Here is a 72,089-nt window from a genome sequence, read left to right on the forward strand (position 1 = left end):
TATTTATGAAACCTTATGACTCCAATGCTAGAATGAAAGATTATTCTAGTGAAACTCATTTGTTTATTATGGAGTGTCTAAAGATAGACCATGAATTTATGACAAACAATCAACACCACGATAGAGGTAATTTGTAACAACCTGAGACGTAGGGGAGCCCTCCTGCTAGCGGTGACTAGAGATGTTAAATGCATTTTTTACATGAAGTCACATCGATGAACGTTACTCGAATGTGTGATGAAGAGAGCCAAGCATGCACACGATTATGATGGAAGGCCCTGACAGCCTTGCAACTGAAGACAACAAAGCAAGAAAACTACCAACAACGTGATCACAATATACTTTCCTTCCTTTGCTTAATGTATCACTAGAAATCTTCTGTAATATTTTATTTTAGACATGTACAACACATTTTTTCTATATTTGTTCCCCTTACATGTAAAGTCAACATTGTACTACTCCTATATATGCAATATAAGATCCCTCTTTACTATCATCGTGAGATAGCATTCTCAAACTCTCACTGTTATTTTTCTATATGGTATCAAGAGCCTTACGGTGATTGTCAGATAAAGTTTTTTTTTTTTTTAATGGCCATCAATTCCTCTTCCCTTTCCACCTTCCCGCTCGTAGCCTTCACTGTTTATCCTTATCTTGTCACTCAGAATGTGACAAAATTTGTTTCACTCTATCTCACACCTACAAACTTCCTTTTATGGAAGACACTCAGAATGTGACAAACTTTGTTTCACTCTATCTCACACCTACGAACTTCCTTTTATGGAAGACTCAAATGCTTAACATCCTGGAGAGCTATGATCTCCAAGGGTTTTTAAATGGTGATATTCAACCACCATCGGTCTTTATTGAGAATGAGATAACTGGGTCCATTTCGAACCCAAATTATGTTCAATGGCGAAAATTTGATCGCCTTGTTAAAGGTTGGATCACAGCCACTCTCTTGAAGGAAGTTCTTGGCATTGTTGTCGGCTTGAACTCTACTACTGAAGTTTTGCATGCTTTTGCTTGTCATTCTTCAAGCAGCAGCCTTACTCTTAAGCAAAGGCTCACCTCCATAACCCAAGGTACTGATTCTCTATCAACATATATTCAACGTTTTAAGTCCATCTGTGATGACCTCTCTGCCATTGGGAAATCTATTTCAGACCACAAAAAATCCTGGTGGCTCCTCAACGGTTTGGGCAAAGACTATCAAGTGTTCACTACCACCATGATGCGACCACCCATGCCTTCACACTCAGATATTGTCACTCTCTTGGAAAGCTACACTGAGCGTCATAAACTTGATACTCCAGTCACCCCTTAAATGACATTTTATACTCAAAAAAATCACAAGCCTAAGAAGCATGGCCAACCCTTTAATTCCAAAGGCCATGGTTTCCAACCCAGCCATTCTTCACACTCCAAACAGCCTCAAGCAACCATGGTTTCTCATCTACACCCAAACCCTCCAAAGATGACCTCCCCACTTGTCAGAGATGCAACAAGTGCAATCACACTGCCCTCAAGTGCTTCAACCATTTCAACCATTCCTTCCAAGCTAACAGTGTGCCACAGGCACTTGCTGCCATGAAGATTGTTGAGTCTCAAGACTTAGACTGGTTTCCCGATACTACAGCTACTAACCACGTCATCAACAATCCAGGTAATCTTCGTGACCTTCAAATCTATCATGGGTCCAAAGGCCTTATGATAGGTGAGGCACCACTTTCCCTATCACCCACACTGGTAAAGCTTCTATTGGTTATAATATTCATCTCAATGATGTCCTTGTTGTTCCCTCAATCACCAAGGATTTGCTTTCTGTTAGCAAACTTACCACTGACTATCCTCTTATGGTTGCCTTTGATGGTGATGGTTTTGTGATCAAGGACAAAGCGAAGGAACACATACTAGCGAAGGGGCATAGACGTGGTCGCCTTTATGCATTCGATGGAGCACCATTAGCTTGCTTCTCTTCTCGGTTTCGCACAGTTGAACCTCATTGCTAGCACTCATGCCTTGGTCATCCCATCAGTAAGGTTTTAATTTCTTGCACTCCAATAAGAGCATTTTCTTCAATATGTCAAAATCCAATGTTTCTACTATTTGTGTTAGTTGTCAATTAGGCAAGTCCTGTCGGTTGCCTTTTTTGTCAAAAGATAATAAAATAATAGCTCATTTTTAAAAGGTTCACTATGATGTATGGGGACAAACCCCTATAAAATCTAGAGAAAAAATTCATTTTTATGCTGTTTTGGTGGATGAATTCACCAATTTCACATGGTTTTTCCCTATGTACTGTAAATCTGACTTGCTTGGTTGTTTTGATGTCTTCTACAAACACATTGAATGCCAATTTGCTACCAAGATTAAGGTTTTTCAGATTGAAGAAGGAAGAGAATTCTCTTCCACTGCCTTCATCAACTATCTTCATTCTTATGGAATTCATCATTAATTAGCTTGCCCCAAGACACCAAAGCAAAATGGAAAAGCTAAGCAAAAACACCGAAATATCACTGAACTTGGACTGACCATGATGTTTCATGCCCACCTTCCAGCTCGATTTTAGGTAGATTGTTTCTCCAGTGTTGTGTATCTCATTAACCACTTGCCTTCCAAGGCCTTGAACATGGAATCCCCCTTCTTTCGCCTCCATGGTTGTCATCCGGACTATACCGGTCTCAGAGTTTTGGGCTCTCCCTGCTTCCCTTTTCTTGGTTACAACATCAAACACAAAAACTACCAATGTCTATACCCCCTTCAATTGGTCGAGTTTACATCTCTCGGCATGTCGTCTTCGATGAAACTGTTCTCCCTTACTCATCCCTTGCACATCTTTATGGTCATGACACAGTCACTGGCAAGTTCTCTTCACTTCTGGATTGAGAGCCTTCCCCTCCTTCTACAAGCTCACATGCACCTGTCATTCCAATTTCTGCTCATGCTCTTCCCTTGATGGCACCTCCAGATCCACATTGAACCAGCCCCCTGGACCCTCAACTACCCATGTCTTCAGCACATAAATCTTCTGCAGAAGAGTTTTCACCACCTCTGACTCCATAATGTGTTGTCTCTTCTACATAACATGTTGCTGCTCATCTCCATCACATGATTACTCATGCTCAAGTTGGGATCCGCAAACCAAATCCCAAATACATTCTTCATGTTGCTCGCCCTGACATTCCCACTATGCCTCGCTCTATTATTGCTGCCCAAAAACATCCAAGATGGCTTGTTGCCATGAACGAAGAGCTAGATGCTCTGGCCAAAAACAAAACTTTGACCCTTGTACCCCATCAACCTCACACGAATGTTGTAGGTTGTAAATGGGTTTACAAGTTCAAGCTCCAACCTGATAGCCTTGTAACTGAAGACAGCAAAGCAAAAGAACCACCAACAACGTGATCACAGTATACTTTCCTTCCTTTTCTTAATGTATCACTAGAAACCTTCTATAATATTTTATTTTAGGCATGTGCAGCACACTCTTTCTATATTTTTTCCCTTACATGTAAAGTCAACAGTGTACTACTCCTATATATGCAATACAAGATCCCTATCCGCTATCATCATGAGATAGCATTCTCAAACTCTAACTGTTATTTTTCTATAGGTCCAAGGTGTACGATAATCAGATAAAAAATTGGTGATGGAAATTTCAAAGTTTTTGAAGAAAACAAAATGAGTCTTTTTAATATGAATATTAACATATACATTTATTTGCATAATTTTTAATATATGTCATTGCATAATTTTCACGAGTGTAGTCGTAGGGGCTAACTTACTAAGATTATTATAATGTCAATGTGGTAGTTCCACTACAGTCCCACTTTCTTTAATTTGCGCCACATTACCCCTCCTTTTCCTCTCGCATCATCACTTTCTTTCACATCATTCTCAATAGATTTTTCTAAGTTTTTGTTGATTTTCTCATAAATACTTTGAGTAAAATAAGGCACAAAAAGAACTTACTTTTTTTTTCTATATATATATATATATCATAACTTTAATTTCTATTTGCCACATGTCCTAAAGTCATGATCATTCGATAAGTCTTAAATGATGATCAGGTTCGTTTGTTTCATTCAAAAGTATCAATGTCAGCACATGGATTTGGCCAAGACCCCTTAATAGAATAGCCAATCATGATATAGTACGTCCTTGCCGGGAAAAAGAGTAAAAACTGAAAAAAGAATAGCAAGTCACGTGGCTGACTTTCGAGACACATTCGACCTAACAGCAGCTCAAACTTGCCAGAAAATTAATATCCCATGAAAGGAAAATATATGTAAGTTGGGTCTACATGCAGGTTTTTTACTTTTAGAGCATTCCATGCAGTTCCCTTCATGAGTTTCAGCTTCATGAAGTACTGTGTTCTAAAAAATAAGCTCAATTTTCTTGTGCATTAATGAATCGACTCCTACTCGAAGCAACCGAAACTTTCTTTTTCAGTGCAATTTTCTAATCTTTACCATATGAGTAATGTTATTCATCATTTTAATTCGTATCATCTTCTCATTATCTTATGATATGATATTTTATAAATTTATTATTTAATATTATTTCACAAGATGATAAGAAGATGATAAAAAAAGAGACGAAGAATAGATCTTTTCCGCCCCTATTATATAACTAGAAACATCGTTTGTTGCAAGCAAAAAGCTCCCAAGTTCCAATCTGCGTCATTGTGATGACAACAGTACGTACGGTACCAAAAATGAATGTTGATATATAGAACATAGCTTAATTTGGGTCCCTCCCCCGCCCCCCAACTTTTCATAAAAGATCACTTTCCCATTGCATTTACATCCTTATTGCGTATTGGTGGGATATTGGGGTCCACCATCCATTAATTGTATCATCAAAATAGAAAGATTAGTTAAAGCCATGTAAAAATATTATATGGAGCGTTGAATTGTATTTTAAGGCAGGATTAGGATACCTGCTTTCGATCGAGGAGATTCATTAATTGCTTGTTGCTTAGTGCTGTTGTTGTTGTTGGTGGTGGCGTGTTTGCTGCTAATTGGGTACTTCTCTCATAACTTTTTTTATTATTTTTATGGAGGATATAATATTATTATACATTGGTTGGTAAGAATATATATTTATTTGTTTATTTAATATTACAAGCTAGCTAACTAGGTTGAATGATTGAACATATAATAGTAAAAAATATCATCCTTTTGGTGAATATATATATTGTGATCACTATAAAAAAAAAAATTATTTATTTACGATGAGTTATTTTTAATAAAATAATTATTTTTAATTAAAATAAATATATTTTTGTCGAATATAGTTTTTTTTATTGTAAAAAAATGATTACAAATATTTATTTTTCTTGTAATAAACTTAACCAAAATGATGTAATTTTAATTAATTTTGAGATAGGAATTAACGCGACAGACACACACTCATATAACTAGTCTTACGCAAGAGGGGATAGAAAAATATATAATTTGATTGTAGATGGGTCTGGCGTGAATCTTTATTAATATGATTACTTTATGTGATTGCAGGAGTAGTACTATTTAAAAACTTTTATACTACATATTATCCACATGACATAATTTAATTTATAAGATTTAAATTTTAAGATATTTATCTTTTAAATTAAATTATGTTACATAAATTGTGTATAATATAAATGTGTTTAAATATAATTATTGTTTGTGATTATATATATTCGGAGAAACGATTCTTTTGTTAAATCCCAAAATTTTGAGCTGTTTTATGGGTTTCCTTTCGAAGCTTTAAACAAATTATAAACTTATTTAAACCTTGAAAAATGCATTTTTTTTTTATCTGTATATATTGAAATATAAATATTCAAATTAAATAAATATAAGTTTTTTTATTCCTTTTCTACACATGATTTATGTGTGTCTCTCTCTCTGTTTATTTCATTTGACCGAGTGCTATATATAAATACCCCATTATTCCTTGTTCCATTTATATCTGTTTTCCCAAAAAGTCAACGTCGAAGTAGCCATCAAACTTTCTTTAAAAAATGAAAAACATAAAGAAACTGAAAACCATCTGTAAATAAAAAGGCAAAAAAGCTGAAGAAAATGGAGCAAAATGCTTTTATTAGTTATATGCTAAAAACAGCACGAGGTGCCGAACCAAGTTCTTACAACCTACATTATCTGCCAATAATATATACACATTGGATGTTAATTATATATACATAACAAAACTCTAATTATATAGTCTTTCAAATTTAAAAAATAATATAACATTAAGTATCTAAGGAGACAATATTAATAAATTATATAATATATATATGTGTGTATTCCAATACAGTCCACGGGTATTAAAAATATATATAAATACAAAAAAATATTAAAAATTCTAATCCTGAAAAAATAATTAATGTTGATAGTCACAGAAATCTACCTGCACCGCCACCGCAGCCTGCATGTATGGGTTCAAAAGCCCGGTCGGTCAATGACCCATATACGTCCATACCGACCAATTACTATCTGCCCCCCACCACCTCGATGTCTCGAGTGAATGATGTTTATCTTTGGAAACGGGAATTTTGCACATCCACATCATTCATATTTCCTCTAATTCCCAGCTCAAAGAAAACCATCCCCTTATATTTAATAATAATAATAATGTAACATGCATGTGACGACATCGATTCCTTTTGCTCTCTCTCTCTCTCTCTCTAAGTTCATTTTACTTCCAACATTATTGATGCTTTTTCAAACATTTGGATCTTTTCTCGTGGACCTTGATATTTACCCATTTTAGCAATCTAGATAACAGATAACTACCCATCATATATAAATGTTGCACCCCGGCCCCAATCATATATCTATACGGAGGAGTAGTACTGTTATCTTTTATTTCTTTTATTTTTTTAATGCATTTTAATTTTATCTCAACCATTTAATTATATAGAAAATAAATTAAAATTCTATCTCATATATATTAATGGACTAATAAAGAACAACATTCTTAATCCAGGAAAATATTATTTTTTATTTTTAATTTATAATCTTTAGTCACTTTAGTTAATCTATCTACTACATTTTAAGCAACTTCTTATTTATGTAATTATAAAAGTCTTAACTTAGGTGGAAAATGTTAATGTCGTGTTTCGTACGTCTTTGAGCCAACTTCTTATTTAGCGACCTAGGTCTTCAGAACTTAGGCTTGCAAAAGGTAGAAAATGGGGCAACTAGAAGAGGACGGCCTTGGGGCCGATGAGTCTCCAATGTCAAAATTAGTAAATTCTCTTGAAAGATTGTAAATAAATAAAAGAGTCTAGAGATTAGAGAGTTTTTTCATACCTGAAACTTTTTATTTATACCATAAGTCGAAGGGGACAGATCTTGTCTGCCCCTATGGAGTCTGTGTCTTTCATATTGTTCATTCTGTCAGAGTTCTTTAATGCGGCGTGACTCTGCGACGGTATCATTCATGAGGCGTGGAGCTTGAATAGCGGTACTATTAATGCGACATGATTTTCTAATTTTTCTCACCCTGCTAACGTCCTTGGTGGTCTGCTAATACCTCTCTTGTTAGAAGATCGAGGGTTTCCAGTACATTACGCCACTACACGAATAATCACTCAAGAGCTGGATACTATTTGAAGGGTTTCTAAGTCAACGAGTCCAATCCTATGCAGCATGTTCTCTCGTGCATGTTCCGTCCAGAGAAGCCTACTCATGGGCTGTATTGTAGACTTTACTTATTTTGAAATGAACTTTTAGTTCTTATTTCCTCAATTGCCATTCTAAACCTACTAAGACTCTAAAAAAAAAGTTTTCTTACAAAAAATATGAATTTGAATAGTATTAGAGAGTAGAGACATGCAGAATCTAGCATAGGATCTCTTTACCCGTAACAAAAGCTTGTTTCCTAATTGGTCCAAAGAGAAAGGACATTGTGCTTTGTAATCCGAAACATTCAATACACCAAAATGGAAAGGCATTCAAGTGATTTCAACCTATTTACTTGGTATTTTCGTCAATATCCAGCTTTACTTATTAAAAAAAAAAAAACTTTATTTTCCAATAAAATCCCATTGTTCAAATATAAAATATTTATTATTTGAATTAACAAATAAAGGGTAAATTTTGTTTATTTTTCTTTTTTAACAAAGGAGGAGGAAATAAGAATCAAGAAAAAAGATAACACGAGAGAAAATCTCAAAGGACGAAGCCGGCTAAAAAGAAGCCGAGCCTTCAAGCCGGAGAGCAGTGTGTAAGGTTGACTTAGAGCCGAGCCGCCAAATCGTCAAGGAAACGTCAAGGAAATATTACGTATACTTTTTCTTCGGAGTTCAAACTCAAAGGCTGACTGTGGAAAACTAATCATTAGGCCAACCTCCGCGTAGCAAAAAGGCTAAAAGTGCAACAACCAATGAGATCAGGAGAGAGAAGTATTGCTGCTATGAAACCGGAAACCGGGAACCACCGGTTGGACGTCTTGCGTGAAACCTGCTGTAACCGCCAGCTATGTCCATTCTGGCACCACAGACATACGAAACCCTCGAAAACGCAGCTATATCCGCCTGCCATCTGTACTTCCTTTGTAGATATATTGCCACGTGTCGAGTCATCGTCGTGTGTTTTGGACTTACTATCGGTCACGCATTGTGGTGGTTCTTACACATTACGGAAGTGACTTTGGCGCCTTCCTCGTGGAGAGATTCAGCAAAAAGTCTATAAAACCCCTCCATTTTTCTACTCATAGGGGGAAACTAACTAGGATTCAATTGTCTTTTCGTTACGAGACTAACTAACCGGAAGGTAGGGTGAAAGTAATCGTGTAGTGGCCGTCAGTTTCGACGTAGAAACTACGTGCGGATAGGATTTGAGATAGGCTAGATCTGTCGTTTTGTGACCGTTCAAAGTCACAGATGAAGAGATGAGCGGTCAGATTGTCTTATTCTGTACATATTTACGCTCTCTTTTAACTCACGTGATGGTTCCTTCCTTTGCTTCCACTTTTTCTCAATCTCTGACCACAACAGAAACCAGAACTCATCGATGACACCGTCCATTTAATTGACCTTAATACCCTTATAAAAGCCAACAATACCGTCCTTTCCGTATGTATGAGATCCCTAGTTTGTAGGGGTAATATAGTCACTCGAAAACGGAAAGCAAGAAAGAAAAACAAACGCGTTGGCCGGCAAGCGTTTGGTTGAACGGTACTTGAACCACCTAACAACCTCCACTTTCCTTCACACTTCGCCCTTTATTTTTAATTCTTTTAAAAATATAAATAATATTCATTAAAAACAAATATAAAATTAGTAAAATATTGTTTTTACCTTTAAAGCGTTGATACATTTTGGACTATAAAATCATGAGCCATCCGCCCTAGGGGCCCTTTTTCGGTTTTCTAATGCCCTCTCTCTCTCTCTCTCTCTCTCATCCACCGTTCGTCTCCCTTCTTTCCTTCCTTCCTTCCTTCCATACCTGTAAACATTGTTTCTCGCCGGTAAACAGCTATTTTCGCCGGCGAAAAGCCTCCGCATCTCGCCGGAAAATTCTGCAGCCCTCTTACGCCGAGGTCCTTTGATTTCCTTCTCGCTTTCCTTGACTCGGTCTCGGGAGACTTTGGATCTCCGAGTCTGACTTGGTCCGGTCTTGCTCATCGCGTTTTGAGAGAATGTGGCGGGCCTCGTTCACTTTAAAGGCTTGTTATTGAGTTTTTTATGCCCGGGATCGTGATCTAGGGTTTGATTTTGAGATTAGGAATCTGTTCTGTGGTTGTTTTTTATCCCGCTCACGGTGAAGCGAACGTAAACGGAGGCTTGTAGAGAAAGACTTCGGAATGAAATGGTATGTGGTTAATCTTTTTCGGTTTGGTTTTCTCTGGCTTCACATTTAATTTGCATTTTCTGAATTTTCGGTTAAAACTTTTGTGGATTTTCTTTTCTTCTTTTGTTTCATCGTTTGGATCTTAGACATTGTTTTCTATTGGAGCGGGTTCATAATTTTTTCTCTAATTATGATAAGTTTTTCTGATTTTTCCCAATTGGTTTTTTATAAGGGTCTGGCTTTGTAAGGATTCAGATTTTGACGGGGTTGTTAGTATATGAATCAAACGTATACGATGCATTTCCGATGATGGATAAATATATATATATATATATATTTAAAATAGGAGTTATGTTTTTCTTCTTATTTCTAATTTACATTTAAAAAATAAAATTAATTACCACAAATATTTTCTATTTGTACTAATGGTTTTTTGGGTGTCATTTAATGACGAAGTTGGACCTGGTGAAGATTTCAACGAGATTGTTCGCTATTAGTATTCTGTTTGACCATATGGTTTAACTATTTGTGGAAAATGGATAAGATTGATAGTTGCGTTTGAAAAATGTTTGGACCGGAAGGAGTCTGATATGGTAATATTGGGCCAATTTACTTTCCTTGCAAATTTCTTGTAGGTTTGGTCCATGCAACTTGTTCGGCTGTCCTTCGCTTCTATCTTTTTCATCTCACGTTTAATTCATGTAGTTCGCCTCTTCCTAATATCTTTACCTTTTACGAATGTTTTTTATGACGATCAATTTCAGTAGATTATTATCAAATTGATCGATTGCTTTTAAAAATACTTCATTACTGTTCCATCTTTTGATGGGGGGCAAACCTCGCTAAGGAGGGCCTTCGGACCTATCCTTTAAGTAAACCCCACATAGAGAAATTAAATGTGACAACAAAAATCATATATGGCAGAATCGTAATTCTGTTCCTTTTTTTTACATTCATTAGTCCTTTCCAATGGTGATTTGAATGGACACATCATCTATAATCTTGTTGTTTGGGACCTATCTTGGATTCATTACATGGAGACTAACCGGGTGGTTTATCAAAATTGTGGAGCAGATTACACATTATGGTTGGTGAAGACAATGTGGAGTCAGTTCGTGTTGGTTGAGTTTTTCCTTAAATATGCACTGCAAATCTTTTTTATGTTTTCACTGGGTTCCATAGATGCCCATTCTTTTGTATGATATTGCTGCTTTGATGTACCCGTGTTTGATACCTATCTTGGATTCATTACATGGAGACCAACTGGGTGATTTTATAACTCAAAATTTTGGAGCAGATTAAAAACTATGGTTGGTGAAGACAGTGAGTCAGTTCTCGATGGTTGATATCCATGCATCAAACTTTAATATGCATAGCTAGCAGTTTTTACCGGAAAATATATACTGCATTTTTTTAATGTTTTCACTACCATTGACACCCATTCTTTTGCACGGTATAGTGGTGTGGATGTGCCCATATTAAGTAGAGGTTTGTCACCCATGATTTAGTTTGAGTAAGCTGATCAATGACAATTATTAGCTAGTGGCAGTAGTCATTGTGGTGGTAGCAGCTTATTGAGCACTTCTTGGTTTGTATTAATGGTAGTGTTACGTCGAATTCATTATGTAAGCTGAGTTTAATTAGTGAATATCTGTATGTTAATAACATGCATGGACCAGATGTTAAACGGGAGCTGAACTGGGTTATTGGTAAACTCCTTTATCATATTGGAGAACTTTTACTAAAAGTTAACCATTTGTGTCTTAAATCCACTTATATCTCTGCTACCATTTTTCCGATTCTGATTTCATTAAATTATATTGCCTTTTGACAGGTAGAAGGAAGGGTTTGTTTGTCCAAAGAGGCCAGAAATGGGTTAGAATATCTGAAGCTTAAAAGGCTTCAGCGAATGAAATCAGAAACTGTTATTGAGACTACAAGCGTCACCAACATGATGACTAGGAGTGGAGGAGATGCTTTGAGAGCTTCAGCATCCTGTGGTGTGAGGCTACACGGTAATGCAGATGTCTTTTCAAAGCGTAAGGTTGACAAGTTTGACACAAGTGATCTGGAATGGACTGAGAAAATTTCAGAGTGCCCTGTATACTGTCCAACAAAGGAGGAATTTGAGGATCCTTTGGCTTTCTTGCAGAAGATAGCTCCAGAAGCCTCTAGATATGGTAACATTCTCTTCCTTCGTTTATACGTTCTGAGTCATGCCTGTCATAGTAATTGGAATTTTGAGAGTGCGATTGCCACATGTTATACATTTAGTTTGATACCATGTTTGTTCATAGTCCACAAGCACAGGGATACACACAGAATCCTTACACGATGGAATGTGCTTGTAAGAAATCTAGCTATGTACAAAGTATTTGTAAGATCTCTATCTATTTACACTGTTGTCCTTGGGAACTCAAAATAATATTGCATTAGACTTTGATACCTAAATTGTTTTGGTCTGCGGCTGTTTTATTTTTTACATGATTTATCATGTTGAGATCTTGGATATCAGTAATAAAAGATTAACCAAGTTCTGTATATGGTGAATAATTTTTTTTGGTGAAGATTGAACCAGTGAATGTTCTGATTTATTGATCTAGAAAATGGATTTCATCAAAAAATGTGATTGCCTTAATGCCAATTATGAACCAATACAAAACATGAGGAATTGTGCTGGCAGAAGATTCTGCAACTGTGATATTTCTATTATGTTTTTTCTTTTATTTTTCTGCCATCTCTGGTGTTTTCTGATGGAATGATATTTTTTTTCCTGTTTATTTGGCTGCAACAGCTGCTTCTGAAAATGAAACTGTGGAGCTCACTGTTTTTTGTCCTCGTGAATGGAATTTAACCCCTTCTCCTTTGGGGTCTTTACTGATTTCAGGAATATGCAAGATTATTTCCCCATTGAATGCATCCGTTCCAGCTGGGGTTGTATTGATGAAGGAGAAATCTGGATTCAAGTTCACAACTAGAGTACAGCCTCTTCGACTTGCAGAGTGGGACTCTGATGATAAGGTCACTTTTTTCATGAGTGGAAGGTGAGTTCCTTTACCATATAGAGCCACGATATTTTGGCTTGCTTTATTTTTCTGGTTCTGAGTGTGTATAATTTTCAGAAATTATACATTTCGCGATTACGAGAAGATGGCAAACAAGATTTTTTCCCGTAGATATTATAGTGCTGGATGTCTTCCTGCCACATACATGGAAAAGGAGTTTTGGCAAGAAATTGCTTGTGGAAAGACGGAAACTGTTGAGTATGCATGTGATGTTGATGGAAGTGCGTTTTCATCTTCTGCCAGTGACCAGCTTGGAAATAGCAAATGGAATTTGAAGGTTCTAATTCCTTTAATTTTTTATCTATAAAATTTAAAGAATTTCTAATGCTAAATTTTAGCACTAGAGGAATGGTTGTCTATCTACAACTGGCCAAGTGTCAATAGCATATTTTATCTCTTTCTTTATGTAAATCAATTTTATTTACTTGGAGGATGATCTATAACATTTAAAGAATTTCTATTGCTAAATTTTAGCACTAGAGGAATGGTTGTCTATCTACAACAGGCCAAGTGTCAATAGCATATTTTATCTCTTTCTTTATGTAAATCGATTTTATTTACTTGGAGGATGATCCTAGTGCTCAGTTTATGACTTTTAGTTACCCTGCTTTGGAAAGCATAATGCCGAGGGACCCAGCCCTTTGTTTTTCTAGCTAGTCTCTTTGAAACAAACATGAATAGCAACGCCCCAAATAAGGCCCACACAAAAGTCCACATAACCAGCAGCATAATGCCCTAAACATCCCTATACAACATCATATAGAGGAGTAAAAATTATGTTAAAATCCAATTAAGATTTAAAGAGCACAAGGTATGCTTGGGCTTTTGCCTGTCTTTATGATCAATAAAATTTTGTTTACTGATAAAAAAATATTGAAATGGCATAAGTATATCCTTGTTGATATTGTCACACCCAAGTGCTTATGTAGTGTGGAAAAAAGATCAAGTTGTGTAAAAAAAGTTCATTCTTGGCAACTTGATCAAGACTGAAAGATGTAGATAAGACCCTCTGGATCTTCCAAGTTATCATCTATTCATTCTATCAGGTCCTCATATCTCAGGATAGCAATTCTTTTCCTTAGAAGAGTATATGATTAACTAATCATATAAAGTAGCCTTTTTTGCTTGGATAGCCTTCATATGAAATATCATCACCATGGATGACTAAGGAAACATCATATCATTGTGGCTGATTGGTGTTGTATGTCAGAAAGAGTGGGGAATATGTAGACCACCTTTTAATCTATCGTGCGGTTGCCAGTGTCTGGTGAAACGACATTGGTAAAGTTGGTTGGCTCAGGTTATGCCTAGCAATAGTGGTTGGCTTCATCTTCCGAGTCCAAGTTAAATCTTTTACTGTTTAGTAGCTCAATTAGAAGTTAGTTCTGATAGATAGATAAGGCAGAGGTTGAAGAGTCCTATATAAATATGCTGATGTAGTTATAGACTTCGAAGGTGTGTTTGAGTATCAAGGCACACTGACCTTAGTGTAATCTTTTCACTGATACTTTTCATGGATACTGTTTTGTCACGAGTGTAATGCTATGGCTCTAACGTCTGCATGATATGGTTAGCATGGCGGGCATGTATTAGCCATCAAAAATATTGAAAATCAAAAATTGAATGATAACCTTAAAACCATGGATACATAGTGGTGTTTCTTGGGTTATGAGTAGCATTACTCCTTTTATCTTTTCTTCTCTCTTTTGCAAACTTGAATTTGAGGTTGAAGAGTCCTATATAAATATGCTGATGTAGTTATAGACTTCGAAGGTGTGTTTGAGTATCGAGACATGCTGACCTTTGTGTAATCTTTTCCCTGATACTTTTCATGGATACTGTTTTGCCACGAGAGTAATGGTACTTGTAATACTGCGGCTGTAACATCTGCATGATTCGATTAGCATGGTGGGCATGTATTAGCCATAAAAAATATTGAAAATCTAAAATTGAACAATAACCGTAAAACTATGCATACATCAATGGTGTTACGTGGGTTATGAGTAGCATAACTCCTTTATCTTTTCTCCTGTCTTTTGCGAACTCCAATTTGAGTTCTTCTCCTTGCCTTTGAAGCCTAAAATTTTCAACATCGTAACTTTTCTATCCTAAAGCCCACCGCAAGTGAACATAAACAGATTCTCCAGTCTGTCCTATGTCAAATGATTCATAGGACGAGCAACTTTTTTTTCTTATTAGAAAAAGGAAAAAATATATTATAGGGTTTAGACCTGTAGAATATGTGTGAAGCTAGCTTTAAGCCTTGGATTAGCCCATAACTTTCCAATAGTCACGAGTTCATTTTTTTTTTTTTTTTTTTATAAGAGATAAGTTTTATTGATATGAATGAAACAGTCATGAGTTATAGAAATTTTATTGATATTGTCATGAGTACTGACAATAGTCATAGTTCATAAGGGCATAGGTTTTCAAAATTTCTGTCTTTGGTGGCAATTTGATGGCTTTAATTATTTATAACCACTGGTTATGGTTTTCTGATACCAATCATGGAGAAACTAATGGAAACATAAGAGGAGTTAGGAGAAAGCTGAAAAGAGAGAATTAATTAACTGGTGTCTCTTTTAGTATTCTGTTGTTACTTCTCCCTAAGAAGACTGAAATACTTGCAAGACACCTGCATGATGTTTTATCCTGTGTAGCACTTCGTTTCTCTTAAATTTTCCTTTTCTTATCTCTTATTTTATTTTTCTATTAAAATGATATCTTGTTTCTCAATCCATTTCTCCTCCCCAGGTCCTCACCCTTAAAGAAAAGAAAAATTTATTCCTTTTAAGCTTTGAACATCTTTTGTCTCTAGTACCTTAATTACACCCAACAAAGTTTTACATTCTTTAAGAGCATATTCTCCTTTTATTATGTTTGGGGATTTGTTATTTGTTCTAAATTACATTCTATTAAGTCTTATATATAATTTCTTTTCTGCTATTTCAGAAACTTTCACGCTTGCCCAAATCCATTTTGCGTCTTCTGGATAGAGCTATTCCGGTAATAAGATGACTTTCTGCTTTCTTGAAAACTTTGCCTTCTTCACACAATTTGCATTCATTCACTTATATTGCATCTATTTTAGGGGGTAACTGAACCTATGCTTTACATTGGAATGCTGTTCAGTATGTTTGCTTGGCATGTGGAAGACCATTATTTGTACAGGTATGTGTTTCTTTATTTCTCTTCAAGAGTTCCCGTGATCCACTATCTCTGCTTTGTTCGTCGAGAATCATCATTGTAGGTATTTTGTTTGTTTATTTTTTCTTTTTGTGTATGCAGTATTAATTACCATCACTGTGGGGCAGCAAAAACTTGGTATGGCATTCCAGGTGATGCGGCTCTAAAATTTGAAAAAGTGGTCAGGGAACATGTCTATACTCACGATATTTTATCAACTGATGGTGAGGATGGAGCCTTTGATGTTCTTCTAGGGAAAACTACTTTGTTTCCACCGAATATTCTGTTGGAACATGGGGTCCCTGTCTACAAAGCTGTGCAAAATCCTGGGGAGTTCGTAATTACCTTCCCAAGAGCATATCATGCTGGATTCAGTCACGGTAGGATTTACAGTTTGGTTATCCCACTGATCAAAATTAGGCAGGAGTAGTAAATAGATGTTCCGGTGATCTCTCCCATTCTTGATAATGTCGAAATTTCTGAAATGTACCTATGTTGTTATGGAACTCTAGGTTTCAATTGTGGGGAGGCTGTGAACTTCGCAATTGGTGATTGGTTTCCTTTGGGGGCGGTGGCCAGCCGACGCTATGCTTTCCTTAACAGGGTGCCTTTGCTTCCTCATGAAGAACTTCTGTGTAAAGAAGCAATGCTGCTCTATGGGAGTTTAGAACTTGAAGATTCAGATTATTCATCAGCAGACTTGGCTTCACATCGTAGCATTAAGATTTCTTTTGTAAATCTGATGCGTTTCCAGCATTTTGCTCGCTGGGCCTTAATGAAATCAAGGGCTTGCACGGGTGTTTCTTCAATTGCCCATGAAACAATTGTATGCAGCATATGCAAACGTGACTGTTACGTAGCTTATATCAACTGCAACTGCTACATGCACCCCGTGTGCCTTTGCCATGGTATGCTTTGCTCTGACTAGCTGTTTCGTAGGACTAACATAATAACTAAAGTTATATGATCTTTTAGAGACGGGATGGTTATCTCATGGAGTCTGAAAAGTCCATTCATTGTTTTTATAGTATTTAAAACAGATTCATCGAATCATCATCTTAAATGGGGTGGTGACAGAAATTGGAGCATTGCTATTATTTGGTGAAGTTGGAATTCATGACATAATCTTTGTTTAGGACGCTATAGTTATTTAATCTTGAATTTCCCATTCATGATGATGGATTTTTTCACCTCAAAAAATTATACTTTAAACAGTGAATGAATTCAAATTTTTGCTAGACATCCAGATAGACCCTTCTTTTTGCTTGCATCTTCTTGATTACTTATGATGATCCTGATTGCCCAACCCAGATGTTGCGTCCCTTGACTTCTCGTGTGGGAGCAATCATTCTCTCTTTCTGAGGGTGGATATTACAGAAATGGAAGCTGCAGCCAAGAAGTTTGAGCAGGAAGGGGGAATATCAGAGGAGATTCATCGGCAAGCTAGAGGTAGTGATAATTTGTATTCACACCCCTTTTCATGTATGTTTGATAGAGCTGGAGAAGATGGATATTCCCCTTATTGTGAGATACAATTTGAGATGAAGCCTGATCTCTATGTTACAACTGGGGATCAGTCACAAGAAGCAGAGCATGTTGCTGATAGGCAGCCCACGTGGATTTATGGTGAAGAGAATACAAAATGTGAAGTATCTGAAGCTCCCCTTTCTTGTGCACCATCAACTCTTTCCTCTTCAGTAGATCCTCTTGAGAGCACAGTTCCAAACAATGTAAGATCTAGCTCTCTGATCGCCAAATGTGGCTGCCCTTTGGGATATAGAATTTGTGGTTACTTCCACTTCTGCAAGGAGTAAACTAACTCTAAATCTAATATTGAACTAATTGAAGTTGTTGTCGTATTTCTATTTTTTCAAGCAGTTTAAGGTGAATGCCAACTATAATTCTGGGAATCCGGACTCTAAGTATTCTGAAGCTTCACACCGTGCATATGAATCTTCTATATCCTTCCAGTCTTGTGAAGAATCCTTGAGTACACTTCCAAGCAATCTTCATCAATCCAGGTTGAAGCCCATTGTGGATCAAGACAGTGACGATTCCGATTCAGAAATTTTTAGAGTTAAGCGTCGTACTTCACAGAAGGTGGAGAAAAGAGATATTAATGATGCCGTGGGTGCAAAGCATTCTGATCACCAGGTACATTATGTTCATCTTAACTTCCTATACATGCATTGGGTTGTATTATTTGCAAATGTTACTAGTTATTGAATTTCTCCTAAAATCTAAGCGCAGTTGCAAAAGTTTGTGAAATTACTTTTGCCTCTTGATTTTTTGATTAATTAGTAGAATAGTAGACTCGTAACCATTTGGTCTGGGCATTGGAATGTTATTACTCCTCTGGGATGCCATTACTTTACTTTTTAACAAGTCTATGCTCTTGTATGGTACTTCTTGTGTCAGTTTTATATTTAGTTCTAATCATTGGCTGTGGTATCTCAATACAAACAGGGGCTTAAACGACTGAAAAAAGTCCAACTTGAAGGGAGATGTGGGGCACTGCTGTCATCATCTGATTGGTGCAGAACTAATGAATCAAATTATAAATTTATCCCTTCTACTCGTTATAAAGACGAACCAGATTGTTCTGTGAAGGAAAGGTTTGCCAGAGGAAGCAACATTCCCATTTCCATCAAGTATAAAACTTTGGTCAATGAGGAAGCAATAAGCAGACAGCGAGAACAACAAAGAAAAGATAGGGTCCAGATTGAAATGGGTAAGACCATGAGGGAACCACCCCCAATAGAGATTGGGCCGAAGCGCCTTAAAGTCAGAGGCCCGTCATACCTAGGAACAGAGCAGGTTGGAGTTAAGTTTAGATCAGTAGAGTGACAATTTGTAGAATCATGGTTGGCCTGCCTTTTGGAGCAAGCACCTTGAGCCTGACGAAGACGTTGCTAACTTCATTTTATCTAATGGGGTTTCTAACAACACGTATAATCTAAAGATTGATTGTGGGAGCAGTGGCAGAAGATTAACCAAGATTAGGATTAAGATTTATATTCTTTGTGCAGGCCCTAAATTGGGGCAATTTGCACGGGTGGTGGTGGTGATTCTTGGGGTTCTCGGGCCAGGGTATTTTTCCGTCTTTGGCAGGAGAGAACCTTCCTGCTTTTTGCTAAAATTAGAGATCTGATACTTAGTGATCAATTATGTAAATTTGTTTTTACCACTCAGCTAATTCTTGTGAGGAAAGTGGGTGGTATTATACCCACCCGTTGATTTCTCATGTGAGCTCAGTCCCTGCTGCTTCCCCCCCCACCCCAACCTTTTTTAGCTTCTTTATTCATTTCGTAGCAATTGGTCGGTTCAATGTACCCACCTTGGACTACTTTAATAAAATGAAGAGAAATGCCTTCTTTATTTTGAGAGAGTTTCTTATACACTATATATCAGCAGCAGCTCTTATATCAATTTCTCATTCCTTCCCGATCTCTGTTTAATAGAATTATAAACAATTTGGGTCTGAAGCTATGTGATGATTATGCTCTCATTTTTATTTTTTGAGCAAAACCAAATTTCATGTCGGACATGATTTTCAGGAAGAGCTACCACGAAACTTGTGGACTTTGTAATGCTGAGACATGATCTTCTAATCATTAACATGGGCCTCACCTCCTCTTCTAATCATGTACTTTTTTTTTTTTGACTTTCTCCGGCCCAAACCATCAAAACCTTTCAGCAAGATCGAGAAATAGAGAGAGTACTACTGGCGATGGTGCTGGCATGCTGTCAATAGCCAAGAGAGGCGACGATGATACTACTGATGAAAAACGTAGAATTGGGAGGGGAGAGGGTCTTTGCACTTTTGAGGGAGCCATTAAAAAACAGAATGTTGTCAAAGGATTTGTTTCCATCTGGATAGAAGAGGTTATCCCCAAATACAGAAATAAATCCAAACACATTAAAGCCTCACTGATCTCTCAAGCATATCCCCAAATTATTATCTATATGACTGATCCTGACAATTACTTTCTGAATCGAATGTCCCCTTAGATAGGAAACTCCCACCATCCCATGCATGGCTGGCTCCCATGGTACGTGGCATGGCTTAGGCTTACTAATTCCTTTGTTTTTAAGTCTTTTGAGTGAAGGAAAATTATATTATTTTATTACATAATTTATCTTCTAGCCTTTTGTTAAAAGGGATCGACTTTAACCATTGCTAAACTGCTGTTCTTTGAGTTTTCAGAAAATATATATTTATTATATAATGTTCTATGCGGTCATGGTTAATGTTGCTTTCAAGCTAGCTAGCTTTTTGTTTCCTAAATGGACGTTAATGAAGATATAGTTTCCTCCATTAGAGGAATCTAATAAAGGATTATTATATAGCCATGGATAGATGATCGTGATGTTGGTTTCAACATCCATGATGATCTGATCTGATCTGATCTTAGGTTGGGAAACCTTCATATATCATTCATTCATTCTGTACGTACCTTGACCTAGCTTGCTCGCTCATGCTTAACAACGACATAAATTTCCAATTTGATTGATTTATATAATATAGTGGGACCAGCTCTTCCCACAATCATTTCCACCTTTATTTGAAGGGAATATTTGTGTGGAATGGTGGAAAGTGATCGAAGAAAGAAAAATGAGGAATGAGAAAGGAACAAAAGCAAAATTATATATGTTAATGGGTTCTTGTCAAAATCTTGCATATATCTTTCAGTCACTAGTTCCTTTAGATTTGTAGGGCACTTCTCCAAGCTCCGCTTTGCGCTATAAGTCGTTGGAAAAGATTCAAAATGTTTCATCTTTTTGTTCTTTTGTAGTAGGGCTCAGAACATCTATACGCCCTATAGCTATCTAGCTAGCTAGGACTCAAATAGAAATTAATCTACTTAATTATGTGGGTTTGATTCTTACTTTTAAACGTGGTCATGAAGTTAATCATGTACTCTTAGGTGGTACTGATCATCATCATCATCATGCTGGAAAAATTCTACATGGAATCTTTACACCATGCACACACATCGGCTATCTAATTAACATGTGATTTATCATTTTTGTCATTCTATATTAATGCTTAAATATGAATATATTTAAATAGAATGACAAATCGCATGTTGTTTAAGTGAAAGTGTACATCATGTGGTGTAAAGCTTTCTTATAGCATTTCTCAATCATCCTGTATTTTGTTTCATATTAAGGGAAAAGCCACATTCCATGATTTCTCCTTTAATTAGCTACACACGACACTATGGAATATTATTGGCATTTCCACCACTAAATTATGCTTTATGTTTAGCCAATAAGATAGTCCAAAAAAACGAGAAATACTTTCAACTCAATTAATTAATAGACAATATTATCAGTCCTGTCAAAAGAATGAATTAATTTAAATTGCCTAAATTCTCTGGTTAAGTTCTGAGCCATAAATTAATAAACGGCGCCCTTTATAATTTTGGGAAGAAGTCTAAAATATTCCAAAATGTGTTGCTGCCAAAAAATAAAATTATGCAAACTGATAGAGTACCAAAAATAAAATAATCGGGACTGCTAAGGTTAGGACTTACATGGAGCATTCGTCATATATATACCGTTTACGATTCCAATTTTAATATTATTAGGAATTATATATCTAGAGAGCATGCATGGATTCATGATCATGTTGGACTCGACTGATCAGCATATCGGAGAAGAAAGAACTGGCCGGCCGGGGGAGTTGAGTCATCCATACGTCGGTAATTTTAAGTCTTGCAAGTTGAAGATTTGTTTGTAGTTGATTTTTTCTATATTAAAAAGTGTCTTAGTTGTGTTTGGGTAGTTGAGTGATCTGAGATTACTCTACTACTATTCAATATTTTATCTGGGTACATTTAGGTAGTGAGAAGTGTTGAAAACGTTTGTGAATAGTAGTGAAAAAGTAATAATAAAATATTGAATAGTAATAAAAAGTAGGTGAAAAGTAATGAATAGTAGAAAAATAGTAATAATAAAGTAAAGAATAGTAGTGAGAGTACTTGAGTACTTGAGGTACTCTCACTTGCCAAAAGTATATGTAAAGTTTCTATGTAGAATTTCTCATTTATATATGTATTTTTTAGATTAATTTTATACATTTCCCCTCTCAAATTAAATTACCGCCATTTTTCACAAATTATCACGAATCATCCCCTTATTAACCTTAGCTTTAATTAATTTATAGAGTTAAATGACAATGAAATACCTTTATATATGGAATTGAAGTAAAATTCTTAAAATATCCAAATTCCTAATTAATTTTTTTTTTTTCTAAAAATATATTATTTTTATTTTTAAATTTGAAATCTAAAGAAAATACATGGCGACCAACCACTCAATTAAAGTGGATGGCCGACCACTTATCAAAGCCCAACGGGGTGGCCGAATCACCCCTGAAATAACCTCCTTCTGACCACCCCTAGCCTTAGGGCCGGTGCTTGCCACTTACGCGCGCCCTTTAATGGCAACAAAAGTGAATAACACAATGTTAAAGTTTTGTTGATTGATATAATAATAATAATAATTATAATAATAATAATAGATAATTAGTTCTTTAATTTAACACAATCAAATATTAAGTAAAAAATAATTAAAATTTTATTTGAAAATTGCTCTTGATTTTGAGATCACTTAGCTTTAAACTTATTTTTCATTTGTAATTAAAAACTTTACCATTAGTAGTTAAGCTAGTTATAATTTATCGTTTATTTCTAACATTTGATCCATTTGGTAGATATTTTTTAAAATTCGATTGATTATTTACTCCTAGCTAGCTAGATTTGACTTTAAGTCATCATCGAGACATGCATGGCTCCCCAACTTTTGCCAACTTGCTTGGGTTTTCTGTAATGGGGCCTTACACATCCATGAAAAATATAATTGGGATCTTACCCTTTACTTGTTTTTCTTTGGGGGCCTGCTCTAAAGGTAAAGGGGAGGGAGGCCTTTGCAGGCGGTAGTAGTCTTGGTTACCTACCCCTTAGAACCACTATTTGCATTGAAAGTTTGGTACGACAATGAGGCATAATACATCTAACTTGCTGCATGCCTAAGGAGGATCTCCATTCTCACATCTTTTGTAATTAACATGTACGTGTCGATGAATGAGATACGGCTTATATATATAATAGCGAAGCATGAACTAGAGATCAAAGAGAGTACTTTGTTTGTAATCATGTGTTAATGGCAATAATGATCAAAAGGTATATATAAGAAGATTTGAACTTCTCTTTGAAGGAAAGGGAAAGGGTAAAAAAAACCTTATTATAACGACAAAAGAAGAGGATGAAACTAGCTAGCAAAGATCGAGGAGTCAGATCATCAGTTTCTTGTTCGATCGATCGACATCCAGAAGGCCAACGCGACGGACGTACACTAGAAGCAAGAAAGAAGATGAAACTCTTTTCCCAAATTATTTTGACAAGATGTGACGACAATATATATATATATATATATATCGATCTCAATTTGGTTGAAATTTCTAACGCATGAATAATGATAGACGTAATTGTACGTGTGGTTGAGAAAGAATGCAAGTAAATAGAAAACATGTTCACCCATTAAATGCTGACAAACAATGTCCATATGCAAAATAGTGACAATTATTAATAATGTCGGTATGGAAACAAGTACTACTTCTACTACTCATGCTTAATTTTCCCTATAATTATATATATATATATATATATATATATATATATAATTGGATTCTAATCTAAACTACTCAGTATATAAAATATAGCACATGATCAATCAATTGATCATCACGTGTACATTTTGTTAATTCATAACTAATTAATTAATTACGTCCCATGCATGCATATAATATATATGATTTTATATATATTATTGTTAACTCAATATATATTAATTAGCCTATTCATAATTACTTAATTAATTACCCTTCTGCCGGTCATGATCATCATTGAGAGAATTAAATTAGCTGGAAATTAACCCCTTAATTTTCTTGTAGTGATCATAGTACCTTAAATATTAATTAATTAATCAACGTGGCCGTATAGGCTACACACATATCAGGCCTGGCCAGATGTTAATTATTGTCATATCAATGACCTGAATATATATATATATTTATATATGTCATCATCCATAAAAAAAAAAAAAATGTGAATTTTCTTTTTTAATGGGAGGGTTATAAATTAAAGAGACAATTACGCCAGAATTTGAAGACAAAATTTTATTATATATGTAGAAGAGAACAAATGGAAGGCTTTGATTAAAGTTATAGATCATCTAAGGATATTTGATCAGAATGAACTTTTCTGCATTCTATAGGAACTTTTCAAGGGAAGGAAAGGGAATTGCACATATATGCATTTTATGATCCTAACTAGGCCAGGTTAATTAAAGGGCGCTTAACCAAATTAGCATTCAATAGTACTTCTAAAACTTTTGAATCAATAGTTGAGTTTTTAACAATTTGTATCATATCCAAAATTCTTAAAGATTGTTGGATATTAATTTAGTTAAACCTTTTAACCTTCGGGATCATGATCACAATATATCATAGTACTTCAACTAATCACTAATTAATTAATCATGTCAACTAATTAGCTAGGCACTCTCTCTTAATATATATATATATATATATATATATATATATATATATAAGTAGAAAATTAGAATACTATATACTATATTATATATTAATAGAACAAGGAATATTGAGGCGCCAAATATATAGTGTAATCAGGACACTTTAATTGGTATATATAATATATTAACTAAGATAAATATATCTTATTGTAATTAACAAGCTAGTTATATTATATTCTTTCCTTGATCATGACCTCCCTCATGATTAAAGCCACACCTTTATACAACTCAGATTAGTAAATGCAGTGAAATAAAAAAAAACTCTTATTTCATGGTATTGATATATATATATATATATATATATATATGAATAAAAATAAAAACGGGTTCATCAAAGAGCTAGTTGATGGACGGTACCGACAATACATATAAGCACTAGCTAGCATAGTGGAACAGAAAGAAATAATATATAGTATATATATATATAGCAAATATAAGTAGTAATTATTAATTAGCAATTTTTCCTGACAAATTTAGATGCTTTCTTTCCCCCTCATAAAATCTTGTTTAAAAAAATCCTCAAACATCGTGTCGGTAAACCCTAATTAATATTTGTTAGTGATCGAGGACTTGTTGACATTCATCCGATTATATATAATCTAGTTTATTATAATATTATATAATAAATAATCATCCCATTAAAGATGCGATGATCATGAATAAGCTGATTGCTACAGAAAACAAAAATGTCAGTCTTCTATTTCTGTTCCGTGTTGGTCGCCACGACAAAACTTTCTATATATATATATATATATATAATTTTTATATGTCAGAAACATAAATACATGCATATACATTATGAATATGAGCTGATCACTCACTGCACATATTGACATGCATATTGCTTCCAATGTTGTCGGGAACCCTATCTAGGAAAAAACACCACCTTATAAATTATATCTAAGTTTGTCATTGTAGTGACTTACTTATATTATTTACCATGCTGCATGCATCTCTCCATTCAAATTGCTCTGTCATTTCCATTATATAATTACAAACGCATTAAAAGCTTTTTTTGACTATAAAGTCAAGGGAATGGAAAGTTTCGCCATCTATTGAATATAGAGCTAGGCCAGCCGGGGTGCCACCTTGCTCTAGATCCATGAGGGAGGCCTAGCTAACTCCATAGTATTAATTGTTCCAAGAGCAGCCTTAATTCTTTAATCATATATATATATATATATAATGTTTTAATTTTATTAATCTTGGAAGAAGAGGCCTGCAGGGACCAACCGAACGGGTTGTTTAAGATTAGATGTCCCAACTTTTTTCCACGGAGATCCCCATGTTACATATATACATTAATTTTGAGCAGATCACCATGATCATGATCATGAGTGACATTGTGAATATGCATATATATATATATATATATATATATATATGCGTGTGTACACATGTGTGGGATATGGTCAAATTTCTAGGGTACTTAATTAGCTCTATTAATCAAACATAGATAGGGCTCCCCCCCCCCCCAAAAAAAAAAAAAAAAAAAGGCCCCAAACAATAATCGTCATTGACCAGTCTAGCTAGCTAATCGGTGCGTACCCTTATTACATTTAGCATTAATGCAAGGCTAGTGATCCCATGCTCCCATGCATGCATATGTGATATGATTTTGTATTAGCATCATATATATATATGTATGTTCCGGACCAAGTCTGTACCAATTTAGGCACTCGGCCTGCATGCAAATGCTGATCTAAAAACAAACCTGCGGAGTACTAGCTCATGTAAGATCGCTATCGAATATTGCAGTAAAGATTTAAGTGTATCTTCCTTAGATCAGACCTGTTATCATTATTATTAAAATCATATTTAAGAAAGTCCTTGCTAGCGCTAGATCTAGGACGTAATATTTAAGATCAACGACCCGGATCAGTACTAGCTAATTTACTTGGCTTTCCCATGGCTCATGAAAGATGGTGGTTGAGAGGTTTGACTGTCTGTTAATGAAAGATAGAAGAGCTGTGGAGTGGGGACCCTCAAGTTTATCCAGAAAGGGAACGAGTCATGCATGGATGGGTGACTCAAAGACGCATGAGAGCTAGGGGCCGGGGCACCAAAAGCAAAGTTACACGGCAAAGGTAACGCTTACCGATGCTACAGCTTACAGGCAGGGTTTAAAGTTATTAAAAGCTTTGCATCATCTTTCTATATGCCCAAGATAAATGATTCTACTTTTTTCATGAAAAAGTTAACAAAAAGAAAAAGAAATTATAAACTTTGTTTCTCATACAATTGCGCTATATTTGGATCGAACCAACCTTAATTGGCTACTGTTTCAACCTTTTTCTCCGCCAAATATACCTCTCATGATCTTTTGATCATAAAGAATGCATATATGCACATCATGCAAGATCCAATATTAAATAATAGCTCATAACCTAACTTTCATCAGGCTTTGTAATTTGTTTTATTACCGAATAGAGATATCTTTTGAATTATTATCCCATGAATATCTGATTTGTTTGGATATTTCAATTTACAAACTTAATTCCATATATAACTTCCACCCAACCTTGTCTACCAATTAATATTGCTAATTTTATTAATTCTTTTTTCCAGTTTGATTAGTTTCTTAATTGCAAAGTGATATTATATATGCAGATCAGATCATCTAGCTATGAGGTCATGATCATCAGCAGCTAATGCAATATCCTTAATTATATAGCTAGCTAGGTCATGATATATATAATTACTAGCTAGTATGTAAGATTTCATGAATATGTAGTGTTCCTAGCTAATTAAAATTGTTTGACTTTTCATCTTATTTTTAGGCGCAAGTGTGTATAATTAATAATTTGGGTCAGTTTGAAACTGATCAATATTTAGGCCTTACGAAAGCTAGTTTATGTCTAAAACCAGGCTATTTTTACAAAACACGTATCCTGATTTAGTTAATATCTATATATAAAAGGGAAGACTCATGATGGCAATACATTTCAAGAAACATATATATATAACCGCGACGATAAATGTCATGAATTGGACTTCTTAACCTTATAAATTAAAGATCTTACATCAAGTTTTTGGAATAGGTCATATATATATATATATATATATATATATATATATGAACTTTGCTTGGTTTGAGAAGCACCGTACGTACCTAAAATCATGCAATATTTTACCAATCGACATCGATCCCACAGATGAAGTGATTTACAAGCAAAAAGACATGAGACCAACAGGCCCAGGTCGGATTTAAAAAACAAAAAACACATCAATTGACAAGCAAAAACACATTGTTTCGATCCCTAACTATATATATGTCAATTGACATATATACTTGCAAGGTCGAACTATGTACATTAAAAACGTATATGTAGCAGCACATGAGACCTTCGACCTTAAAACTAGCTAGCTAGTAGATATAATTTCAAAAGTTTTAATCTATATAATATTAATCAAACGGAGGATATTTCAAGTAAATATTTACGTCTCTATATACGAACTAACACGTGATCGATGATCCTTTTTTTTATTTTTAGAAAGAGGGATGGTACGTACCCTCATTTTTATTAATAGCCTTCACTTTCCGTGGAGAAATACCATGTACAAAGAAATTAAAGAACTTATAACATATGATCTTGTAAATGATCACGATCGAATTAAGATCCATAATTCTTTGATAATTTTTTATTTTTTCCATTTCGACAATCACATTAATGTTGGATTGAGAAAACCATGATTTAATAAGTACTAGACCTAAATAATGTGTGTGGATGAGATTTTCGATTAACTATATATTTTACATATGACCAGCTTCTTATATATTAATTATTAATTTCATGAAGAAACTCTCCACTTCATGAGCAGTACTCTTTGCAGCTCCCATTTTTTCTTCGAAAAGCAAAGTTATAATGATAAGAGGGAAAATAAAGGTGCCTTTACTTAAGAATTCAAATAACTTTTTTGAAATCCATGCAAGTTGATTATAATATTTTGCCTATATATAACAATATATATTCCCTCCGACAAAGACAAACAAATAATACCGAATTAAGCTACTTTTTTTTTTTTTTTTTGAAACAAATAATATCGAATTATGGGCTGAATTAAGGCACTTGAAGCTCGATTAATCAACCACTCAATAAAGATTTTTTTTTTAATTTCGTTGCTAATTGTTATCAAGTTGAAGCGCCCAATGAAAAGACGGGTACGTAGCTATTCAAGCAATTATATAATATCGATCCCAAAGATCAAAACATGACCATGCATCGATCCATGCATACAAAAAATAGCTAGGAAATAATTAATTTAACGCAGTTTTCAAAAATAATTTTAATATTTGAAACATTATACGTAATTCATCAATAATTACCATAATTAATTAACTTGGAATTAATTAAGGGCTTTAGATTAATTCATCCTCATCATCGTAATTACTCATGACTATATATATATATATATAAGCAAATCATGCCAATTATTACAATCTGAGTGATCGTGCCAAGTGACGGACGACGTTGGACGGACAATATTATTATATATTGCTATATTATAATTATTTTGAAACGCCCGAGATTAAATAGCTAAACGCGATATTTTATCCTAAAGAAAAATCAGTAAAAACGGGTCCACCAACAACGCTTCAACAATTTGAACTGCTAAAGCAAAATTTACCACGGTTTTGAGAAATTTCATAAGCCTACCTGCCGACTATATCTATATCTATATATATATATATATATATATATATATATATATAGGTACTATATACGCGGTACGTATATACTCATGATGATGTCCCATTCCACGGCCAGTATATCATGCTTCGTTTACATCTAGCTTTCTTCTAATATAATTACAGTAAGTACGTAGTACTCATATATCATAGCCTCACACACACACACACACATATATATAGGCCACTTGGCAATATTATTTCTTGATGATTTTGCCTTTTTATTATCGATATATCATGCATATATGCATGGACTACCACCAGCTTATTTCGATGCATATATATATATATATATGCTAGCTTGACATGATTTTTTTCCCAAGCAGGAAGAACATTAATATATACATATATATATATATATACACACACATATATGCATGGCATGATATCTACCTCTAATGAAGGAGCTAGCTACCCATTAAGTGACCATCACATGGCATGCTGCTAGCTAGGCTCAGCTTGGACCATTGCATGAAAATCAATGAATTAATAAATAAAGCCACTTTACATATATATATATATATATATATATATTTGTTGCTAAATTATTATAGAATTGGTCAATCACGTATATTGTAGTAGTAATTATAGCTTCAATAATTGTATATAATTTTCGAGATTTTCCAAAGGACAGAGGAATTAGGCCAGGGAGATCAATTCGTACCAGTACTACTACTAGTGCTGAACTAATTTATAATATATATATATATATATATATATGGTTCTAATTGATTGTATATATTATGATCCCTTAGAATTATTATTTTTTGGGGTGGTCAAAATGCCAAATTAATCCCAAACCTCAGATATAATAGAAAGGGACATATATATATATATATATATATATATTATATGGTCTTGAGGAGTATAATTTTGCCTTTATTTATTCATTTATGATATTTGATTATTAAGACAGTATAATAATTAACATGAGCAGCCCGTGCATTAGGGGTGTCCTTCTGATGTCTAGATCAGCATACGTGAAAAGACAAATACACCCTTTTCAAAGGATTTATCTTGCTTTGCGGATAGGAAGGTAAAGCAGAAAAAAGGCAAGAAAATGAATGATGGGTAAAGTTAAAACAAAGACGAAAGCTGCGCTTTGGGAATTAGGGTGTCATCATGATCTCAATGACTGGTTGTAATGGCCGGGAAATCGACTACGGTACGAACGTCCTAGGATCGATCGATGTGCATGCATGGCCTGCAAATATTAAAATATCAGAAAAATATATATGTTTTTTTTTAATTATTATTTATTTATATTTCAACTTCGATCTTAATTAATATGTTTTAAATGACTCGCATTAATTTAAATAATAAATAATAAAAATTATTTAAAATCTAGCTATAATATATAATTACCAGCTGATTAAATCATATATGTGAAAAAGAATGATAATATTTAAAATGAATAATAATAATAATAATAATTGCATATGTCAAGAGGATTTTGAAATTTAGGATTTGTACTGAGAAAGAGCACTACTACCGGACCTTAGGTTTCTGTGGGGTGGGGTTTGTTAGAAAAGTAAGCATGATTTGAAGAGGGACAAATGCACACGTTAAAGTTTACACTAAAAAAATCTTCCTTTCCTTTTTTATTTTTATTTTTATTTTTTATTTCTATAGAGAACAAAGGAAATTTGTACAAAATTAAAAATAAATAATAAAAATTAAAAATAAAAATAAAAATAAAAGAAACAAAAGGGAAAAAGAGAAGTAAAAAGGAATCAAGTCCCAACTTATTCACTTTTTTCCTTTCTCATCTTTTTTCTCCATAGTACCTTACCCCCCACGTCCACAAAAAGAAACTCTCTCTCCCTCTCTCCCCTACAGTCTCTCAAGTGTCATTTTCTCCCATATACTTCACACAAAAGAAACAACCATTCACTTCATACCTTGTCATTTCCTCTCTCTCTCTCTCTCTCTATCTCAAATCTCTGCAACTACTCCAAGCTCAAAGTGATCAAACCCCATCTTGAAACAAAACCCAGAGACCTCACCTGAAAATTGAAAACAATCACCCGGCCCCAAGATCACTAAAAATCCCCCACAAGTTCATCTTTCTAATCTTTGATATCCATTCTGCTATCATTCAAAGAACGAAGGAAAAAGGGGCCATAAGAATAACTACTACAGGAGGACAAATACGAAAAGGAGTAGTTTAGGGGACTGGTTTGGTTGAAGAAGATGGAGCTATTCCCAGCACAACCAGATTTGTCCCTGCAAATCAGCCCTCCAAACAGCAAACCCACCACAACAAGTTGGAAGAGAAGGACAGATCAAGAAGAGGTGGATTTGGGTTTCTGGAAGAGAGCTCTCGACTCCAGAAACTCCGTGTCCTCAATGGCAAAACCCGACACCTGTTTCGAGCTCTCCTTGTCGAATCCGAGGGCTTCCGAGTCCCTCTCCAACCATAATCATAATCATCAACATGGAAATGGCAATCTTTTCCACACCTTTCAGAGAAACCAGTACCATCACCACCAACACCAGCTCCACCACCAGCCAATGTTTCAGCAACCACCGCAAGGACTAAGTCACGAGCTTGATTTTCTGAGACCCATAAGAGGAATTCCAGTGTACCAAAATCTTCCTGCTTTCCCATTTTCTCAACAGCTACTAGATGCTTCTCAACCTTCTATAGCTAATACTACCACAAGTTCAAGTCCTTTTCAGTCTCAAGGGTTAATGCGATCAAGATTTCTGTCACGGTTTCCAGCTAAACGAAGCATGAGAGCACCTCGGATGCGATGGACTACTACGCTTCATGGTCGCTTTGTTCATGCTGTTGATCTATTGGGTGGCCATGAAAGTAAGCTACCTTCATTTAACTCTTTCTATATTTCTTTTATTTCATTCTCTCAGCTTTCTTCTTGCTTTTGCTTCTTTTTGGCTCTTCTTTTTCGTCTCTTACACCATTGCAGAACGGAAAATTAAAAACGAGAAAAGAAGTTTGACTCATTAACTTTTCTCTTGTCCTTATCTTTCTATTTTCTTGCTGGGGTTTAGGGGCTACACCAAAGTCAGTTCTTGAGCTTATGGATGTGAAAGATCTCACGTTGGCACATGTTAAATCTCATTTGCAGGTAAGAAATTAAGACCTATCATTCGGTAACAATCTCAATGGGTTTCCTTCTTTAATTTGATGTAGTTTCCAACGTGCACATTAGAGAAATTTAAATTATATGATGAAACTTCTTTGTTTCGTATCTCTCTCTTAAATTTCTTTGTGGCTGTTACGAAGTTTATGAAGAACTTCCTTTTCTTTCTTTTTCTAAGCGCTTTATAAAGGTTTATAGACTTTCATATCTCTCTCTCTCTCAAACTTCTTGCTTGAGAGATGAAGTACTTTGCATTTGCACAGCGTGCATTACAGGAAGGTGTTAACTACATATATTTCAAATTCCAATAATTTCTCTTGAGAGAGTCTCTCGTATCCTTAGCGCTTCTGTTTCTACTAGATCTGATGGCTCTGCTTCTGCAAGCTAATAAACAGCTTTTTGCTTGGAAGAATGAACCACCCAAAGTAAAAGAAAAAATCAAAACTAACAGAGAGAGAGAGAGAGAGAGAGAGAGAGAGAGAGAGAGAGAGAGAGAGAGAGAGAGAGAGAGAGAGAGAGAGAGTATTATTGATTTCAGTAAAGAAGTGAGACAATTGACAAGGAATGCAAATGAGTCATACACATGCCGAGACAAGCTCGCACATACTCCATTATAAAAACCAAAAAAGAAAAATAACATCTTCACCTTACAAGGAGAGAGAAATAAAGAAAGAAAAGAGACAAGTACAGAACACCATCATTTCTCAATGATGTCTTCCTCTGATGGGTTTTCTAACCACACTTTTTCAACCATGGTAATTATCTCATACATGCACATCGATGCAAATATTTTACTGATCCATAAATGCTTCTGTATTTTAGCATGTACTTGCACTATATGTCTGATGATGTCTTGAGTATCGTGAACCTGATTTTATTAATTTGTTTTCCAGTTCAGTTTCCGATATCATGTTCTAGTCAAAAAAATACGTTTTCCTAGTATACTGAACTAAAAAAGAGTTAATATTTTCTTAGTGTATATGATCAATACATGTGTGCGTTCTGGATCTCAAAATTATGTTTTCTTAGCCTCGACTAATTCATATGAATTTTACTACAGATGTATCGAACCGTGAAGACCACCGATAGAGCAGCAGCTTCTTCAGGTCAATGCCTATCTACTTATATATATATATATATATATATATATATATATATATATATATACACACACACACACATATATCAGTTACGATTACGTCAACGTACAAATGTGAAATATAATATTATTGTTCATATGATCTTCCCTGTTTCTCTGCTTATTTTCCTGAAATGACGTTGGTTGATGTTGTTGTTGCTTACAACAGGACAATCGGATGTTTTTGAAAATGGGTCGTCTGGAGATACTAATTCTGAAGATTTAATGTTTGACGTTCAAAACCCAAGAAGGCCTGAGAGATCCATTAATCAACAGGGAATTAGACCGTTAACTCCTCAAGATAAGGATTATCATGGTCTATGGAGCAACTCGTCTAGGTAATTAATTAATCTTATTGATCTGCTCGATCGTCTATCAATGTTCTTATATAATTAGTTAATATCATACGCTCCATTTTTTGGATGGAATCATCTCCGTGCATTATTGGCTGTTGGCCGCTTGAAAAATAGGTGGAAATTAAAATAAAATTGGTAGCCAATGCCAGTACTTGATCAGCAAAGTTATTCTACAAAGCCAGTTTATTTAACATACCCTCATCGGGATATTGGAGCTAGCATGCATGCATGGTGTAATTTGACACTCCATTTATATGTACATTGCAATAGATTGTACATATGTTAAATGCAAGCTGTACAGTCAAAACAATAATGTATTCCTTAGTCGACTTTGCTCCTCAATGTGCAGATCTAAATCATGTTGTGGTGGGTGGCTTCCAAAAACAATCGTATAAAATTAATGAAGATTATCTCTCTCTCTCTCTCTCTCTCTCTCTCTCTCTCTCTCTCTCTCTCTCTCTCTCTCTCTCTGTGTCTCATACATATAAAAAAAGACACTTGCATTCTATAAATCCCAAAGACAAGTAGATGACTTCACTATGCTTTTTTCTCTGTCCACAGTCATGGAGTCTGAAACTCCAGGATGGGTTCATTATATAATTCCCTTCTAGCTAGTTGTTAATTAAAAGGAAGGGAAAAAAAAAACGAAAGAAACCCACTGCTCTACCATTTCAAGACCATGGAAATCCCATTTGACAAAATACACATAAAAAAAAGGGAGATATCTCTTTCCCTTGGATTTTGTGGGGCTGATCAGATATATATAGGCCTATTAAAAGGGACCTACAATTGGAAAACTTGTTGTCAAAGTTAAGCCCTTGGATGGACCCATATATTGGTACTGGAAATCTTGGACCTAAAGTTTTCTGCACTCTGAGACTTCCTTGTATAATCTGTTACGAGTATTGAGCAATCACATGGGATAGGATTACCTTTATTTCAATCAGCACAAAATGTTAAGTGACAGACTAGAAACAAGACGGTAAAGGTAGCATTTTTTTTTTCTCTCAGTTTGCTTTTTCCTCTGCATGCATGGCTACCAGCCTACCACTGACAGGAAATATTCTCTCATATATATATATGTTGGTTTGCAGTAGGGAAGCTTGGTTGCATGGCAAACCTAAGGATTCTGGCGGAAACATGCCATCCCTTGAGGTACCATTTTCAAGCCCTTCATTGATCTCAAAATGATCTTTACTTGGAAAATTTTTCTACAAGGCATCTATGCACATGCCCGGGTTCTGGGAATGAAGGAATAAAAGAAAGTTAAGAGGAAAGAATGTTTTCATCTTTCTTCATGAAGTCATGCATATTAGAAAGAGCGAAGAAAGGGGAAAAAGCCTTGCAAAAGCTGCTTTTATCATACCATACCTTCACAAGTATTAGGGGCAACTTTGTCATTGCATTAGTCTACGAAAAAAGGCTTTTATGATTTTAAAATCCCGTCTTCCCCCTATCTATTTTTTCTTCAAACTTCCACCATTAATGATTTACAAGCCTGCAAGTACTACCCACAGAACCCCAATCTAATTCACTCATCAAGAACCTTGTTGACCTAATTCAGAGATGACCTAGCTACAATATCTCTAAATTAGTAGCACGCAGGAGCAATCAAACCCATAATATTATTATGCCCTTCGTGTGTATGAGTGTGTGAAATACTCGCATACACACACACACATATATATATATATATTGGCGAGGGTGGGGGAGCACCATATCGTACGTACAAGGTTTGTAGTGAGCCTAGGGTAGCTTTAAAATTTTACTCCACCGATGTTTCTTCCTACTTTATATGTATTCTACATGTTGTCTTGTGATTCCCATCTTCAGCTTTAAATTTTTCTCTAGCCAATGTCTCTTTGTACGTGTTTTATATATCATTCTCTTACCTTTTTTTTTTTTTTTTTTGGTGTTATTATATGGCGGGGGCTTCTAAAGGATATGGATCCAAAATGCTTAAGCTATGAGAGAAATTCAGATGTGAGCTCATCAACAACCCATTCGAGGACAAGCCCCAAGAAGCCTAATTTGGAGTTCACCTTGGGTAGACCACTTTGAAATCTCTTCTGATTAATATTTCCCCATTTTGAAATATCATTATAACAGTACTGAAGGGGCCGGGGGGCTTGGAGATGAGAATCAGGTACCCGCTGAGAAAATCATGAGAGGAAAAGAAATGAAAAAGAAAACAAAAGAAAAGGAAAAGCAAAAGGAGAGCTAAAGAAAGACAAGGAGACAAGAAAGACAGAAAGCAACAAAAGGAGAAGGGGGTCATGAGGGAAGAAAAAAAAAAAGCATATCCTTCCTTTCAGGCTCTGATCAGATCAAATTTAACATATTATATTACTACGTAAATATATTAGATCAATTGATTTTGTATGTTTCTGCACTCATAGAGAGAGAGAGAGAGAGAGTCTCTCTCTCTCTGCAGAGACCTTTAACTATCTTAAAGTATGAAAGTGATCCTTGGTAGTTGTAATGGAGCCCCTTTACATTTTTATGATATATTTTAGGATTTTTACCAAAGGAGTTGGTGCTCTCTATTTATTCCTAGTTAGGCATTTTCATATCCTGATCTACACTCTATCAACAAAGGAAAATTAAGAAAGGATTGAGAGTAAGAGCCATATGAAAAGATTGGAAACAAAGACTATAAAAAGAAAGGCAGACTGACTTCCAAGGCATGCATTTTCCTATCCCCAGTTATAGTGATTTCATTACATGAATATATATATAGAGTTTGTCAAGGGATTCTTTTTTATCATCAATTCTTTCGAAAACTAAAGAATATATGGATCGGAAGGAGTTAGATCATTATAAGGAGAATCGGGAAAAAGAAAAAGGCCTGCCCGGGAGAGTCAAGATCATGCATGATGACCACCAACCAGATCAAGTACTATATATTAATTCTAGTACAGTACTGAGAGTCCTGCATGCATGCCATATTAATTTTGTTCTTTAGTAGTAGATCATGATCATGATCATGTACCTCTGAATCATGTGAACAAACGTCGGTTTTTCGTGCTATATTTTGAAGGCGGACAAAAAATAAAAGGTCTTCTCAATTAATTTGGTACCAGAATGATGCTAATAACAATAAAGCAGCAGCTTCATGTATACACAACAACTTTGGACAAAGTGTTCCATCAAAATAATGACAACAGCAACAATTCTAATCATAATAACTTTGCACAAAGTGTCGTCAAATAAAGGGCATGGGAAAAAAAACAATTGGCATTTTTTTTTTTTTTTTTTTGTCTTTATATACTTTCTGGCTTGAGGGTATAACGCACGCACGTCGTAACTTCATTTATTTTTTTGGTTGAAAAGTACTGTTCAAAGGTTTCAAATTAAATATGAAAGAAAAATATTAAAACACAAAAATATTATTCTACAAAAATAAACTCATAAACTCATATGACTTGACGTGATACATTAAAATGTAAATCTATTTTTATTTTAAAATAGATCATCGATCTAACGTATCATATATATAAATGAATGCTAGTTTGTAGATTGAGAAATATTTTAGTCACAAAGGAATTATACAAAAAGAAATCTACAAATTGACGTGGTTTGATACAGTATGTCAGATTGTAAAGTTTTTTTTAGTATAAAGTAGATCTAACGGATCACGTGAAGACACGTCAGTTTGTGAATTTACTTTTGTATAATTTTTTTGTACCTATAGCAGTTCTCATCTCATATATGGTCATACTTGAGCTCTCAAAATCCAAAATTGTCAACCAACAAAGTATATATATATATATATATATATATATATATATATATATATATTATATAAATAAATAAATATATATATATATACACACACACACTTTCTAAAAGAAATACCCACTTTTTCTTTTTTGATACTTTCACCTTTGCTAGCTTTGCTGAATATATTGCATGCACCAGTGGGCTTAGCAGTGCTTAATTTTACTATATATAGTACAACGTCGTATCCTGCATTTGAATGTAACTAATATTCATAAATTATTTTATTATTATTTACGTCTTTTTCATATCATTCATCATCTGCATAACCAAACGAGACCAATCTCTTTGACAGCAAATTACCGTGATTGTATATTGAAACGGATTATTCAAGAGAAATACGTATAAAACCAAGAGTCAAAAAGTCATGTTTGGATTCAAAGTTGTCAACACCCCCCCGCAAGCTGAGCGTCGGATTAGATCGGACGTGGAGCTTGGATCGAAAAAACTCAAATAGAGGTCGAGAAACACTCTTAGTAAAAATATCAGCAACCTGTAAATGAGAGGGGACGTGTTGTGTACGTAGTTTGCCAGCAACAACAAGTTCGCGAAGAAAGTGGTAGTCCAATTCAACATGCTTGGCCCGCTTGTGAGAAACTAGATTTGAGCTCAAAAAAATAGCACTTTTGTTGTCGCATAAGAGGAGAGGCGGCTGTGGGATAGGGACCTGAAGATCATGCAATAGATGAGTGAGCCAAATGAGTTCAGCGGCAGTAAAAGCAAGGGCACGATACTCCGATTCGCAGCTGGAGCGGGAGACAGTGGGCTATTTCTTGGCACTCCAAGAAACCAAATTATCACCAAGATAAATAGAATAACCAGAAGTCGAACGACGAGTATCAGGACAACCAGCCCAATCAGCATCAGAATAAGCAACAAGAGTACCAGGAGAGACAGATGGTCGAAAGGTTAGACCAAACTGAATGGTGCCTTTCACATAGCGAAGAATACGCTTAACAGCCAGAAAGTGATCGTCAGTGGGAGCATGCAAAAATTGACTCACAGAGTTGACAGCATGAGCAATATCAGGACGCGTGATGGTCAGATACTGAAGTGCGCCAACGAGAGATCTGTAAAGAGTGGGGTCTGAAAATGGAGGACCATCTGCAGACAGATGCTGAGAAACAATCATGGGAGTGGGAACAGGCTTACTGTCAAGTAACTGAGCGCGAGAGAGAATGTCCCGTGCATATTTGAGCTGACTGATGAAAAGACCATCAGAAGTGGGGGAAGCTTCAAGACCGAGAAAATAACTGAGGGAGCCCAAGTCCTTGGTGGCAAACTCAGAATTGAGTTTGCGAGTGAAGCTGTCAAGAAGAGAAGAATTGTTGCCTGTAATAATGATGTCATCAACATAAAGAAGCAAATAAATAACATCCGACTTCTGATGAAAAACAAAAAGAGAAGTGTCAGCACGGCTGCATGAAAAACCAAGATGAATGAGAAAAGAACTGAAGCGCTGAAACCAGGCACGGGGGGCCTGCTTGAGACCATAAAGAGCTTTCTTCAACTGGCAGACATGATTGGGAAAGCGAGGATCAATGTACCCTGGAGGCTGCTCCATATAAACTTTATCAGTGAGAGTGCCATTAAGAAACGCATTTTTGACGTCAAGTTGGCGAAGAGGCCATTTCTGTGTCACGGCAAGAGAGAGCACAACTCGAACTGTAGTAGCCTTGATGACAGGACTGAATGTATCGGTATAGTCAAGACCAGGTACTTGCGTATAACCCTTGGCAACAAGGCGGGCTTTGAGGAGCTCAATAGATCCATCGGGCAAATATTTGGTCCGGAAAACCCATTTGGAGCCCACAATGTTGGTGTTGTTGGGTCGAGGGACCAAAATCCAGGTACGATTATTCTGCAGTGCATGAATTTCGTCATCCATGGCAGCTAGCCAGGCAGGATTCTTAGCAGCAGATTTGAAACCTTTAGGCTCTGTTGATGCAAGAAGAGCAGGAAGAAGACCCGAGGAGCCCAAGAAACTAAGATATGCCGGATGGCGAGTCTTGAAAATACCAGCTTTAGCTCTCGTAAGCATAGGATGAGAGCTCAATGGAACTGCAGCAGGAGTAGAATCTGTACGGGGCTCAGAAGGAGATGGACTAGGGGCCAATTGCTGCAAAGGGGAACCTGCAAGAGAATCAGGAACCTGCAAGGACTCATTCATTGGATTAGTACAAATAATGCACGGGTTAGACTTAGATTGAGTAATATGTGGGGAATGGGGTGCGGAGCAAGAGGGAGGCAGGTCTGTATGGAGAAGACTAGGTTCAAGAAAATTTGAAAATTGAAGTGAGGATATAGGTTGAGCATGAGAGGTAGCAAGGGAAGGAAAATGAGTTTCATCAAATTGAGCATGGCGAGTGATGTAAAGCCTAGAAGTGGTGGGATCAAGGCAACGAAAACCTTTGTGAGAGGGATTGTAACCCACAAAAATGCACGGAATGCTGCGAGGAGAAAGTTTGTTAGGCATATAATCACGTAGACAAGGATAAACACGACAACCAAAAGGATGAAAATTTTCATAATTTGGAGAGGTACCATACAAAATCTCAAAAGGTGATTTACCTCCAAGAAGCGGTGTGGGTAACCGGTTAATGATGTAAGCTGCAGTGCTGAAAGCGTCAACCCAAAAACGAGGAGAGATGTGAGAATGAAAAAGAAGTGCTAGGCCTGTCTCAGTCACATGGCGATGTTTTCTTTCTGCACGACCATTTTGGGCAGGTGTGTATGGACATGAAAGCTGATGGTGAATGCCAGAAGAACGAAGATGATCTTGAAAAAAATTACTAGTGAATTCAGCACCACCATCACTTTGAAATTTTTTTATACGAGCAGAATATTGATTTTCCACAAATTTTTGAAATTGAAGAAAGACAGGGTAAAAATCAGATTTCAATTTCAATGGATAAAGCCACGTGAAGCGAGAATAGTCATCAATGAAAATGACATAATAAACGAACCCCAAATTGGATTTGACGGGGGAGGGACCCCATATATCACAGTGAATAAGATCGAGCACATTAGACGACCTATGTTCATTACGAGAATAAGGCAAACGATGACTTTTTGCAATTTGACATGTGTTGCATAAAGTAGGAGAAGGCAACAATGAAGTAAGATAAAGATGTCCTTTTTTATTTAAGAGAGAAATAACAGAATGGTTGACATGACCAAGACGCGCATGCCATAAATCATATGTCGCATGAAGCGATTTATTTTTAAGGACAGAAATAAAAGCGGAATGTCCACGCTCGAGCACATACAAGCCTCCATCACGCTTACCGGTTGCCACCACCCTTCCTGTTTTGCGATTCTGAACAGTGAACAAATTATTAGTAAAGGTAACAGATAAAGGAAAATCAGATGTTAATTTACTAATGGACAACAAATTTTTAGTGAGATGAGGAACAACAAGGACATCTAGGAGATGGAGATTCGGAATAGGAGAGAGGTTACCGGTGTGGGAAATAGGTAGTGACGCACCATTCCCAACAATTACGCAATCCTTACCCGTATAACTTGTAGACTGGTCCAATTGAGATGAATCCGAGGTCATATGGGCCGAGGCCCCTGTATCCACAAACCAATCAGAGGAAACGTCTTCAGCGAGGGAGCACGAGTTGGTGAAGGCCTCGGCGAGTTGAGCAGAGTGCTCATTCCGAGCATAGCGCTGGTTGCAACGATCGGCATAGTGACCCTCCATTCTGCAAATTTGGCAGCGAGGGGGACGACGTCCTTGAGAGGAGTTGGAGCGTCCATGTCCGTGATTTGAGGAGCCGCTGCCATGGCCGTTGGTGCGGCCTCGTTGGTTTCGGGAGAAACCACCACGATGAGAAGAGTTCTTGGTGGTGATGAAAGCCGCAGCAGTGGAAGAAGAGGAGTCTAGAGATTTCTGGAAAATCTCAAAACTCTCTGCTTTTGAGATCAGATCCGCGAAGGAGGGGAGAGGAGTTTGGGCCATTTGAGCGGTGGAGAAACTCGAGAAGTCGGGCCCTAATCCGCGGAGGAACCAGTGCACCTTATCGGTGCCATCAACGGGCCTTCCAATCGCATGGAGCTGGTCACATAGACCCTTGAAGGCGCGAGCATACGCTGCAACAGGGCGGGATTCGCGCTTCATCAACTGGAGATCATCCTTGAGACGGAGTTCGCGTGCCTTCGAGCGGTGGCTGAAGGTATTTTCCATGGCTAGCCACACCTCACGAGAGGTGGAGAGGCCTACAGCTTCGGCCATTGCTTCCTCGGTGAGGGAGGAAAGCAGAAGGCTGAGCAAACGCTGGTCCGTGGCTTTCCACGCCAGGTATTTGTTGGAAGGCGTCTGAGAGCCTGCGGGTTCGAATTGAGATGGCGGCACAAGTGTGCCATCAACATGACCCAGTAAATCTTGACTCTCAAGAAGGGGAAGGAGTTGGCTCTTCCATAGGAGGTAGTTGGATGATGAAAGCTTGATGGTAACCATGTGAATCATGGTGTTGAAGGGAATGAGGGTGGGTGCAAAATCAGAGGCCATGAGGATCGACGGATGTTAATCCAGGTAGGCTCTTGATACCATGAGAATGTTTGAAAATTCACCTTACTTTTCTGATGGTGAATGTTTGCATTTATATGATTTTACATAGCGTATTGCATTAATACAAATAAATGAAATTACAATTGAAAAGGAAATAATTACAATTGAAAAGGAAACAATATACAAAGAATTTCCTACAATCACGTTGGTCAATCTTTGACATAAATGGGAAGACTATGATTGAGGAGTGATATCCTCAACAGTCTCAACTCATCCCATCTCATGATCTCATCTAATTATTATAACTTTTTTTAAATTCTCACACAAAATATAATAAATAATTCAATTTTTTTAAATCTCAAAATAATAATAATATTAAAAACAATAATATTATAATAATATTTTTATATTTAACTTTCAACTTTAATCTCAATTATTCACTATCCAAACTTCACCTGTTTAAGATTTATCTATATGTACGTATGTAATTCTCTGATCATGCATGTGGTGCTTAGAAATTCTAGCTTATATTTTTCCCTCTTCAAATTTTATTTTCTTGGCTACAAGTATAGAGCTAGACCGTACGTTTTCCGGGCAACCAAACACACTCATATGTTTCAAAATCTTTGAATTCCAAAGTACATGCAAACCCTGGAAAAGCTTGCAACTGAAGGCTGAATGCTGAAGCATGCATCGCAATGAAAGAGACGGAACATCAAATGAGGTCAGGCCTTGCTTGGGCGCCTGTCCATGGGTGTCATGACCACTTGACATATATATAATATGGACACTGCTACTATGCCACTGGGCCCCTTGTGCAAATTGTAGTTTTTTTAATTTTTTTCCTTTTTTCTTTTCCACATTTTTAAATATTTTTAAAAAATAAAAAAATACACCAATATACTAAATCAATTCCTTAACCATTAATAAATGAATAAATAAATACATAAGTAGTCAAAATAAGAGAGCAAAATCATAGGCATATATACTATCATTTTCCTATGAGTTTCATTACTCATCATCCTCACGCATGCTACAGTATACCACACACTACATTTTTTTTAATTTTAAAATTTTTATTTAAAAAAAATTGTATTATTCTACCTAAATTAATTGAGTATTTGTACTCATCATCCATACAACACATATTTGGTAAACGAAAAAATAATAATAAAAAAAAATAATGTATATACAATGTGTGGCCGGGTGTGGAGATGATGATTAAATTTTTTTTTTTTCCTACTTATGTTTTCATGAAAAATATTTTCAAGAAATTGTAGTCACCTTTTTGATTGAAAGTCATTTGGGGACAATTAATTAATAATCATAAAATCCCTTTTCCCAGTTCGCATGCATGGAGGTGCGTGTGAAGTATATATACTACTCCATTCGTGCTATAAAGGGCGCGTGAACCTGAGAAAAATAATGCCAGAAAGTGATGGGTTAATTTTTAGACAGAATGAAACAAAGGATCGATGCTTGAGTTCTGCAGAGGGCTTCGATCGATCGACTTCTTTAACAATCACTCTGGATGAAGCTGACGACGACGATGATCTTGATTTTGCCACGTTAAACAAGTTGGACTCTCCTCTCCTCTCCTCTGCATGCATGGTAGCTTTTTAGCAAATTATTGCTGCCATGATTACTTCCCCTGCCCTTCTCCCTTTTGATCTTTGATATTTTTATAAAATAAGATAAATAAATAGTGAAAACTTCAGAGAGAGAGAGAGAGAGAGAGAGTGCATGAGTTGACTCATCACATATGCCGCCTCTTCTGACCATATGTAATTGTAATTCTATCATTTCTCTAAAAGAAATAAAGAAATATAGAAAATAAAAAAAAATAAAAAAAGAAAAAAAGTGTGGAGACAGCAATGTCACTTTCAAATTTTAGTAATTAAATAAAAGAAATCGAAAAAAAATTATAGAGATAGTTTATACCCTCTTAAAGTAAAATAATTTTAAATGAGAAAAAAAAAGGTAAATTTTTCAAGAGAATTGGACAAAAGAGAAGGATTAGGTTTTTTGCTTTTCTTTAGAAAGGAAGAACAAAAACAATTTAATGTGATTTATACCTAACGATATATGTTGCTTTCTTATGCCTTTATGAATTGATCACCAAAGGCGCCAATTGATTTTTGGCCAAGAATTTTTCTGAATTGTACTCCAAAATAGAGTAGTGCTACATACAGTCATAGAATACGTAAGTACTTTGCAGTCACTTTAAAAAAAAGTAGGATCCACTATTAAAAAAATAATTTCTTTTTATGTAGGTCTCATATTTATTCACTTTTTTCAAAGCGATTACACGGCGCTTATACACTCACGATTGCAAGTATCATTTCTCTCCAAAATAATTTAGATTATGTATTTAAAAAAAAAAACACAAGATTGAGGTGCGATATCTACAACGACATGATCTAGTAACGAGCCATACATTAGTCTTGTGAAACAATCTCGAGATTAGCTAAACTTAAACATATTAATCTCCAAAATGATTGGGTGATCAGCTAGACGTAGAGGGAAGAATATATATAAATAGTAATAAAATAATTTATAAATAATAATAATTATTTTGTTAATAATAATTAATTATTTATAAATAATAATAAAATAATAACAACAATATTATTAAACACAAGGTAAAAATTTCTTAATTGTAACAATTTCAGTCACTTCATTTTTACATATGTTTGGAAGTTAATAGCTTTCTTTTTCTTGACAGGCTTTAAATGTCTACATCAAAAGACAAGACTTCAGATATAATTTTAGTAAAGTTTACTGCTCTTTAGTTCAAACTGATCTGGTCTTTCTCTCACTAATTTATTAATTTGATTCAAATATCCTGCAAGAAAAAAAAGTGCCATGTGCTTCATAATTAATAAATAGCCTCTTGAGCTGAAATGCTTTCTTTCAATTACAAGCCCAATGCAATGATATGCAAATTATTCTTGTCAACTTTATGTCAAAGTAACTTTTCTTTCATTTCTATTGGGTAGAAAAGTTAATTGCAGTTTGTGTCAACATTTTCCATCATTGTCCATAACAACTTCTTCAACCTTAATTTGCATTTATTACAACTTACCTATCCAGTACCTACCAATCTCTCACTTGCAATTAACTGCAATGACTTATGTTACTTTAAGTTCGGAAAAAAAAATCACTTCCTTTTTTTTAATGAAAAATCCATCAAATTAAGTATTAATATTAAATATAAAGTATTTATTTAATAAAATTACACGAATTAAAGATAAAAATAATTTTTATAAGATAGAAGATCTTATTCTTTTCTCAAAGATTTTTTTTATAATAAAAAGAACTATGTGAATGTTGATACGATGCTTGATGCGTCAAACTGTTTGTATTTAGCAAGTATTTTTTTATTATTATTTAAGAGTTTCAAATTAAAAATAAATTAAATATATAAAATAGATCCAAAATTTTAATTAAAAAAATATTTTTTCCATGTAGATTTTTATATCGACATCAAATACTCAATAAATATTATAGATTTCACTAAAAGGAAAAGAAAAATTATCTACCGTCCCCGCCACAAGAAGGAGAGTCATCATCGACAAAAATGATCTATCCATAGGACACTTTAGCAACAAATATATTACATAAAAATAATTTATAAATTGACGTGATTTATTGTAGTTAATTAAATTATAAAAATAATTTCATAAACACACTAATATGTGTGATTATTTTTATATAATAATATTTTTTTTTCCTTTCTTCTATAGCGTAGGTAGGTTTGTTCCCAAAGTGTGGAGGGAGGATCCATATGCTAAAGGAAAGGACTGATCTCTCTAAAGAATTGAAACTGTGCTACCATTCTGGTTGAGAATTCAAAAGTGTTTTAAAATTCAAAAAAGCAAAAGTATGAATGTATTATTCTTATTCTTTTGACTTTTTCCTGTTTTCAGCAACCTTTCACCTTTGAAACCCGTGTCATTTAATCCTACCTAGACCCTGACACCCACAGTAAGAATGGTATTACATTACTTTAAAGAAAATAATAAAAAGTAAGAATGGCTCTACCTTCCAAAAGCATGGACCCCATCCCATCCCATGCATACTGTTTGATCTCCTTTTTTTACGTATCATAAATCATCATCATCATCTACCATCATTTATACAAAAAGTCCACAGTAAATTTTATCTTTCTTTATATTTCTTTGTTAGTTTGCTCAGCCTGTGGTTTTTAACTTATTTTTTTAAAAAAATAAAAAATAAAAAATAAAAAATAAAAATAAAAAACTGGTATTTAATTTGTTGAGATTAAAATTCTATTTTTTTTTATTTTTTATTTTTTATTTTGCAAGAAAGGACACAGAGAGATGGAAATAAATTCATGAAACAGAGAGAAGTAAAGAGAAAGTGGTATTATGGACAATAGACAAGGACTGAACCAAAAAGCCTTGAGCTACTCAACCCCATATGGGGAACAGAGGTCGTAGACAGAGTTAATAGATGAACTGTCACACACACAGAGACGAATGTCAAATTATTTATTCATCATTACCCCATCATTCATTCTCTTTCAACATCTTTACACGTGCTCGCATCTCATGGCATTGATTTCCACGCCCTCACCCCCTGCATACCGTCGGATCTGCCGGTCTCCACGGGCACTGTTTCAGTGAAAATGACCTGTGAGGGTGACGCTATTTTGACGACCTTGTTTTCAACCAAACCGAGTCGTCTCATGAATTTTGCAGAGAGGTTTGAGTAGCTCGAGATGTTTTGCATGGGAAAGTTTCTGTGTGGGTCCCTTCCACCTAGAGCCATTAGGTGACAGCAGGATGCATGGAAGTTTTATGCAATAAATCTTGATGGATTGTTGCAGACTTTGACAGAGAAATTTATTACATCTCTCTCTTTTGCTTCTGCCCCCCCATACATCAGTTTCTTGCTTTTCGATTTTCATGTAATGTAGCTTTTATTTGTGGCATTTGTGCAGATATTAATAAGAGATACATGCACATGGTAAAAGCCTTTGCCTATTAGTGATAGCCTGTGGGCCTTCCTTGTGAGGCTCGAAAACCAATCTCTCCTTCTAAACAAAATTATCAGGGAAAAATTACTACGTCCTCCAAAACTTACCATTCTATTTGACTGCTAAATGATTTTATTTTATTTTTTTTATTTAATAGTGAACGAAGTGATTTTAAATATATTGAATAAAAAAATATTAAAAAAAGCATTTTTAAAGGAAAAGCATTTTTTGATTTGAGTAACAGATTTATCTAAATTCTTTAAAGGAAGTACGCGAGACTTACACAGTATCCTAAAACTGAAAATATCATGAGTCTTAAAGATATTATGAGCAATAAATATTATAGGGCCTATTATATATATATATATATATATAGTTTTTCATTTGATATATTTAAGTTTGAAAACAAGCAATTAATGAAATCTTTTTCTTATAAGTTAAATCTGAGTTCTATAAGAAAATGCTTGAATCGCAAAGTCTTATAAGTTTAAATATAACTTTTTGGTCGCGGCCTCGAGCATAGCACTGAGGTTGGCTTGAAATAGTCAATACCATATATATAGCTCTAGAAGGATATTTTTACTATAAAAATAAAAAATAAAAAGCCTTTAATTTAAATTAGTAGGGACATCTAGCTAGCTAGCTTCGATCAAATTAATTGAAAACTTTGTTATAAAATTTTACCTTTTCTTGAGATTTAGGCATAGGATGGACAATACATGCAATTATCTTCATGTCTTAAATGACTCCTCCATGAATGGTCAATAAAATGCTGCGGGAAAAGAGTGAAACTAGCTAGCTAGCACCTTTTATGGACATATTCCGCCTCGATCACGAGCCTTTTCAGGTTTATGTATTTTTTTTATTTTTTATTTTTTTCCTTCCAAGGCTTTGCATGATATAAGATCATGCAAAGCTAGCTTTTTTCATAGGTCTCCTAGCTGTTGATCTTGGTATTAGAGAGGGGCCCTAGATGATCGAGAACTATTGACAAATAACCACAAAAGTAGCAAGAGGTCCCAATCTAATATTATTGTTTTGACTATCTTTCCTATGAATTCATGATCAACACTAGCCAAAATGAGGTGCGAAGTGGAGTTGGGTACTTAGAGTTTACTTAGAGCTTTGCTACTTGTAAAGTTTGATTTGTCAGATCGACACTATTATATATTAGGAGACCCGTTATGGTTATTAAAGAAATAAGGATCAATACTTTTTCATTATTACGTACGAGACCCACTTCAGTGATATTGTGTTGGGTGTATCTAATTAAATAGAGCTTGCAAATAGAGTTTTTATTTCTACCTATTTTTTGGTCAATAACATTCTTGTACATGTGTGTGTGAAATCTACGAATCATATGAAGCAATATCAATTTATAAGTTTACTTTTGTGAAATCTTTATATATATATATATATATATATTTATATTCAAGGAGAACATATACTAAAATATATAATAACAATAACAATAGAGTAGAGCAAATACTTGAGAAATTCTTGGTCTGCAAAATGATCTTAGAAAAAAAATTACAAATTTATATGACTTGATATGACACTTTAGATTGTAAAGCACTTTTATTGCAAAGTAGATATGACCTTATATTACATTAAGGTCTCGTTTTAATATTATTATTGTTTTGAGATTTGAAAAAGTTAAATTATTTTTTATATTTTATGTGAAAATTTGAAAAAATTATATTAATGAGATGAGATAAGATAAAATAATTTCTGTTTCTAAGCATGCTCTAGTCATGCCAATTTATTCACATTTTTATAAGACCTCTTTATTAACATAAGTACACTTCTCTAAATAATTATTGGGTACAATTATTCCATGTAGTAAAAAACCATTCGGAGTCTAGAGAGCCCATTCGACGGCCACTGGCCAGAGTGATAATATATATATAACCATTTGGGCTTTAACCCAACTCAAACTCGATAATTGGATTTCGAAGATCACTTTGTCCTTGAGGGAAATATGAATGAGCTAGGCCGGTCTCTTTGGCTCAGTTATTTTCTCAACTAATTTTTTAATTTAATCATTTATAATTAGCTATGCTCTACACATACAATCATTGTAGAAATTTAGATCGAGGGAAACTATATATATATATATAAATATATATCTCCTTATACTTAAAAGAGTCTATATCTTTATGAATAATAATAAACAACAATTTTGTTTGACACTTTTCTTCTTCTAGTTATGTCCATCTATATATCATCACAACAATTATATTTCTCATAAAATCATCAATCATCACAAAATCACCACACAACAAAACAAGGGAGCTAAATCATGGCTGCTAGAGGTGGCATACAACAGCGTCGTGGTGGTCCTATGGTGGTGGATCTGGGATCCCGTGAAAAGGAGAAGGCATGAGAGGAACTGGGGCTTCGGCTGGAGGAAACGAGAAAGGAGAGGGGTCGTCGGCGAAGGAGGAGGCTGCTGGTGGTGGTGCGAAGGCGTGGGGGTGGCTAACGGTTGCGCTACGGGGAGAAACCCGTGCGTGTAGAGGGGCTGCGTGCATGGGGCTAAGGAGAAGCTACAGGTAATGGGTTCCATGGAAGTGGTCCATGCGCCTGAGGGGAACTCGATGGTGTTGTTTGGTGGAGCTGGGGCTGAGCTGCGGTAGTGCAAGAGTGGAGAACTCATGCATTGAGACCCATTTCGAGTTGCTCGCGTGCGGTTGAGGGAGGAACTGCCAAGGGGTTTCGACGGTGGGGTTTGGTTGCCGGCGTTAAGGGAAGCTGGTGAGGTGGTCGATGACGCCGCAGAGTGGTGCACGGCAGTATTGGGCTGTTTGAGGGAGGAGATCGGGTGAGAGATAGGGAAGACATGCGACTGTTGAAGGGGAAGGAGAGAAAGAGGGAGAAATGGAAAGTTAGGGGAAAATGCTAGGTTTGAGATTTTAAATCTCAACCCTTCATCTTGAATTCTCAGATTTGATCAAACGGTAGAGATTTAAACACTAATTTAAACTAACTTAAAATAGATAATTAAAATATAAATATCATAACATACACTTAAAAGTCAACTTTAATTTATAAAACACTAATATTTCATCATTAAATAAATGATGAAGTTTTGCTAAACATTTTTAAGAGAATAAAACTATATAATTAATTAGAATTTTCAATATAATTTAAATCTCATAATAAATTATGAACAATAATTTTGTTTGACACTTCATTCTTCCACTTATGTCCCTCTGTAGACATAATTAAATGATGAAGTTTTGCTAAATATTTTTAAGACAGTAAAATCATATAAATAGTTATAGTTTTTAACATAATTTAAATCTCATAATATTCTTAATTAATAATCAAAAAAAGGGGAGAGCAGGAACAGGGAGGGTGGATTTGTTTCATACGAGCTCATTACATCTTCTACATGGTTGGTTAACATGGCATGCATCCATTGATCTCTACCGTCAAATATAGTTAATTTGTAGAGCTGAAACTTTCATGTAGAGCTTTAACACGTGATTGTGATTGATTTTTCACGTACTGATGATCAACCCAAATGAAATGTTTGAAGATAGTGCAATTTGAACAAACTCTTCTTATTAAAGTAGAGAAAGATGAAAATTCATAGATGTTTGCTTATATTAAGTTTTATACTCTTATACATTAGACTATTTACTAATCAATATTATATACTCTTTCAATCTTGATGATTGTGAACTAACAACTTATTCAATTATTTAATATTTTGTACTTCATGTAAGGAGTCACACTTTATTTACAGTTTGGACACGTTATTTTCAAGAATTTTATTTTTTCTTTCAATTAGACAAATATGACAAACGTGCTTGCACGATAAACCACCACTAGTATATATGGTCTTGTTTTCAATTCTACAAAGCCTGATCGGATATATCGTTTGCTGTACGATTGATCAAATAAATGCCGTGTTGGTAGAGGTTTTGGTCTTTCGATCTATTTGGAAAGTTGATGTTGAAAGATCATATAAATGGTCCTTGAAAATATCAACTGCCCTGTAATCGAAATTTGGGGAAAAAAAAAAAAAAAATCCATTTACGTATCTCTCTCTTCTTCTCTCTCTCTTTCCGTCACTAATTCAAGAAAATGTGTAATCGAAATATGAAATCTAAACTACGTGATTAATAATGCATGAACTTAAGACTTAATCAGTTTGTGTCAATTTCAAGTGAACAAACGTGTTGAGCTCTCTATTTTTGCCCTATTCAAGTGAATTTATAAAGATTAAATACATGATGACACTAAACAAGAGTGCATATATACGTGCGAATTTACATTAATATATCTAAATATATTGTAAAAGAGTATTGATATACACACAATATATTTTCATAATACATTTCATAATATTGTTGTAAAATAATGATATTTTTATAAAATAATATTATTTTTATAAATTATTTTACAAAATCACCCATCATGTAACACATTATTATGAAATATATTATAAAAAATATTGTGTATAAATTATTTTTTATTATAAAATTAGTATTAATGCATATATATATATATATATATATATATATATATAAAAGTTTGATCATGGGAAGGCAGAGGCAAAGGTAAAAGAAATTTTTCTGACATGAATTTAAGACCACACAGATGATGCACGTGAAAGAAAGACACCAAGAAAAAGAATGGGAAAGAAACTAACAAAAACAAGAACAAAAGCAAAAGCTCATTCACGTCTACCGTGGAAGACCATTCCTGTAATACAACGCAATATAAGCCGAGATTCTCGCGGGAGCCATCGGTGTCATTCTTTTTACTTTTTTATTTATTTATTTATTTTTTAAAATTTTTATTTTTGAGAAAGGGAAAGAGAGAGGGAATGCCTGGTGGTCGAGGACAAACAGCATATAAGCGATAAAATTATGCTTTCACGTACGGCTCCTCGCACGTGTCAATGGAAGTGACATGTCGAGTGTGTGTGTGTGGCGCATGTAAGGGATACGGTCGAAGACATATACTGTCTGTGTCAGAGCCAATAGGAAAGGAAAAAAATTTTAAAAAAAAAAAGCTAGCTTGTTTGGGCCGCAAAGAGGAAAGAGCCCTAAATCATTTACCAATCTATTGCAATCTATTGCAATCTAGGATTGACGCCACCCTGACCGGACTGTCGTAGTAGCGGTACTACTGCTACTGTGATTGGGTGGATTGTGGTGCAAATTGGACAAGCAGCTTTAGCTCAACTTATTTTTGTTTTTTGTTTTTTTTGGCAAAACAAACAAAATAAAAAAAACCATTTTGTGTGGAAAAGAGAATTACCTTGGTGTTTTAGTTGTGATATTGAATGAAAATCAATGTTGGATGTTCAAGCAAGGGAGGTTGTTTGAAAAGGAAATCTTTCTAATTAACCTCCTACCAATATGGAGATAATACAGTACTCTCAATGGACATCACTTGTGACGATATAGAGGCTCTTCGTGAAATCTAATTATATATTTTACTATTGATTTGAGTAGTTTTATTTGTATAAATTAAATTGTTGAGTGATCATGATCAGTTCTTTCAATCTCAAAAGTTAGATTATTAGAGTTATCCTACAGTTGATATGGGATAACTCCAATAATCTCTCCCACACATCAGGCCATAACCCCGACATGAGCTTGTGAAGATTAAATTAAAAAGCCCATGTAGAATTAATTAATTATTATGGTTGATCTTCAAATGTTTGATTAAACAAGTTATTATTTTTTTTTTTTTGTCCATTAGGACTTTGAAATGCTTGTATAATTTATGATTTTATTGTATATCCTTTGATTTTTTTTTTTCTTTTTATAAATATAAAGTCGGCTTTTCAGGTAAAAAAAAAAAAAACTAGGGGGTGTGGGGGTTCGATGGCGACCATACATCCTGTAATGCTGCCCCTAGCTTGGGACAAGTACTGGATTACTGATGCTGTCTTTGCCTGCCCGGCATTCAAGACGGGCTACTATCAATCATTTTGATTTTTCTCCCACTTAAAAACGAAACTAAACTTACTATATATTAAACAATATCGATTATTTTTTGGGTTAATAATATCCTTCAATTTCAGTTTGTGAATTAGTATACAGGTATTGCAAAATGAGGTAGTTATAATTATCCGATTTAAAACAAAATAATTATATAGAATAATGCGACAAATCACACTTCTATCTGCCTTTTTTTTATTTGAAAAAAATAAAGTAGTATTTGATATATAACCCTGATACTTAATTGATTGATCACATTAATTAAACTAATTCTTAGTTTAGTTATGTCTTTAAATATTGTACCGTTGCACTTTATAAACTACTAATTAATTGGGAGTACTTCGGACTGTATGGAAATTAATTAACATGATAATTCGACCCTACGAAAAGTTTTTCTTTTAGAGTAATTATTATATTCATCGTCCTAATTATCATCATTTCATGATGTGGTATTAGATGATTGGAGACTATTTATTATATTTCACTTGTTAATCTACCATCTAATGTCACATTATAAGATGATGAAAAAATAGATAATGAATATACTTTTTCTTTCAAAATATCCTACCTAATTACATGCATGCATGCACCAATATCTTATCATTATGCATGCATGCATTGTCCCAATCCTGCTCGCTGCATGTAGGTAAGATCGAGAACCCTGCCCTGTAAACACAAGCTACATGCAGTAGTACTCCAATCATCAGTAGTTCTTTATAATTAATATATATATATGCTACTGACTGCATGCCTTATAATTTGCCTTTTAAAGAATAATAATTAAGAATGCTGAAGAATTTTCTCCAGAGATGATGTGACTATGCATATATATGATCCGATATGAAAGATCAAGAAATTAAAAAAGAAAAAGAAAAATTCATATATCCATGGTGACAATACATAGATCGTCTTGTATTTTTCATGCTCCGTAGCCACATATATATATCCTTTATAATTATTAATTAAGAACTAACTTTGTGGTCCAATTTTGTGAACTTTTTCCTCTTTTATTTTTTGGAATTAAATTTCTTCTCTTAATAAAATGGAAATAAAAAGACTTGGTTAAAAAAAGAGAGAGCTGGGAATTAAAGATTGACTAATAATTAATTTCTCTCTTATATATAAGAAAAGAATTAGATTTTATGTGAAAAGTTAGACTGTTTCTTATCATATATTTGATCACTTATACTTGATATGGACAGGCATTTAATTAATATATGTGACACTGGCTAGCTAGTAGGCATGACATGACTCTTTTTTTTTTAATAATATATATTTTTTTTAATAATATTTTTTTATTATGTATTTATCTAAGTTCTAACATATATATACACTCTATTCTTATGAAAATTTAAGTGAAATATGGAATAATATTTTAATAAACAGAGATTTTATAGGACAGCAGGAGGCTAAGGGGGGCAAGGAGATTGACAGCACGATTAAGCTTGTGGTCCTAGTGATATTCTTAAAACCCCAGGGGGGTTAATCAAGTTGTCAGAAACCTTATCTGTGCGTACTGATCATCACTCAGAGTTGTTTTTTTCTTTTCTTTTCTTTTTATCATTTATCCCAAAGTCTGTAATGAATCATTCATTCATAATGACTTGCTTTTAATACACGGGTGATGGCATGATGTGACATGTTTCTGAAACATTATATACCACTGTGGAATGAGACAACAGTGTTCATCACACTACCCATCCGGCCAAATATTTTATCTTTTTTATTTTATTTGTCTGTGGACCACCATTGACCATTCACATGAAGTTGTACATAAAATAAAAAAATGTTTGTGTAAAGATGGTAATGCTTATAATTTGATTATAAACATGAATTTGTCATGAAATAGATATTTCTGTATTTAATAAAGTCTAGTTTCTATCGAAACAGATCATCTGTAAGAATGTAATATTAATTTGTTATGGGACCATTTTTTCATCTATTGGATAATTAACTATGTAATTTTAGTTATGTTTGGGTGGATAATGAAGTATTTTTAAGTATTCTGTGTGAATAGTAATAAAATAATAATGATAGAATATTGAATAATAGTAAAAAATAGATAAAAATTAATAATAAAATAATAAATGGTAATGAGATATTCTCATTCCTACCCAAATTAGGCCTTAATGTCTAGATTTGATTATTAATGAGTATATGGTTAGTTTATATTAGAGATGGCTTTAGATTAGCATCTTTAATAATATATTTAAGCTAGCTTAGCTGCATCACACAATAAATTAATTTGGATATTAATTTTACTTATAAAAAAGTACGTTAATTTTTTTAAAAAAATGGGAAATCAAAGAGGGTTTTATAAACAATAAACAGGGATCTGATCCTTGTGGATGTATTTTTATCAATGGATGATTATATTTGGATTAATTTACAGTCAGATCCTCCCAAACTGTGTTTTTCAAGTAATCTGCGAAATGGAATTTCTCTCTCAATGGAATTTACAGTCAGATCCTCCCAAACTGGGTTCTTGTAGCCTCTCTTTTGCTCCTTTTGGGCTACATACAAGAACTACAAATAGGTTGACCCATTAGATACCGGGTTGAAAACCCGATACTCGCCTCATGTACCCATACCTGCTCTAGATATGGGCAGGTGAGTAATCTAGTTATCGGCCCAAGCAAAACCAAGGCTCATAACCACCTCTGAAACCCAATTACCTAGTTTCCATATCGGGTTAGGAAAAAAATAGCTCAAATGAACACTGTTAATTCTCACTCAAACAACCCAAATGAACAGTGGTACCTTAAATGTTCCTATTTATGCCCATTCCCATTTATATTATAGAAAAAATAATTAGGCTTGTTTTAAGATTTATTCAAGTTTTAAGTCGATGTGTTAAGTAAATCATTCAAATAATTTAAATGATAAAATCTTATTTGTAAGATTTAAATTTTAAAATTTATCTTTCAGATCAAATTATGTCATATAAATACTTTATTAAGTATGTTTTATACACGGACTTGAGAATATAATTTTTCTTAAAACATAATTTGATTGACAAGTTTAACATTGAAAACGCCAGAAAAGGAAAAATGAAAATGAAACTGATACGTGCAGCTAGTCTTACCACTACCCAATAATAATAATAATAATAACATTAATAACAAGCTAATTAATTGTAACAATAACTTTTAAATTACGCTAATTAATCAAGTTTTCTTTCAAATTTTTTCTTCACATTTTGTAGATGTTTGTATATAGACACATATATTAGTGAGAGTAATGCAATTCTCCATATTTATTTATTTTTATTTTTATTTTTATTTTTTGACAAAGTGAATAATTTTATTGCTCAACAAGTCTTAATCTCTTGGGATACAATTGATTGAATACAAGATGGAATTTCTTTCATGTCTATGAGATCCTCTTATAGAGATAGAGCTTCCCGAGCAAGAATATGAGTAGCTTCATTACTAACTCTTCTAGTGTGTTTAACTAACCATTTAGTAAATGAATTGAGCAAACCTTTGGTGTGCTCAACTAACAAACCTCCTGGCTCCAATCTAGGGGTGATACCCGCATGGTGCAGGGCGGGGAGTGTCCTCCCCAGCACTCCGCCCCACACCATGCGGGGTTTGGGGGTTTTCCCCCCTCCCCCCGCCACCGGGAGGCGAGGCAGGGGAAAAAATTCAATCCGCCCCGCCCTCCGCCTAGGTACTACATTGTGTTTAAAAAATTTTTTTTTGTCTAAAAATATTTTTTTAGACCCAAATTATAATATAATTTAAATAATAAATTTAAATTTATAAATATAAAAAAAACTTAAACTCATTAAAGTTAGATTTTGGATTGTTTTAGCCTCCTATATAAACTAGGGGTGCTACCCGCCCCATACGGGACGGGGTAGCCCCCACCCCGCCTCCCGCCCTCGCATGGGCGGGGGGCCACTATATTCATCCGCCCCTCGCCCCCGGAGTGCGGGGGCGGGGGACCCCGTCCAGGTTGACGGGGTGCAAGTGGAGGGGGTCCTCCGTCCGCACCCCCCGCACCACTACTGGGCCTAAGGCCCAGAAACCGCTGTAATGGGCCGAAAATGGCCCAGAAACAGCTTCTGGGCCATTTTAGGCCCATAAAAATATAATTTTGCATTTTTTAAAAAAGAAGAGTTAAAAAAAAAAAATTTCATGAATGAAAATAATATATACATACACAATTTTATATAATTAAGACTAATGAAATACTACTATAGAGTATAGACTACAAGTTTACTACCTAATAAACTAATAAATAATAATAATAACTAAGCTATTACAAAAATAAAATGGAAAGTCTAACTGTCTAAACAATTACAAAATTACAAATAAAAGTGTCCAAGGGACATTGTATCAACATTATAAAATTACAAATAAAATATATAATACATACATCTGATAGACTAATTCAAAATTCAAAAATCTACGAAATTAATAATAAAAAAAAAGATGCGAGCAGTTTGGGTCTTTGACTGTGACATTTGGGGCGACCGGATGGGTAGTCTTGAGGCTTGAGCCTTGAGCACATGTTCATATAGCAGTGGAGGTAAACATCGTCTGAGTCGTCTCATGTGTTGCTACAACAATCAATACTAAAATTAATACTGATGAAATTGAAATGAATATAAATAAATACTGATGAAATTGAAATGAATATAAATAAATCAAAATAATAAAATAAAAACAATAATTACCAGATGGTCCAGATCCAGACTGATCACCACCCTCTTCGTCGGTCTCTTTAAAATCTAACACATCCGGAACATAAATATCATTTCCCATCGTCCAACTCTGTGTGCATATCAATGCCTCCACAGTTGTAGGAGACAATGAACTACGGAAAGGATCTAATATGCGCCCTCCGGTACTAAAGGCAGACTCCGAGGCAACGGTGCTAATAGGGATGGCCAATATACAACGGGCAATCTCAGAAAGGATGAGATATTTCTTTGATGCTATCTTCCACCATCCTAAAATGTCAAAATCATCATCATCTTGAATAAGATCCGTTGACAAATAACTGTCTAACTCTGAAACCACCTCCGTAGATTGATGGACTAGTGTGGGATTATGTGCGAGGGTTTTCGTCCATGCCAATCTACGCTTCTTTGTTGCCCCGGTGTCTGGAGGAGGTGTTGGGATATGTGTAGGTGTAGTAGATGTAGTACCACCCTTAATTGCATTAAACTCATCATAGAATCTATGAAGGGTATCGAGGGCCATCTCACCAATAAGATCAGTCCAAGCCTGATCATACGCAAGTCCCAAACCATATAACATGCCAGAAATCTTTAGACGGGGATCAAGAATAGTAGCCACATATAACAAAATATTGAGTCTAGTCAAATCTCCCCAATACTTGTCAAATTTGACCCTCATGGTCAATGACATCCCCCTCATCCTTAGATTGGAACCCCTACACATGTCGTCTAATTCTTCTTTCACCCTACATATTTGTTAACAAAATTCATAGCATGTAGGGTGCAAAGAAGCAGATAACTTCAACGTGACTTCATAAAATAGCCCGAGAAAATCAACAAATGTAGCAACTACCTCCCAATCATCATCATTAGGCAATCCTAAACCCCCGTGCTCATCAAAGTATTTGACATATTGAATGTCTTCATCACCCAATAATTAAAAGGCTTTTTTATATTCTTGGGCCGCCTCCAACATCAAGAAGGTTGAGTTCCATCTGGTGGGAACATCAGTACAAAGACCCCTCTTTGATGTTATGCCCACACTCTTCGCAGCAATATTGAATTTCTCCAATCTAGAAGGAGAAGACCTCACAAATTTCACAGCCAATCTAACTCGTGCAACCAAGTTATCAACATCTTTTAACCCCTCAGTCATAATTAGATTCAAGATATGTGCAGAACATCTAACATGCAAATATTCACCACCCAAGAATGTCTTATTTGCCTCTTTAAGATAAGTCTTCAGATATCCCAAGGCGACATCATTAGACGAGGCATTGTCAACCGAAACTGTCAAAACCCTACTCAACCCCCACTCCTTGATTGAGGCCTCTAAGGCCTTTCCAATTGTCTCACCCTTGTGATCAGTTATTTGACAAAACTTGATAATCTTTTTATGGAGAATCCAGTCAGAATCAATGAAATGGACAGTCAAAGACATATAATTAAAATTTTGGACTGAAGTCCAAGTATCGGTAGTGAGGCAAACTACCAAACCCGCCAATTGGCCCCTCAAAACATCTTTATCTTTCCAGTACATCTTTTTAATATCCTTTGCCACAGTGTGGCGAGAAGGAAGCATAAATCTAGGTTCCAATTCTTGGACAAATTCTTGGAACCCTCTCCCATCCACAAACTGAAAAGGTAGCTCGTCTATGACAACCATACGAGCTAACTTCCTTCTACACTCATCAACATTATACTTTGTGAACCCCTTCAATGTTGAACCCCCACTACTCCCATCCGCCATTTTTTTCAGTCCAATTTCTAGTCTTGATTGACCCTTCTCCACTAAGGATCTTAATATTGGACTCTTCTTGCATTGTTCCTCTAAATGGACCTTTAACTGGGATGTACCATGTTTCCTATAGTGACATCCATATATTTTTCCACAATAATTACATTTAGCTTGTGGGTTATTGGGGTCACCACCCTCTAGTTTAGTAAAATGAGACCAAACTACGGAAACAAGTTTCTTACTTTGTGTGGGCTTAGGGGCGGGGCAAGGTGTATTCCCACTTCCAGGGGTTGGAGTAGGGTTAGGTTCTGGGTCAGGGGTACTGGTAGGGGCAGGGGTACTGGTAGGGGTGGGAGAGCTATCAGTGAACTCTCTTTGAGAAGACATTCCTGATTCCACAACACAACAAAAAATAAAAAAAATTAATCAACATACGACATAATTCCAAACATGCACTTATCAATCACGTACGACATAATTCCAAACATAAACCCCTAAATTGAGTTAGGGGTTTTAATTGAAACCCCTCAATTTTAGGGGTTCAATCCGAAACCCCTAAACTTTAGGGGTGTTTCAATTGAGTTAGGGGTTTCAATTGAAACCCCAAACTGAAATTGGGGTTTCAATCCGAAACCCCAAACTGAAATTGGGGTTTGGGATTGAAACCCCCTCAATTTTAAGGGTTCAATCCGAAACCCCTCAACTTGAGGGGGTTTCAATTCAAACCCCTAAATTGAGTTAGGGGTTTCAATTGAAACCCCAAACTGAAATTGGGGTTTCGGATTGAAACCCCGCTGGGGTCATCCTGCCCCCCCGCTAGGCCCTCTCTATGCGGGGCGGGGCGGAAGCGGGGGCGAGGGCAGGGCCCCGCTGCCCACCCCTACTCCAATCTTAGTTTGCACTTGACAAATTTTTCACAACTTGCAAAGCATCTCTTTCTAATATGAGTTTATTAATACCCACGTCTTTACAAAAATTAGCTGTCCACCATAACTGCATAGGACTCAGCCACCCGAGGTGTAGCATTTACAACTCTGGGAGCACGAGGAGATCCAATCACTTGACCTCCTCCCTTACAAATAATCACTCCTCCCTCACAAATAATCACTTCTATGCCAATCTTTTCCTTCTCCTTATTGATAGTAGTATCCCAATTAACTTTATAAACTAGATCATGAGGCTTTATCCATCTGCTGTTGTTGAGGCTTGTTTGGAATCTGAGCTTGTTTCTAGGCTTGCCAACTCTCCTTTGCTTTGTTGAGGATGAAGGTAGGATGTCCAAAATTTTTACAATGGATGAAATCATTTCTTCTGTGCCAAATCATCCTTGCTACAATTGCTGCTTCTTCTAGTTTCTCTTGTTGAAGAATATTACATAATCTACTCTATATGTCTAGAAAAGAAGTGTTGTGAAGGGCTATCTTTTGAATCTTTTTACTACCTTGGCTCCAAACATCCTTAGCGCCTTCACAACTCCAAAGAGCATGACCCACTAATTCTGAATATAGCTTATGTATGGGACATATACCTTCCTCCATAACCTTCCTTCGGCACAAATTAGAAAGGGTAGGTAATGCATCTTTACAGGTCCTCCATATGAATATTTTAACGACATTTGGGACATTTAGCTTCCAGATTGTCTTCCATACATCTTCCTTCCTTTTGTCATTAGAGTTGCTCCTTTGATTTATCTACTCAATATCTCTATGTAAGTGATAGACACTTTTAACATAAAAATGCCATCCTTTGTGTAATGCCACACAAATCTGTCCTCCTTTCTTCCAATGCAAATTGGGATGCTTTGAATTAGATCAGCCTCTTGGGTTAAGAAGAGGAGATTCAACTTACTTAGATTCCAAGCATTCATTTCCATGTCAATAAGTTCAGCTACCTTTGCATCTTCATTAGCTTTCATCATAGGAGATTGAATCCTCATAGAGAGAGATTTTGGGATCCATTGATATTTCCAAATTTTGACTTTCCTTCCATCACCAATCTTCCATATTAGACCATTCTTCAATAATTTTTGCCCTGCGATGATGCTCCTCCAAACATATTATGGCCTGTTACCCAAAGTAGCCTCCAGTAGATCTTTACGTGGGAAATATTTCTGTTTAAACACTTAAGCAAGCAATGATTTAGGATTTTTAGGCATTCTCCAGCTTTGCTTGGCCAACTTGGCTAGATTAAAACTGTTGAAATCTCTAAATCCCAATCCTCCTGCCTCCTTAGATAGGCCTATCTATTCCCACTTTATCCATTGAATTTTTGTATGTTCCTCATTATGTCCTCGCCAGAATTTCCTCAACATTTTGTTCAATCTCTGAGTGATAAAGAAGGGCAGCAGAAAAATGCCCATGGTGTAAGTAGGGATGGCTTGAAGGACTTCTTTAATTAGAATCTCTTTACCTGCAATAGATAAAAATTTAGTTTTCCAATTAGATATTCGAGCCCAAGTTTTGTCCAATAGAGAGTTAAAAGCAGAAAACTTAGATCTATCCACAACAGCTGGAAGTCCCAAATATTTTTCATAAGTACCAGTTGATCTCACACCTGACACTTGCACAATAATAATTTTAATTTCTGGTGGAGTGTTCCTGCTAAAAAAAATAGATGTCTTATCTTTATTAAGCATCTAACCAGAAGCTTTTTCATATTGTTCCAAAATGGATAAGACTCTACTCCACTCTAGAGAGTTTGCCTTACAGAATAACAGTTTATCTTCAGCAAAGAATATATGATTTATAGTTAGTGAAGATCTTCCAATAAGCACACCTGAAATGCTGCCAAGTCTCTCAGCTTGAATCAATAAGGAAGTAAGAGCCTCAACACAAATTATAAACAGATATGGAGAAATGGGGTCTCCCTGTCTTGGACCCCTTGAAAGGGAAAAGGAGTTCTGAGGTTCACCATAGATTAATATAGAATAGGAAACTAAAGAAATGCATTCCATAATGAGAGAGACCCATCTATGTTCAAAACCCATTTTATTCAGCACTGCCTTCAAGAAATTCCACTCCACCTGATCACATACCTTGCTCATGTCAAGTTTAAGAATCATATAACTCTCATTAACTTTCTTACTAGTGTTCAGGCTATGAAGAGTCTCATATGCCACAAGAACATTATCAGTTATAGGCCTCCCTGAAATGAATGCACTTTGATTTAGAGAGATGATCATTGGCAACACATGTTTTAATCTCTTAGCAAGTACTTTGGCCATTATTTTATAAAGAACATTACACGGATTAATAGGTCTGTATTCAGTGACCCTCTTAGGCTCCTTTAATTTGGGAATAAAAGTGATATAAGTGTTAGAAACACTTCTAAGAGAACCTCCCTTCTTGAGATAATTCAACACAAATTTGTAAATATTCTTCTCAACAGCCTCCCAGTGATTTTGATAAAATTGAGTAGGAAAACCATTGGGTCCTAGTGAGCTTAGAGGGGCCATTTGAAAAATTGCTTTTTTCACTTCTACTTTAGAAAATTTAGATAAAAGCATGCTTCATATCATGAGTGACGCTAGGCTTCATATGAACCAAGCAGCTGTCTATCTTTGCAGGATTAGAAGAGTGAAACAGATCATTAAAGTAAGAATTGAAAATATCACCTATAATTGATTGATCTGAGTGTAAAAATCCTTCATTATCAATGATCTGCTTGATATAGTTTGCCTTTTTCCTCTGGTTAGCATACATGTGATACAATTTAGTATTTTTATCCCCATGTACTAACCACTGTTGCTTTGCTCTTTGGTTTCACCTGAGCTCTTCTTCTTTTAATAGGCTGTCCACTTCCTTTTGCAGTTGCTTGATGGTGCTAACTTGATCTTCATATGTTAAGCCTTGCAAGTATGAGATTCTCTCCATTCTTTCTCTAATAGCACCTATGGTTTTCTTGCTAGAAGAGTGGTCCCATTATTTCAAAGAATCTTGACACGTTTGAATCCTTCTACATATATCTGGCCCTTTTACAGATCCTTAATAAGCTTTCTTCCAAGCATCCTTGACAATCTGTGAGCAATCCTCCTTCAGATTCCATGAGGCTTTATACTTAACAAAAAAGTCTCTCCTTAACCTCCTCTCTCTTTCATCAAGCACTATCAAGAGGGGACTATGATATGATTTGATAGTAGGCAATACATTGCAGTGAGACTCTTGGAAATGTTGATGCCACTCTGGATTTGCAACAGCTCTATCCAATTTCTCCTTGGTAAATCTTCTATCCCTTCTATTATTTGTCCATGTGAACTTAGGACCCTTTGTAAGAATGTCACTGAGAGAACAGAAATCCAAGACTTCACGAAATCTTTCCATTTGCTTGTAGGGTCTTAAGGCAGCACCCACTTTCTCAGATTGACATGTGGTGTATTTTAAATGATGTGTTGTATTTTAAATGATTCTATAAACCAACCATTTAAATGAACAATAAATTAAAATGCTGTGTATCAACTAGTGTAATTGAGAATGACAAGTTTTAAGATACACAACATAATTTCTCATAGAAAATAATTAGAATGAAATGAAATTTGTATACTCTAAAAGAGAAATATTTTGGTCACAAATATATTACACAAAAGTAAATTAATAAGTTTTTTTTTTTTTTTTAATTTTTTTATTTATGGAAACAGACTTTATTGCATTCAATAAAGGTAGGGCTGTAAATGAACCAGTCTGTTCGATAGCCCGCTCGGTACTCGCTCGGTTAAACTCGAATCGAACTCGACTTATGAAAAAAAAAGCTCGTTCGTGAAATCAGATATCCGCTCGAATTGTAAATGACACATACCTGACAAAACTCGACTCGATTTGGCTAAATCTCGTTAAGGCTCGCTTATTTATGCTCGAGTCGACTCGATTAAAACTCATTCATATATTGATAAATATATACATACACCTATGTATACACACACACACACATATATATATATATATATGTAGTATCTAATAATATAAGCATACCACTTTTATAATGAAATAGATATATGCTATCATATTAAGTGTATGTATTAATAATATATGTAGGTATATAATATATTGTTATTTTGGATAAATATCAACTAGTTATATATTAATTATTTATTAATTTTTTAAAATTCAATAGAGGTTTTACTTGTTAGTTGTATAAATTTAATATTATATTTTTTTAATTTATTAATTATTAAATCTTATTCAAAAAATAAATAAAAAAACAGTTCGAGCTCGGCTCGACTCGAACTCGTTTGTGGGATGAGCTCGTGCTCGAACTCGAGTTGAGAATTTAGCTTATCGAGTCGAGCTCGAACAAAGAATAAAATAAATCTCGAACTTGAGCTTAAGCTCGAGCTCGAGTATTTTGAGTCGAGCCGAGTTCAACAAGCCAAAGACCGGCTCAGCTCGGCTCGATTACAGCCCTAAATACAGGGAAAATCCAGACTATAAGTCAAACTAGCATCTACTCTGAGGCACCCCCACACACAAATTTTTTTGTGACGGATATTGTCTTAATTTTTATAAAACTCTCTCCTAATAGGAAGATCGCTCTGTAAAAACAGAACTGGACGACCCATCTTCCAAAGAAGAGAAGTACTAGCCCCCTCCATCTTCCCAGGGAGAAGGAGTACGAGACTCTACTACTATGGATACCAAGTCCAATAGCCTATTTATTTTTTATTAATTACTAAAAAAAATGCAAAAAGAAAACACATTAAAAAAATACAAAAAACACATAAAAATTTACAAGTGGAGGCTTAAGGGTTTCATCTCTTCCTAGCCCGTTGCCCCCCTTCTACTTTCTTTATTTTTTTTTTTCCTTTTACTTTCTTTTTCTTCTCCTTCCTACGATTCTTCGATGCCATTGCCCTCTTCTACCACTCTCCGTAGCCCGTCCCTCACTCTGCTACCACCGCCCACCACGAGCACTGGCATGAGCCCAGATGGTACGAGTACCCAGCTTGCACGGACACCTGCCTCCACTATGTAAAAGACCCTCCTACGCTCGAGCACTGCCACAATGACCACCAGCCATAACATTGCCCGCCCCTCTCAACCAGCTCTTGTCCCAGGTTGCGTACGTTCCAGGCGGCTCGACACCTCACTCAGGACAAAAAGAAAAGATGAAAAAAGAGGATTATCCGGAAGGTAAAAAAGACAGATCTCAGAAAAAGAAGAAGAGGAATAAAAGCTATGCTAAGATTGGGATCACTTGAAAGTGCTCACCCCTTATTTGAGCTGAAAATAAAGCACATAATAAACAAAAACAAAAAACAACAGATTGAAAATATGAACATGAGAAAGAGGGGGGGGGGGGATTTGAAGTGTTTTTAGAGAGAAGTTTGAGTTTCTCTCTCTAGAGTAAAGTTCCAGTCAATGTCCTAACGTGACTTATGTGGTATGTCAGATTGTAAAACTACTTGTATTATAAATTAGATCTAACATATTATATAAAATCATGTTTATAGATTTATTTTTATAGAATTTCTTTATAACTGTAACTCTATTTAATATGTGATTGTTTTTATACACTAATAAGTAATGTGAGTACACAACAGAGGCAACTTATTAGAAAAAATCTAAAAACTTGTGCACTAATTTGGATATAAGAAGCCTTTTAACTCATTTAATTTCATTTCATCTTATTTAATCATTACAATTTTTTCAAATTTTCATATAAAATACAATAAACAATTCATTTTTTTCAAATCTCAAAATAAAAATAATATTAAAAAAATAATATTTTAATAATATCTTATTCAATTTTTATCTCATTTTAACTCATTACCAAACCTCCCGTAAGTATTTCAACTTCTCACTTTGTCTCAAATTAAACAAAAGAACTTATTAAAAACTCAGAAAGAATATAAACGAAATTGCACAGAGTGAAAATTGATATATGAATAGTTGAAACTTTTTTTTTTTTTAAAAAAAAAATTCAAACCATAAGATTCACGTCTTAGTTAATGACTTTTGTGAGGAAAAATAGAATACTACATTAATAATAGATATTCGAGAATAAAGTTTCAATTAATTTGACTTCTGAGAGTGCACATATTTTTTATAAGAATTTATTTATAAATAGGGATAAAATAATTTAAGAAAAGAGTACTTCTATTCGGTCATTTAAAACTTATCTTTCACATGATCTTCTTCACATGACACCACTACGAGGCTACGAAGTGCCACGTGGTTTATTAAAAACAAAAAAAATTCAAATCAAAATCACGTCTAAAAATATATATAAAAAAAAAAACTGAAATTTTAGATTTTTTCTACTTTTTTGTGTTTATATTTTTTATTTTTTAATAAATTACATGTCAGCTATCACGTCCAAAAGACTACTGTGACAAAGGAGAATGCTAGGGGGATGAGGTGCCGATCATTGTACCGATAACTGTAAATTTATTTATTTATTTTTAAACATTTTTTATACATCTTTAAAAAAATTTTAAAATATCAATTTATTAATAGTCATTTTCTTAATTATTAAATAAAAAAATTACAATCGATGTCACAATACTCGGTTCAACTAGCATTTTTCGTGTGATAAATTATTCAAATCATTCATCTTCAAAATTTAATCAATATCACACTTTTTTATATTGGTCTATTCCATTTAAATTTAATCCTCATATTAGATTATCCATTCACTCTTTATATAATAAAAAAATATTATTAATTTAATCATTTTTTATTTAATTTATTTTTATCACATTTTATAGCTCTACTAATTAAATATTAATAATAATTATATTCTAATTGAATTAATATTAAAAAAAATCATAGTTTCAAAAGTATTTAATACTAATAATAAAAAATATTTGATTAAACTCATATAAATTTCTTAATTATAAACTAAATAGTATTTTTGTTTGGAGTGAGAAATTAATATTTTAATGTTTGCTTGGAGTGAGAAATTAGTATTTTAATGCTTGGTGAATCATTTGTAGTTCTCCATCTTTGGCTAACCACTGTAACAAAAATTTAAATTATTTTAAATTTGTCCAATTTAATGTGGGATACTTTTTACATTAATTATGTAAAGTTTAGCCAACCTTCTCATTTGACTAAGCCAATGAGGAAGCTCTAAGGTGCTTTGCTTTTGCAGAGAAGATAAGATGAGATGAAATGAGTCGAGATTAAAGTTAAAAATTAAATAAAATACTGTTAGAATATATATTTTTTAATATTAATTTTATTTTGAGATTTTAAAAAATTAAATTATTTATTTTATTTATGTAAAAAATTTTAAAATTTATAATAATTAAATGTGATGAGCGGGAAATTGACCCAATATAAGTCCAAATTCACAAGATTCTAGCATATTCACAACATTCTAGCTTGAGTTGCCTTGGTTTTTAATAACAATTATCAAAGAAATGCAATTCCAGCTCCAATAGTTATAAGTACACAATAAAAAATTCAAAGCATAACTCATGGATTTCATAATGTTAACCATTTGAATGTAATGTTAATCTACCTCACAAACTGTAAAGATGATGGTTTATAAGTCTGAGTTAGTCCTAGAATAGTATATTACGTTTTAAAGCACTTTGTGATGAGGACTGTTCCCACTCTGTAACTCTGATCGAAAATCATCATCCATATTTTTTATGCAACGTGCCTAAAACTAACTCAGACTTATAAACTAACTCAGACTAACTCACTAGCGTTGGCCGAGTTACAGACTTATATGTTGGCAGATTAGGTGAAGTTATATATACACTGCAGGCCTAAAAGCTTACCTCGAGAAGACTGAAATGGTCCCTAACTAGGTCTGGAATAGTGGATCAGAATCAGAGACATAATAGTGACTGAATTTGCCAATATCAACACTATATATATTAATATATATATATATATATATATATATCTAAAGGTGAAATCCTAACTTCATATCTCGATTTTTTAGTTTAAACAAAACTTTATGAAATTAAAAGAAGTGTGACAAGAGGATTGTAAAACTATAATGTGATAAGCATCAAATAAACTCAGAAACAAGATAATATAACACTCCTATTTCTTAAACAAAGACAAATATAACATTCTGACACCACTTATCTAGCAAAATGCAACAAAGTAGTTCTCACATGCATAAAGGATAATGCGTGGTAGTGAGTCTCCAACATACATAAAGGGGCAGCTAGATACCATAAAGTAGCATGGCACAACTATAAAATGGTAGCTAAATCACGGAAACTGAAACAACTATAGTATACATATGAATAATCTAATGGGGCAGCATGCTGAAAGAAACAAAATAGAAGGTATCCAAGAGAGAGTGCGACGCCTATGGTAGCATTATTTGTTTACTAAGGAGGTGTCCAATACTCTATGAGCTCCTTACTAATCCCAAAGCATGTGTGTCATGTTTGGCATTTGCTTCCCATCCATATTACCTCCACTTGCATTTTTTCTCAACATCTTGTTGATCAGTTCCTAACTATCTCTAATTGATTATTTCCATTTATTATTTTGTTTTGTTTATTTCAGCATGCTTCCTCCTGATACATGACAAAATATTTCTAAAGATTTTGTAATTAATTACATCTATATCAGTTCTCGTTTGTGTAAGTGATGGTGGGTGGCTTTAATATACACTGCCAAAAATAGTGGGTTACATCTATATTAAATTTTCTTGCTTCATATTAATGCACCCTTCATGCTTCCTCCCGATACATGCAAAAACAGTGGGATATTTGCTATATCTTATCAAGTATTCTGTTGTGTACAGGGTTGCGAGACTTGCAAGAAAATGTGCTCTAGAAATATGGAAATGGAAATATTTGAAATGTTCTAATACCAGATTCAAACCAAAAATACCCAATTCATAAACCAAAGTACCCAAATCTCAAATCAGATTCCAGCACAAAAATACTCAAATCACAAACTAAAATACCGAAATCTCAAAACAAAATACCGAAATCATTAAACACTACGCATGACCATAGAAAAATACCAAAATCAAAAACCAAAATACTGAAATCTCAAATCAGTTACACGGAAATATCCCAATCGCGATTTTCAAGTTCAGTTTGTAGAGGAAATGTGCAACCTTTTGGACGAGGATTCACGGGCAAGGCAACCTTGTGATAGAGTTCGGGATGCGCAAACCCTAAACATAGATTTAATCACTTGATGAAATGGGAGAAAATAGAATGAGAAGAGAGAGATGAAATCCAAGCAAAGAAGAGGGAGGGAAGAGCGATGAAGAGAAATTACCTTTTGGGTTAGAAGAAGACGACAAGACGACAGAGAGAATGCGACTTGCGGTTGAAGAAGACGGAGGTCTCTTTGGTGCTTGCAGATGAAGAAGACGAAGGGCTACCGAGATGTGTGTTTCGGGATGAAAAAATGAAAATGAGAGAAATAGATGAAGAAAGAGAAAATAACGTGAGAAGATAGATGAAATAATAAAATATTAGTTTAAATTATAAACAGTAACTCACTATGTTTAGAGAGGAGTCTAATTTTACTGTAGTTGAAGTCTTTAATTTTAGACTTTTAACTAGTTTAATGTAGATATTTTTTTTTTACGTATAACTAAATTTTAAACTTGCATTGGCAATGCCAGGCTCTTACAAGCGATGTGACCAAACGAGGCATAAATAAGCGATCTTATCCAGGTATTCACTTTGACCCCAAATCTCGCAAATGGCTACTGCTGCTGCTTCCACGACTCTCTGCTTTCTCTCTCAAAACCCCGCCAAAACCCTGCATTTGTCACTCCCAAAGCTTCCTCTCACCATTCCCAAACCCAGTGTCCCTTCCATCACGAATTTCTCTCGCTCATTTCCTCGCCTCCTATCGAGCAAGGTCGTCCCTCGCAAGAGTTCTAATCCCATCTCCTGCAACAGCGCCTCTACTTTTCCCGTCAGCACCAAGAACTACGAGGTGCTCGCTTCAAATCACCCAATTTACCGTCTGTTTGGTTGCCTAGAAGACCTAGGAAGAGATAAAGAATTTCTTTTGTTTTGTCTTTGTTTCTTATTGGGCATGGCTGAGTACAATTATGTGCTATTGATTGATTCTTCTTTATTCTTCCATATTCTAGATTATTTAAGATTCAATTTTTGATTTTTAGTTCCTTCTTTTTTAATTATTCTGTTTGAGCATTTTCTCGAGAACCAAACAGAGCATGATGTTCTCCTCATGATTAGTAATCTTCTTTTTGGTTGAGTCATATTTTGCATATTTCTATTTAGAAACTAAAATCTTATCGGCGATGGAAATTTGGACGTTGTTGTACATAATGGATGATATTTCAATCTCGCTGTTCATATCACTGCCAGAAACATTTTAATTAAAAATTGAAGAAAACTCACCTGAAAGTGGCGAATAATTAATCATTATATTTAGGGGTGCTAAGGGCTACCTGCACCCCAGACGTGCCCCCCCGCATGGGCGGGGGAGGTTTGGGCCCCAGGGCTCAGGCCCCGACCCATGTCCGGCTGCCGGGGGGTGGATTGACCTCCTTGCCCACCCCGGTTAAAATACAGAGAGCCCACTGCCCACCCACAGCCAAAAAAACCAAAACCACCAGTGAACCACCATTCCAAGTTAACAAATACCAACCAGTGAACCAGCGACCAGAGATATATATATATATATATATATATATATATATATATATACCAGCTGGGGTTGACAACGAGAGGGAGAGAGAGATACCAGGATGGTGACCAGCTGGGGGTGACAGCGATGCCATAAAACACTAAAACAGAGGCTCTGTGTGTGTGTGAGAGAGAGAGAGAGAGAGAGAGAGAGAGATACCGGTTGGGGGCGACAACAAGAGGGAGAGAGAGACCACGAAGGTGACAGAAACCGGCTGGGGGCGAAGGCAATGCCATAAAACACTAAAACAAAGGCACTGAGAGAGAAAGAAAGGGGGGGGGGAAGAGAATGGCTGGGCGGCTGGGGATTTCGGATTTTATACGAAACCCTATATTAAAACGTCATTTTGGGCACTTCGTTTTATTAAAGAAATAGTTTTTTTTTGGTTTAATATATACCTGTGTATGTGTGTGTGTGTTGCGCGTGTAACCTTTACAAAGGAAAAAAGTTTTTGATGCAGGAACTTAGTATTAATAGTATCACTATATTAATACTATTAGTATTAGTATAGTGATACTATATTATCACCATAGACTAGTGATAATATATAGTTATACATATATATATAATGGATTACTAATAGTATACTTAGTATTAATGCTAATATATACCATTAGTAATCCACGCCCATTATATATAGTATATTTTGGGCACGTCGTTTTATTAAAGAAATAGTTTTTTTTTGGTTTAATATATACCTGTGTATGTGTGTGTGTGTTGCGCGTGTAACCTTTATGAAGGAAAAAAGTTTTTGATGCAGGAACTTAGTATTAATAGTATCACTATATTAATACTATTAGTATTAGTATAGTGATACTATATTATCACCATAGACTAGTGATAATATATAGTTATACATATATATATAT

At 34.9% G+C, this 72,089-nt stretch overlaps 3 protein-coding genes across 3 annotated transcripts in view; all 3 read left to right on the forward strand.

Annotated features, from left to right (window-relative positions):
* Positions 1-9,382: 9,382 nt before the first annotated feature.
* Positions 9,383-19,465, forward strand: LOC109006146 (lysine-specific demethylase JMJ706-like). The gene is made up of 11 exons (XM_018985337.2): positions 9,383-9,812; positions 11,626-11,971; positions 12,679-12,835; positions 12,914-13,133; positions 15,809-15,862; positions 15,948-16,027; positions 16,145-16,422; positions 16,555-16,950; positions 17,354-17,772; positions 17,921-18,196; positions 18,509-19,465. The coding sequence occupies exons 1-11, from the start codon at positions 9,810-9,812 to the stop codon at positions 18,887-18,889; spliced, it is 2,610 nt and encodes an 869-aa protein (XP_018840882.2). The 5' UTR covers positions 9,383-9,809; the 3' UTR covers positions 18,890-19,465.
* An 11,718-nt stretch (positions 19,466-31,183) lies between these two features.
* On the forward strand, positions 31,184-36,466 carry LOC109006145 (probable transcription factor KAN2). Its single transcript, XM_018985335.2, has 6 exons — positions 31,184-32,154; positions 32,352-32,428; positions 33,504-33,549; positions 33,751-33,919; positions 35,032-35,092; positions 35,879-36,466. The coding sequence occupies exons 1-6, from the start codon at positions 31,530-31,532 to the stop codon at positions 35,996-35,998; spliced, it is 1,098 nt and encodes a 365-aa protein (XP_018840880.1). The 5' UTR covers positions 31,184-31,529; the 3' UTR covers positions 35,999-36,466.
* Positions 36,467-70,214: 33,748 nt separating this feature from the next.
* Positions 70,215-72,089, forward strand: part of LOC108998108 (probable inactive shikimate kinase like 2, chloroplastic) — a 10,244-nt gene continuing 8,369 nt past the window's right edge. The window contains exon 1 of the mRNA XM_018974555.2: positions 70,215-70,500. Within this exon, the coding sequence (XP_018830100.1) occupies positions 70,261-70,500 (240 nt within the window). The 5' untranslated portion in view covers positions 70,215-70,260. The remainder of the gene's footprint in view (positions 70,501-72,089) is intronic.

Source organism: Juglans regia, chromosome 2 (assembly GCF_001411555.2).
Source record: "Juglans regia cultivar Chandler chromosome 2, Walnut 2.0, whole genome shotgun sequence".
NCBI lineage: Eukaryota > Viridiplantae > Streptophyta > Magnoliopsida > Fagales > Juglandaceae > Juglans > Juglans regia.

Bases quoted from the DNA above. Each gene is read 5' to 3' on its own strand.
- LOC109006146 (XM_018985337.2), top strand. The intron at 15,863-15,947 runs GTAATAAGATGA...CATCTATTTTAG, and splicing joins TTCTGGATAGAGCTATTCCG to GGGGTAACTGAACCTATGCT. The intron at 16,028-16,144 runs GTATGTGTTTCT...TTGTGTATGCAG, and splicing joins GAAGACCATTATTTGTACAG to TATTAATTACCATCACTGTG.
- LOC109006145 (XM_018985335.2), top strand. From the start codon at position 31,530: ATGGAGCTATTCCCAGCACAACCAGATTTGTCCCTGCAAATCAGCCCT. The intron at 32,155-32,351 runs GTAAGCTACCTT...GCTGGGGTTTAG, and splicing joins TCTATTGGGTGGCCATGAAA to GGGCTACACCAAAGTCAGTT. The intron at 33,550-33,750 runs GTCAATGCCTAT...TGCTTACAACAG, and splicing joins TAGAGCAGCAGCTTCTTCAG to GACAATCGGATGTTTTTGAA.